The sequence below is a fragment of the Bemisia tabaci genome, chromosome 3 (genome assembly GCF_918797505.1).
Source record: "Bemisia tabaci chromosome 3, PGI_BMITA_v3".
NCBI classification, from domain to species: domain Eukaryota; kingdom Metazoa; phylum Arthropoda; class Insecta; order Hemiptera; family Aleyrodidae; genus Bemisia; species Bemisia tabaci.
In genome coordinates this window covers 42,104,149-42,175,301 of record NC_092795.1, presented here as the reverse complement: position 1 = coordinate 42,175,301, position 71,153 = coordinate 42,104,149, and the positions used below count along the sequence as shown (strand labels likewise).

Below are 71,153 nucleotides of genomic sequence, written 5' to 3'. Positions count from 1 at the left end.
CTCTCTCAAGGGCCACTGGGTCCAATCTCAATGACGACACAGACTCCCTCCTTGGGGACGGACCGGCTGGCTGGCGGATTCCCATGGGCAGTGCGCCCACAGGAACTTCTCGGAAGTGGACATCGGGATTTACCGCGGTTTGCTCAGCCTTGTCCTTGTGCGTGCTCTATTTAAATTTCCCCCTCATTTAATCATCAGATTTGATCTGCCTACTTTCTTCCTTCCTTCAATAAGAACTGGCTGGTGCGATGGCATGCAGCAGCACCCAATCACATCGCCTTGCACTTATCCTACTTCCTCGCCCGGGCGACTTTGCAACCCGTAAACAGACAACGAAATACATTATATTGGCGTGAGCCGAGGGTATTTATTATTCAGCTAAGTTTTATGCAGTAATTGCCAATTAGTTCTAATCTACTTAAAAAAAATTAAAAAGAAAATATTTATACAAATTATACAATCTATTTATAGAATAAAATGCCTTCATATAATAATATTGATGGTCCTTATCGCTATATTGCTATATTTATCGTTACGTTCAAATTTTGAATACTTTTTCCCTCATTTTTTTATCTCTCTCCTCTCTTTTTCTATTTAAAAAAAAAAAAAAAAAAAATGAAATTTGCCATCCCAAAAAATTTGCCGCCCGGTGCCATGGCACTGTTAGCCCTCCCCAAAATCCGGCTCTGGGGGGAGCATTTGAAAGTGAAATGAAAATAAGAAGGCATCCCACAATCAGCAGAGCGGGAGATGCTGGGATCGCATGCATCACAGAAAGGCCAGGAGGCGAGAGACGACAAAATACATTCATGCTCATGTAGTTTGCTGCAAGAACGATTTTCAGAAAGACAGAGACCAGGAATTCCCGGCCGCGGTGGAGGCGAACTGCAAGCGTATTTACTCCTGTATGCATAAATACAGGCGCTGTTGAGCCTGAGCCTCTTCATCCGCTGATGAAACATCTCAGATCACTACCCTGATACCGGGCGTCGGCCGATGTGTGGTATCGCGGCAGTGGTCCGAGGCTGCCAAAAATCATCGTGGCAGACCAGCACCACTGGCGCGGGTCTGCCTGTGGCCCGCCTGCCAAACTCACTCTCCGAGACTGAGTCTCCACAGACTTAACTTGCAAGACCGCTAAAGTCCCTGGACTGGTGTTTTATATGATGCATCTTCATTCTATTCCTAAGCAAAAGGAGTGCAGTTGATGGGCCAACCAAGGAACTGATTGAGATCACTAGTTACACATACGCAAGTGATAGGAGGCGCTAGCATTACTGCAATTGGTAGAAATCAAGGTTCAAAGCATTTTAATGCTGCTGCTTTCTTGCTGGTTTTTCTAGACCATGAGAACAGTTTTGCAAAAAAACGTTAGTGTTAAAGTAGTAATCTTGGGCAGGGAACATAGAGGAAATAAAAAAAAACGTTCAATTGGTCCAGCCATATTAAATGATGAACACTGATGAACGCTCGAGAGAGTGAGTTGATTGTATAATAAAAAAAAAAAACACCTTACTTACTTGTACAGGCAAACTTCGCAAAATGCTGAAGAGAAGGCCAAGATACATCTCACAAAGTAGAAGAGCAAAACTTTGTTCGGCTTCAAAAAAAACTCATACAAATAGACAGGAAAAGTGAAAAATGATATGAATGAGTAAGAGCGGAGAGAATACTTGACATCATACTCCCATGTTTTGAACCCGCTACCAAATATTAGAAAATGACTCTGAAATAAAAATAAAAAGGTGATAATATTGTGATTTAGATTCGCCTTTTGAGAGGTAGAATTAGTTTGCGGTAGACTTTCGAAAAATAATTACAGACTTTTTTCGGGCTGGTGGGTAGACTCTTTTTGCTCACTGATTTTGATACAAGACAGAAATGCAGATACAGAAATGCAGGATTTTAAAATTTTCTGAACCTGGTGTAAAATTTTCCAACTCCTTCTAGACTACTGAATCAGTCACCAATACTCAAAACATTTTTCCCAGACTTTCTGGTTTTCCTGGACCTGCCGACACCCTGATTGAATTAATGATGTAAGTAAGTTTGCTTACTTAAGCCTCTGATTTTCTAAACCATCACCTCATTTTCTAAAATCGATTGCATCAAATCATGCCTTTTAAACTTTAAAAACTTCTGAGAAGACTAGAAGATGTTAATGTTACCTAAAATTAAAATACATGAACTTTAACATATGTCGGCGGAGATGAAAATTGTGTTGACTATGAAAATTATTGCAGAAAACTGCAGAAAATATCTTACACTTTTTTTACATTTCTGTTCTCAGTTCCGTGGACAAAATTTAAATTTTTCACTTGATTTTGTTCAACCAAAATCACAAATGATTTTGAGCTTTCTCTGGTCAAGAAAGCCACTTTAATGAGAATTAACTGCATTTCATTCAAACTTCTGAGTTTATCCAACATTCATCAATGCGTATAGATGTCCAATCTGTAGGTGTGAATAAATAAATTTTGCAACCCTCCAGCAAATGTTTGATTTAATTAAGTGCATCTTTTCATCAGAAACTTTTAACTTAGTTGCATGATACCACTGTATTAATGATTAAAAGATGCACATTGAGTCTAAGTGGTCCCAGTTTTGACTTTGGAGGTCAAAATTTTAACTGAGTGTCCAAACTTATAAAATTTTCCTATTACATACCGGTTCCCAATAGTTGAAAGTTTCATCACAGTCTGATATTATACTCCATATAGCAGCACAAAATCTTGCAGAGAGTAAAATTTTGAAAACAGTTCCAGTACTAGGATACATGACATTGAAGTCCTGAGGAGCTTTACGCACTATTCCTTGCTTTACACTAAACAGACAAGACAAAATTAGGTTGAATTAAAGACCAATGAATGACACCAATAAATATCTTTTGTGTTTCATAATTCTGAGGTGGAGCATACAGATAGTGAATAATTTACTTGAGGAATGAAGTTCAATCAAACAAAAATAGTTATACAGGAGTGGTATACGCATTGTGATTCTCCAAATTTCTCATCTTGAAAAGCTTTTCTTGTCTTGACAATTAAAATTTTTACTGTACAGGTCTTTAGAATATCCTAATGAGAATTATTGATAGTGCTTAATTCACGATAAGTGAGCAAAGATAGTTGGGCATGGCTCTTCCAAAAGGTGTCTCATACATTAGTCCTTGATGTCATTGACCGATAAAGATTACATTAGACCATATTTTCATAGCAACTTTAAACCTTTCAGCCCTTCATTTTTCCATCTTCAGGAAAACTGACCATTGTTATTTAGAAACATGATGAATAATTAGGTGGGAATGGTTTTGCCCAACATAAATTAATTGGAAAATATAAAAGTGAACCAATTGAACCCACCATCATCTTTGGCAAGCTTGAGCCTTTAGAACGTTCCAACCCTTGGACAATACCCCAAGCCAGTTTTTAACTCCGCCCCCAGCTACCACTTTTCGTATCGTAGACTTTACGTGGTCCTACAACCAAATGATTCGCTTTTTTGGGAGTTATACCAACTGCTTATAGAGAAAAAGTGCATGGTGATAAGCGATAGCTGCATGAGAAGGAATATCTATCAGCAGATGAGGCTTGATGAAATAGGAAATGAGTCTACAGTTGGTTAGCTGTTGGATCCTCATGATACAGTTGGTGCGCTTTGGCACTTAAATGAAATCAATAGGCAAAGGTAGGTATTAGTAATGAAAAAGCAAATTGTAAAGTCTGTACAGCAAAATATGAATGGGTACGATACGAGAAGGAGCTGAATTTAGGCAGTATTTCTACATCAAAATTCAGCATTCATCAACCAGTTCACACTGCACCACATGCTAGTCAGAGATGATACGACAGACTTTAGTGTACAGTGGGCCTGACTCCTCCTATTTATACCTAGCATGAACTTATGATACAATCTTGACCGCACGTAACTCTTGACTTACGACAGGAAGCGGTAGTGCAGTTTCGAGAGTAAAGAGATCATTCATATGAAGTGCTACGATGTGATGTACATGTGGCATGCTGCTTAGAACTCATATGTATGTCTCTCAACCTTACATCTGGGTGGCTGTTGCTGATTCAAACAATTTTTTAATGCTACCTACCTTTACTTAATTCAAGTTTCCAACCAGTCATCTCATCAAAAATGTTGTGTGCACTGATAAAATTGTATCGTAATGCTATAATATTCTCACTCAGCAACTGCCAAAAATAACATAATAAAATGCTTGTAAAATCGTTGCTGAATCGATAATTTTAGCAGTAACATTGCGACAATGTGCTCTCGCCCACTTTTCCCCACACTGGTAGGTAGAAAAACTTTGTCTCACAAATTCAACTCCAGATCATCAACGTATTTTGATTATCCTGTAACATGCGGTAAGTTAAATTTAGGTGTTAGTTACCAAGGGGCAGATGATGAAGAATTATTATTCTTGAAGTTATCTTTGCTTTTTAGTGCATTGCTTGAAGCATGATGAGTCTTTCGATTCCGGTATCGGACTGGAGCCATGATAGCGATATGGAAAGTTAGAGCAGCGGAAAAGCAGAGTCAGAGGTTAGTGAGGGACAGAAGAATTTTCTGAAGCCGGTATCCACGTGGAAAAGGAAGCAGATAGACGAAGACGATGACAAGAAGAGTAAGAGATCAAACAGAGGGCAAGAAGGTAGTGCAACGTGTGTCGCCCGTTATCAGCCGGTTGTCGTGGCATGATGATAGTGTGCAATTCACCTCAAAGGTTTTGTGGTTTGTTTGGCACGCTGTTTCAACCAGGTTTCGACTGAAAGTGAAAAAATTAGACAAACAGGTACGCTCGACTTGATGGTGCACTGATGAGACACGATCGCCGATAATCCACGATGAAGTTGAAGTTGAGTTGAACTGCTATGAGCTCTGGCGGTAAAGTAAACTCACACCATACGGCAAGAACGTCTGATTAAACGGTGCACGCGTATATGAATCAAAATAAAATTGTGAATTTAGGTCTGTAAGACTTGATTAGAACTTAGAAGTCACAAATTCACATTATGCGTGCACACGCCGGTGTACTGACGAGATAACAACTTGTGAACTTGCATTCCGCCTTCCGCCATCATGAATCAACTGAGACTACTTGTAACAACACAACACAACAAAGCGCTCGCTCTTATCAGAACTCAGAAAGAATGCAAAGATTGCGAAGATACTTAGGAAAGAATTCGTAGGCATTATATTCTGTGTTTATTGAATCGCACAATGGTCTGAAAAAATATTAGCGCTCCCGAATGAAAAATTGAAATTCTGAGACTTGATCTTGATCAAGACCAACATTATTTTGCAACGCGGCAACGTGGTAACACTAATATCATTGATAAGATGGAGGTCACGTGGCTTTGTTATGATTTCGACGATGTTGCTGTTTGTGATAAGACACTTGAATAAAATTTAAGATTCAAGTTCACTGTTCAAATGTCAAGTGTTTGCTACCGTTCGGAATTATACCCTCTTGCTTTTGGCAAAGAGGATAGCTAAAAGTACATCGCCTGAGTTATGTAACAGTCTTACTTACATTTAAAAGCAAGTTCGACATCAAATTCTATACTTACATAAAGGTATGTATATTAAAATCGCTCTGATATATTATGGATCCACCTCTAAAATACTTCTAACAACTCGCATGGGACTTTAATTACCTACTTTTCGATCTTTTAGCTTTAAAAGTTACTCCTGTGACTTCCTTTCAGTCCTGAGCTGTCATGGATGATATGTTGTGTGGTGAGGTGATGTAAATTTGCTCAGATCATCGACATCAACTGCCACACTGGCATGCATTTGACTATGGTTTTAAAAAAAGATGCAGCCAAGCTTTGAATGGTGGGGTAAGGAGATAAACAGGCTACTGCTCCATGATAGCCCATTGTCAGATAGGATTTAGTTTCTAGAATAATCATAAAACAAGGACAAGTTGTAAATCTCCCTGGAAGTGGAAAGTAAATCTGGAAAAGCCACACTAAAAAAAGAGGTGGCAAAGGAACATCTCTCCTGGAACCAAAAACATTGCTTCCTCAGTCGAAATCTCAATAAAATCCAGGATTGATGAGTAATATATACCTATAAAGGTACCCTGTACCCACAGACAAGTTTACTCAATGAAAACTTTTTATTTTTTGCCTATACAAGAAAAAATAAGATCCATTGCACAGAAATTACATGAATAAAATTTTGACCCAGACACAAATATTTTGTCTGCAATTCTAAGTTGCAATGGTAAGGCATCCTGCACTTTTAAGTTTTAAGAAAAAGTAAATTTTCTGAAGACCATTGCGAGCAAACCTCTTATTCTTAGGAAAAGAGCCCGATTTCATCACAAGGAATTATTGCACATATTTTACAATTATTTTTAATTTAAAAGTATGTATGCTAAGTATTTACTTTCATTCTTAGGAACTCAAGTATAATATGGCATCCAAGGAGTCATATATTCCACATTTTAATCACTTGTGCAATATTCAAGATTTTGAAGAAAGTGCTCTACAGATTTTACCGAAGAAAGTCAAAGGATACTACAAAAGTGGTGCTTGTAATGAAACAACTTTGGCCAACAATATATCAGCTTTTCAAAGGTAATTTTGTTTATTTGGGATGTTGCTTATCTCGTTTTCTTAGTGCTTCATCCGCTGTGTATCATCAGATCTTTTCATATTATTCCTTTACTTGAATTGTGCAATTTTCAAAGTAGATAATCCTCCAGATTGATGCGCTTAGACTTAGGTCGTTTTTTATTTATATATCAGCAGCTTTTACAGTGCACTAGGGTGGTCTGTGACCCCTGACCGCCACTGGAATCTGTCAAAGTAGAGATTTTGGCATTTTTTTATCTCTTTTTGGATGTCATCTATCCATCTTTTAGCTTGATGCCCTCTACAGCGCCCACCTGGATGAGGAGTCTAGATCAGTTGTTTTTCTTTTCATAATTGAAAGTCAACATTTTCAGGGATTTTCATTCCATTCTATATGATAGGTTGTAAGCTAGTTTAACCACATTAGGAGCCTGGAAAGATACATCGCAAGAATTTTTAGGACTCATTGCCAGTTTTCTTTTGGGGAAATGTTACAGTTTTCATAATAGGCACCCCACTTTTAAGTATATTATGATTTTTGATAAACACTCTTGAATATTTTGGTAAAAGATATCTTAAAAAATTTATTTTCCACCTCATCTCATCAACTAGTCAAAAATCTGCCTCTAAACAAACTCAGGTGCCTACTCAAAAGGCTTAGGCAGTACTGGACTTTTTTATTTCTGAAAAATGTCTTTAAAAAAATGAACCTACCAAGAAAATAAGACAGTTTACAATGTTATACAGTAATTTTTAGATAGAATTGTACTCATCTTTATTTTTTTCCCTCCCTCCATTAATTTTTCTTCACATTGCAGGCTACGTATCCGACCTCGTGTCATGATTGATGTATCTGTTCGACAGCTTGAAACTAAAATCCTTGGAAATCGTATTTCTTTTCCTCTTGGAATAGCACCAACAGCCATGCAGAAGATGGCACATCATGATGGAGAGATTGGCACTGCCAGAGGTCAGTGCTAGATATTCACTATCTAAACTGCAGAGCAAACGTATTTTTGCTTAAATTTTGTTCGCACAATCCTGTGGAAAAGTCTCTTACTTGCTTTGCTATCACAATATGCAAAATATCTTAAGTTCTGAATATATTTCCTATAATATTTTCATTTCAAGGGGGAACCCCCCCCCCCCCGATTTTACAAATATTTTGAAACTTTACTTGAAAACTGCCCTTTTTTCATCTAACAACCCTGGCTCATCATTTCTCTTGGACTGCCGGCGTTTTCAAATTTTAAAAAAGAAGAAAATAGAAATCGGGAATATAACAATTCTTTAAGGTCCTCGTCCCCCCCCCCCCTAAATTGAATACCATAAGTAATAAACTTCTAAATTGTATTTTTTCATTCTACCAAATCGCAGCTCTAGAAAATTGAGTTGGAAATTGAAAGATCATGATCGGGAGTTGGATTTCTTTTAAAAATTAGACAGTCAAATACTTCAACCGGTAGAAATTCCTGAATTGGACTCTAATTTTTTAAATGGATCACGTCCTTCTCAGAATGTTTAGAACGTACATATTCCAGGTGCTGAATTTTTTTAAAAAAAATCTGTAATCATCTTTGCGAAATTAAACTCAAATTTTACATTCCAACAGCTGCTGGCGAAATGGGCACTATTTTTATCCTGTCAACTCTCAGTACAACCAGTGTAGAAGATGTTGCTGCTGCTGCCCCAAATACAATCAAGTGGCTTCAACTTTACATCTATAAAGACAGGTGAGACAAATTGGAAAATTATCCACATGGCTCGGGCAGCTTTTTAGACCTAGGAACAAGGACTTTTCATAGAGTTCTTATATATAAAATCACTGACTATAAAGGTTTTACCAAAAAGTGTACAGGCCTTAAAAAAAGAGCCTCAATAATAGAAACCTCAAGAAAATAGAAGCATCTCTGCTATGTCAAGAGGCTTTATGATCTACGGAGAAAGCTTTTTGACAATCAAATCAATTTCAAACTCTCCAACACAGAGGTTCTAAAAGGTATTGTCTGACATTTGTGCTGAATGCAATGCCTGGTGTATTTCCTTTAAAAATACCTTTGAAATTGAAAGAATGAAAATTTGAAAAAAGTAAAACACTTTCTATAAATTTAAGCAATGAGGCACCAGATGATATGTAAAACTCGATTCATGCAGCAGGAAGTTAAAAAATCCACTCCTTAAGAAGATTTAAGTATTTATCATCAGCATGAAATCAATGTCGAAAATACAAATGATGTTATGTGAATGATTTGTCACATTTAATCAGCGTTAGTGCACATGCAGATGTTTCGCTTAAAAGTTAATTTCTTAAGTTTCCATTACATTGATTACTCTCTACGCAACAGTCAAAGCAGTGAAATATGTCAAGGTGCTTTAATTCCTAACTTGTCCATTGGACCATTTTCCCCTATTCATGGATATTTAAGGAAAATAAGTTATTTTTTGGTTTTTTTTTTGTTTAACAAAATTTAAAAAAATTATTGTGAAAAATCTATTCAACTTAATTTAATTGTTTGAAAATTTAGCAAAGGTACGACTTTTCATTTTGATAAATACATACACTTTTTACAGAGATATTACAAGAAGGCTTGTTGAACGTGCAGACAAAGCAGGGTTCAAAGCTCTAGTACTCACAGTTGACACGCCCAAGTTTGGCATTCGCTATGCTGATGCTAAAAACCAATTTGACATACCGGCTCATTTGAAGTAAGTAGAAAAATATTTCATGCATGCTACCAATTTTCTTCCCATTTACTCTCTGGGCTTAGCAATGCAGTGAATGTAAATGAATTTTCGGCACAATGGGCAACGGCCATTTTTGTTGCAGTGTTACACAATTTCCGTTCCTATTTTCTTTTTTCAAAAAGAAACAAGTCAATTATGTAGTTTGAAATTAAAACAGAACACCCTGCTAACAGAGAAGAAAAATCAGAAAGTTTTTGATGAATTTGACATATTTTCCGAAGAAAAAATATAATATGATAGTAAGTCTACAACATGGAGAAAGGAGACAGGTACGTACCAGGTAGGAAGACCGACTCTCACACAACAAAAAGAAAAATATTTTTTTTTTCTACTGTTTCTAATTAATGTTTGCCAGAGAGCTCCATTCAGTCTCCCACTTCAATGCTATCGAAAATTTTCCTCTTTTTTGTCACTATTTGTATTTCGAGGCTGTAAGTCCAATTTTGCAAATTCTTTTCAAACTTACCTATTCACCGAATCTTCTAGGTTGGCTAATTTCTCCGATGAAAAGTCATACATGAATATGAAAGGAGGTCAAGGAAATAGTGCTTTGAGCTCTTATGTCAATGCTTTGTTTGATCCTACCTTGAGTTGGAAAGATGTCCAATGGTTAAAAAGGTAATTGTGACTGTTTTTTATATCTCTATCTTCTGGTCGTTAAAGATTTAATTCAACAATGTTTAATGTACGATTTGGCTACGTTGCAAGATGCCTCAAACCTGTATTTGATGCTTTATTTAATGCAATGGGCAGAGAGGCTAGTTTCAGGAAACTTTCTCAAAAACTCTGCATACAACACTCTTTTCCGTTACCAATTCTGAAACTGTTTTTTTATTTTGTAAAATCATATCAATTCCATTATCGAACATGCGTGATTCTTCATTTTCATGGCCTACTAACGGCAAGATGTTTTTCAACCAATCTTTGGCCTTCTTTGTATTGTTCAAATCTTTGATCCAAACTTTGATTATCTTCAGAAGATCCTTGAAGGTTTGTGGAAGGATTCTGGCTAGCTTGCAGAAAAAATTTTCTCCAAGAGGAGTTTAGCTATCATTGATTTTATTAAATTTACTGTTGTCAATGGATACATTTTTAAGGGAGAAAGACCCTCAAAATTTATGTCTTTTATGTTTTTCATTTTCTCTCAATTTTTTCCTGTTGTATGTATTAAAGCACATCTCCTTGCAGAAGTATATTTTTGGAAATTCTTCACTGAAGTCCATCTGATTGTTAGAAAATAATTAAGTACTGTTACAATATGATTCTTATTGTAACCAGCATATCTTTTATTGTACTCATATCTTTTAATATTTTTCTTTCTTCTGAAATTTCTATTCAGTATTACTAAACTACCAATAGTGCTGAAAGGAATCCTTACAAGAGAGGACGCCAAAATTGCAGCTGATCTGGGAGTTGCTGCTATTTTAGTCTCAAACCACGGAGCCAGGCAGTTGGACACCACTCCTGCCTCAGTATGTTTTTGCCTGTTTTCTTTGCATTATCAAAAACATTTGATGAGGAAGAAATTTGAAAAAAATATTCTCTTAGATTCATTAATAAGTTTCCCAAGTTTTTTTTATCATCCCTGCAGAAGTAATAATATATGCTTCACTTTTTCATATTTGGTCCATCTCTTATATAATATGATTTTTGGCAGAAGGATAAATGTAACTTTTCCCCTGTGTTCCTTGAGCATGTAATTTTACAGCCCTCTAATTTAGTCCAGAAATGACACACTTTTTGAAAAGATGTGGTCCTATGACTGTTAAATCTTTTGACCGCGCACAATTTCAAAGTTAGTTGAGATAGAGCATGCTCTCAACTAATCAGAGGTCAAGATTTTAGCCAAATTTTGTGATCAAATAAGACAGGCAATACCAGGTGGTGTAAACCTAAATTTATCTTTTTATTTCACAGATTGAAGCTTTGCCTGAAATTTCTGAAGCTGTTGGTGAAAGAGTTGAAGTGTATTTGGATGGTGGAATTCGCAATGGCACTGACGTGTTTAAAGCTCTTGCCCTCGGAGCCAAGATGGTAGTGATATTTTCATGTTGACTTTCTAGCTATCATCGCAATTAATCTATTTTTCTCGAAACTTTTAGTGGATTTACTGTGGAACTGATATTGAGTGTCATTTCTTACTCTAAAAGCATGGAGATTGGCAAATGAATGATGAAGACAACATATTTAAATTGAATGTCAAAATTTCAACAGTATCCCATCAGTCAAAGCATCTAAAAATATTTCTCTTTCCATCTGTTTTAAAATTAGTTTTAATACTCAATTGTTAAAAGCTTCCATTCAACTGTTTCAATTTTCCCACAGGTATTTGTTGGTCGTCCAGCCATCTGGGGTCTGACGAACGGTGGTAAAGATGGAGTTAAAAGAGTTCTGGAAATTCTTAAATCAGAGTTTGACAATGCTCTTGCCTTAGCAGGTAAGAACTTTTCCAGTAATTTTGTTCGAAAGTTCTGCTACCTACCAGAGTTCCATAATTTTCACTTTATCACGTTATAAAATTTTCAGTTAAGTAATTTTTTGCTGTTGATCCTGGGAAAATTTAATTTTAACAAGGAAATTAAACCTATTATTAACACACTTTAGGCTGGCGTCAAGACAATAATTTTTACTTTTTTGTTGTCATGGTGAAAAACTTTCCTCGTTGAACAAATCTAAAGCCCTTATTGAATGCACTCATACCTTCCTTCATTCCACTTCTCGAGTGTGTTAGATCAGGCATTCGAAAATGACATCATATCTGACAGCATGACCAAACAGTTAATTTAGTGTGGTCAGATCAGAATGACCGAAGAAAAGCTGCCAAGAAAGATGTCTGTTCAGATTTCCTCCGGGAGGCAATGAAGGGGACACCCAATGGAAGGGTGGTAACACTGTGTTGAACAAGAAATGAGGGAATGCCGGCTCCCAGAGGGGCTTTGGAGGATAGAAATCTGTGATGGTTAGGTGTCACATAGCTTCTGAGAGCACTGTGAAAGCGGCTCATACTCTTATGGATGTATAAAATTTTTTATCCGACATTGAATTCATATATAGGCCACTTACTTCAATGATCCAAGGATTAACTTGGCCAGTTATTATTTGTGTCTTTCTTAAATTAAACTCTTGACGAATGTGATACAAGTTAACTTGGTTATAGCATGTGGTAGCCTCCTTCAATTTCAGCAAAAAATGTTTGAGCTGCTCTAAATATGCAATTTACATTGCAGATAATGACAAACTGAAAATTTTTCTCCTGATGCTTTCAAAGAATCAAAACTTAAGTAAAACTTGTTACGTATATCTCGACCTGTGATGAATATGCATATTGATAATATTTCGTATCAAGTATGAATCACTAGGGCCAAAGTTTACACAACCTGGAAAAGCTAATGATGCTCTCTTTTCTTTTAATGCAGGTGCCTTATCCGTTGAAGATATTCAGAAAAGCATGGTGGTTCATGAATCTCACTATGCTAAGTTGTGATTTTTGTCTGAAAAGCTTGCTGTTGAAACAGCACTACTGTATCTTCCATTCAGTGTGATCAAAATTGTAGTTGTGCCATTTCAAATTGTTATACTTTTGATTTGTTAAGTTTTTACAATCATTATTTTCTTTTAAGTATTTTTATAAAAGTAGTGGGCAAGTATAAAAAATATAAAAAGAATAAAAGAATCGCAGGAAACTTGCTCAAATCGATATCATAGACTGCCAAAATTTTTTACGGGAACGACACAGTCGTATCACATATTTAATATTTAAATTCTATCAGCCTATTTAATTTTGAAGGTTTCAAAGAACAAAGTGTGCCCATGAAAGTTAGCAGTAAAAGTTGTGATTAACTGTTATGTACAGGTGATAATTATTTATTTGTTAATAATTGTCTGAATAGTTATTTCAGAGGCTTCCAGGAACTGAGTTCAAGTACACAATAGTGAAAGTTTTATAAAATTAATAGGTTTATGAACAGTTCAAGTACAAATATACCTAAACTTATGGGGCAGTTTCTTCGAGTATTTGCGATTCATATGTAAAAAACAATACTTATCTTGAGAAAGAGTGGAATGGGAAAAGTCAAATATTTGGAACTGTTCCCTTCTATTGGTTAGATTGCATGTCTAATATGTACCTTTCGCTCTCCAAACATCACAACATTTCAATGATTCTGTGCCATTTTATCATAATATGTATCCTAATCATCTAATTTTTGAATTTTTACAAATTTTCATGCATATTTTTAAATTAAATCCTTCATCACCATTAAACTTCATATTAATTAATTTCTCAATGAAATCGCTTCATATTAATTCAATCTTTTAAACATGGATTTTTTTTAAAGTAAACTACCTCACATCAACTTTGATCAAAGTCGTATGGTAGTAGCATGTAAAAATATTTTTTGTCATCAGAGATTGATGCAACAGGTCTTGAGTAAACTGAAAAACAAATTTAACCAAGGTATAGCTATTCTTTTATTTTTTGATGGTCTTTGGTTGTCTTTTCGATACTTCTACTGACATTGACAGTGAGACTGCAAAAATGCTGATCTTGGTTGCGGTGTTTCAAAATCTTTGCTCTCATTTTAGTTTTCATAAGGAGAAAGAATCAACATCCTGGCTTGAAATTTTCTCAGAATATTCTTTGAATAGATAATAAAATTCATTGAAGTTATACAAAAGTGACGTTCATTAGTTTTCCATGTAGAAAATGAAGTATGACATCAAGTCTGCAATATCGCCAACCGGAAATTGCATTTTTGCAGTTTCACCATCATGTCCAAAGATATTTGATCATGTCTAAGAAAAGGCATGTTGGTGTTAGTCTGGTCTGAAAACTCTGCTGCGGCAATGATTGAAGCAAAATTTTTAATCACAGTTTATTTTTTGATTTTTGCTTGCATTCCAACCTTTATCTTTTGTTTTAGTGGTTGGCTTGTTATTTTGGTTTGTTAATTTCTGATTTATCTCTATTGTTACTTTTAATATGCTTCAACCTATATTTTTTAATACTGCTGTTTTAATTATGCTTTTTTATTCAATAACTCCAATAAATCATAACAGGTTGCATTTAATGTACCTAATAAATGATTTTTATCAAATTTGCTCTTGTAATTTTATCTATTCTGTTAAATGGTTACCTACCAATAGTTGTGATACACTCTTATCACACCTATTATCTCTACTTGCCTCTATATCTCCTGTAAGAAGGTAAATATGCTTCAATGTTACCCACTATCATCTACAAACTGATTGCGGTGGACACACGAGTCGTGTGCTTCAATCTTTAATGAGCTTTTTCTCTCGTATTGAGATTTTCAGTTTACTGAAAAGTTTACTAAAGTGTGCATTAATCATCATGAAGACTGTGACACTGTGTTCAGTATCTGTATGAAGGCTACGCCAAACATGAAAGAAAATGGATAACTTTGGGGGTCCATTTGTGAATATTCTTACCGCAACATTGTCTCTGTTACATTAAGTTCAGAATGTCAACAATGAAGAAATAATGCAAATATGCATTACAAGTGGCTGAGAGGTAGGGATGAAAAAATAAAGGAATGGAGAAAATGAAAGCAAGGATGCTGGTTTATTGAGCCGATTTTTTAAAGATACAAGCTCGACAACAATGGGGCACAACAGTCAAGTACCATGGACAACAAGCAGCAACAATGTTGCCTATTTTTAGCTGTAGAGCGAACATAACATTTTTTGACATTTAGCTTGTCCATTTTCTGGAATTATTCTTTGATAGGTATTTTAATTTCATCAAATGAATTAATACCTCCGTAAATGAGAACATGAAAATATCCATTACTTACACAATTGAGATCCAACAAATCTTCTGACTTAAAAAAAATGTAAGTCGTTATCTTAAACACTCTCGACTAAAATGTCTGAGTTTCCATATACTTTCTTCAAAATATATCACATTATTGCAAATTTGCAGATGCTAACCAATGAGATAGGTGTATCAATGTGGAGTAGAAAATCTGTTCAATGCTGAAAGAGTGAATTTATAAAACCCTACTCTTTTAGAGGAGAGGTCTTTGACTTGGTTCAGAAACAGAAGTGCGGAGCATTCCCCTTTTTTCACTTGTCCTTCTCGTATAGCAGGATTGACTCTTTTCCATAGCTTGGCATGCATACAGCAGCACATGTTACATAGCTAGTTTACAATAATTTGTTCGATAGCCTCCTTTAAATGAAAAGACTCAATGAAAAATTTATTTATTTCTGAGCATTCTTACTAAATTTTTAGACCTCATTTCAGATGGATTTACCCTTTTCATCTGCTTTGGTAAAGTCAGGAGGTAAACTTATCTGAAATAGAATCTAGTTTTTTCTTCTTCGTCTTTCGAAATTTGGTAAGAGTCAGGTAAAATTCCTAACATTTTACATTTCTCATAGACATGCACCTCTCCATGTTGGGCCACTTTGAGAGCAGAATTTGTACAACCAAAAATATTAAGGACTATGCCTCAACACAACTGCTACTACTCTAAGGATATCTGCTTTTCAACCTGATTCAAAGGAAATGCATCATTCTGTGTGACTTTAACTCATAAATACATCATTCCCCGACGCTCCAAGAAAGAAAAGAGCCCTCCAGCTTTTCAATTTGTGGTAACAACCACATCCTGAACTGTCAGTCTTTCAGTTGTGAACATTTTGCACTCTTGGTCCAGAGTACCATTTACCTTTGCATTTGTGTAACTAGGACAACGGTGCTGCCCAAATTTTCAGAGAAAAACTTCCATTTTACAGGTACTCTTGAAAATATTGGATATTTTTATGATTTAAGAGTACTGTGGGCTTTGAAAAAGAAAAATGCTACCCCCAGGGGAACGAAAATTTCTTGGAACAAATTAGCAGCAATAGTGCCTTCTAGGCAGAAGTTATCGTTGTTCCCTATCGCGTAATGATGAAGGGCTAAATACATGCACTAAAGAATCCCAGCCACAATCAGCAATCTGACCTTCCACGAGATTATTAAAGTCCAAACCATAGACAAATTCAGAGTGGTGCTTGATTGTTTCTATGGCACTTGGTGATTGGTTGATATCCCAAATGCGCGTGGTGAAGTCGTACGAGACTGAGCCTAAAAGAGATGCCTGATGGGGAGAAAATTGCACTCGTCGCACAGCATATTCACAGCCTCTGAGTTCAAATATAGGACAACTGGGGTTCCGCAAATCCCAGCCTCGTATCAGACCTTCCGATCCACCTGTGGCCAGGAGATTGAGATTGTATTTGCACCAGCTGCAGCTTAGGACTTCAGCATCATGAACTTTGAAAGATATCGATGCTCGCTGAGGAAGCTGTGCATTCCACACTCGCAAGGTTCCGTCACCTAAAATGGAAGGATCCAACAGATATGCTTATTATTAAAGTGACTCCTCCTTCGTTCATGAAATGTAAGATTAGTGACAAATTTTTACAATTAAGATGCCAGTTATTTCAACTAGCATCAATTTTTTTTCATTGTGCTGAAATTGTTTCTAATATTTTAAAAGGATTAATGCACACCATAACCAAATCCCTAGAACAATTAAATGAAAAAATGTCTACATTTACTAAGCATACCAACAAGAGCTGTAAAATTGCATTATTTTAATGCTCAAATTAAATATTTGTTTGCGTCAAACCCTCCTCGAACTTCCTCTTTTCTTAGAAGATAATTCTCAGACTCTGTAAGTTAACCCTCTTTTAAAAGGTATGAATAAAAATTAAGTTCAGGGTTTCTTGACACAAATTTACGTTTAGTTTCCTGGCTTTGAGCACCGAAGGAATGCACACTTGCAAGGCAGTGGAAAGCATTTTAGGATCACAGACTATTTGAATATCATTGCTCATACTTCACAATGGATAAGTTTAGTAAGATGGATGTTGAGTGTTTAAAACGCACCTGATACAGACGCAAAACAAGATGGTACATGGGGTGACCATTTAGCATTGTATACAAGCTGCGAGTGACCAGGAAAAGTGGCGAGTGATTCTTTTCGAGTTGGGTCCCACAGTTTTACCGTGCAATCCCAAGATGCAGATAATATGAGCTGCTCAGTTCGTGTCTGACTCCAGTCAACTGAGTAAACTTCTTTTTTGTGTTCCTTGAAAATTTGTACAGGAAACTGAAAAATGGAAAAGATAATGAGTACAAGATGTAAAGCTACTGCCTTGGACATTTCGACAAATGGAGATGTTGCATGTGAGAGGGATTTGCGATTTGCCTATTGATTCTTTTAAAAAGTTCGCAAGAAAAACGATGGTGCCACTAGTTTTCTCTGAAATCAACTCCCAAGCTCAAAAAAAGCTCTCAAGTTGAGGCCAAAATGGAGGGGATATCCCATGCTATCCTGAGAGTCCACGTCTCCATCAAGACAAACTTTCTTCATGCAAAGATAGGGAGCAAAAAAATTGACAGGGCTGCCACTTTATTCGGAGACTCTAAATATGAAAACACGGCAACCCTGCTAATGTATTTGCTCCCTATCTTCGCTTGGAGAGTTTGTCTTGATGTACCTAGACGTGGACTCTCAGGATAGCGTGGGATATCCCCTCCATTTTCGCCTCGACTTGAGATCTTTTTTTGAGCTTGGGAGTTGATTTCAGAGAAAACCAGTGGCACCATCATGTTTCTTGCTCCTTTCCCACAAGAATCAACAGTCAAATCGCAAATTCCTCACACATGCAACATTCCCATTGAACAAGTTCTTTGAGTAAAATGTTCTGGCTTACGAGGGGAGTCTACAAAGTGACATCCTGGGATTGGGTTCATTTTGCTTGTACATGTAGAAGAGACAAATGTAAGGTTGGGGTATTTTCTTTTAGCCGCCACCTCCCAAACGTTCTTGAGATATCGATTTTTAAAGTTACAATTTTTTCATTTTGAATAGATATGCAGGACAAAGTAGTACATACCGGATCTTGGCAGAGGTTCCAAAGCTGGAGAGAGCAGTCACCGCTAGCTGTGACAACAAGATCAGGGTTTGTTTCGCTCCACACCACATCAAACAAGCCATCTGGCCACTCAAATTTGCCCGCCTCTACTAGAGAGTCATCTGGTGTCACCTGCAACGCAAATAGCGTTCCACCTCCTAGGATAAAAAAAAGACACAAACAAATAAAACCCAAGTGACATTTAATAAGTACCTTCTGTTGTCAATCTGTGCAGTGAAATCTTGTAACACAAAAAACTTTGATTGCTATTACGAACATAGAGAGGGGTCCTAAAATCAAGGAGGTTGCTTGGCAGGACTTAATTTTTCATTTGAGCATTGCTATTTTTTGACAGTCAAATACCACTTGTGCTAAATGCAAATCAAGCTGAAGTTTGCCAATCCTCAGACAATTCAACATCAAGCATTTTCAGCATGGGCTATATAAATAACCTTGAACTTCATTCCATGTCTTGATGGGAAATACCTGGGTAGTGGGTACTTAAGTAACAGAATTGATTGATATTATAGGAAATAGGTAGCCTGGACAAATGATAATGAGGACCAATGTAAGAAACAAAGACCCCTAGTGAACGATGATCTTTGACAACCTCTGAACTGCAAAAGTAGATCAAAGAGGGAAGAGGTTGTGATGCTAATACAAAAATTTTAATAGATAAAATTATCATCCCCATAAATTTAGTTTTCATCTGGCATAGGAAATGGAGCATACTGATAAATAATAGTGACTTCAATAAGGTTAAGTTTTTCAATAATAGTAATTACCTGCGAGCCCAAAATACTGAGAAGTAGCAACCACAATTTTTTTTCCATCAAATGGGGAAAACCGTACTGAGTAGCCATGGCGATTTGGCGTTAAAAAAGAGGTCATTCTATGCTTGCGACCTTCACTTTGGCCTGAAAAGGAAATATAATAAAAAATTAAAGTAATTACCTACAAGAACAACGTCAGATGATAAAATTTTACCAAGCCCTCAATGAATTTGAGAGGTCATATAGATCGTTACTTAAATAATTTCCAAAATACAATGTGAATGGTAGAACCAAATGCTAGCAAAGATTTCAAACTGACAATGCCGCCCTAGGCTCTACCAAGAATGTTGTAGTCATGCTTATGTTCTGCTTGACAGTAGTAGAAATAATGGACAGTTGCCATTGGTTTGCTGCGCACAGTCTACATCCGTGCTTGCTTAGTCGGGATGTGCAGTTGGCATATGGGTAAGCTATATAATTAAAGTAAACGAACAGAATCATATAATGCAAAATGGTTTGCATTATTTGGCTCTGATGAATCTTTCCTTGATTTGTATATTTACATACTAACGCAGAAACTGCAGGAACCCGTAGTCCGTTCGCAAAATTTCAAAATCTCCGCTTGGCACGTTCTTTCTAATCAAAGAATAATAAGTCAAATCCACTCCTTAAAATTTTCGTCGAATGTTTTTCACATGGCGGAGAAAAATCAAGGAAGATTTCAAGTGACGGCGTTGAGAATTTTTTTCATTAAAATAATTAAGTGGGACAGGAGGTGCAACTGCACTAAGTAACACAAATCAAAAGGTACAGTCCAGCAGATTTGCCATCAAAATGAATTCTAAAATTTTTCAAGCATTTATGCTTCACCACATGCAGGAGTCTTTGAACCTTTAAGTTGCTTTAAGTAAACAGAGGAGCTAAGCAAACGTTGACAGCTGAGTTTACTTTGACAACGTTGCTGCATTTCGATAACTTACAGAATATAGTTCCCTAGCCAACCCTGATGGTTGTTCAAAATTATTGATACTGCTACTAATGACGAGCCTTACTGTGTCATGAGGACTTATTAGAGCAGTTCTATTATTATTTTCTTTGCAAGACTTACATAGAATACCTGTAACATGTTCCTGACCCAGAATACTAGAAACGCTTGATGACTCAAATTGATGACTGAATTCTGCATGCACGTACTCACCTTCAAAACACTAGCATCACTTCTTCAAGAGAGCGTATCCATGTAGATTCAGACTTGATGGCTTTACTTTCCAAAGATTTGAATTCGTCCCCCGGCGTCTTTAATATGCACAGCTAGAATAACTATAGTCTAGGAACTAATAGGACAGTTCGATCACCAGAATACAAACAGTCACTACGTCAGACACTTGCAGGATAGTACCAATGCATAAGAGTGTCTTCGTTCGAGCATAGACGGAAGATTCAGTGAATTGATCTTACGTCTGAGACTGACTTGTGCATGATGAATTTGATACTGGCATTTTGAGTGCACTAGGAGGTGAAGAGCAACAGATGGTTGGGATCTTACTCCACTGGATTTCCATAAATAAAAGAAGAGAACCTCATGATTCAGGGAGATGAGGTCGAGATGAGATGGTTGTATACCCAGAGGACTGAATGCTAATGAGCAAGATAACAGGGCTCAGACTCAAATTAAATGGGATTGTAGGTTATTTCAGATGCCAATGTTATTTAATAGATTGTCTTTGGAGTCACTTTTAAAGAAATGTATCACTTTAGGCACCTTGAGCGGGTGAAATATCAATGATAAGACGAGACGAAAGTAAAATTACTTAATCAGTAAAGACAGAAACCACATTGTTTTTTTTTACAGACGTAAGGTGAATTTTACCTGACCCAACTTGCAAGAGGTGAATGATGGAGATGCAATTGTTTTACGTTTTACAATAGTTTCGTCATCCATCATTCAGCAATTGACCCAGGCCCGTCTCCGATTTTAACGACCAATCAGTGAATTTCCCGCCAAGCGCCGATCATTAAATGAAATGGCCAATCAGCGGACTTCCTGCCGCGCGCCGCGGTCAGGAGCAACGGCCAATCAGCGTTAAGGTGGGAAAAATTGAAATTTTATGAAATACAAGAGGTGAGCGAAGAGTCCGCGACCCCCTCTAACGTTTGAACAATGCACGTATGAAAACGAAATTTTGGGGATGCATCTAAGTCAATGAGAGCTACTTTTTGCAAATTACTTGCAATTTTTTTTTGCTTTATTTTGCAATTGCTTTTCGCTACTTTTTCAAAAGTTTTGGTGGGGCGTTTCCCCCCGGCGGAGGGTTGGGGGCACTAACTCAAAATTTTCAAATTGTGAATCCTTCTTTGTAATAACTCGTTGACTGGCTAATAAAAAAGACCATTTTTGGTACAAATCGGAGGCGGTTTAGGATACTTTTTCTTCCTCGCTGTGAAAGAACTATTCCGAGAAAATTTCGAGAGACAGCTTTGTTTTGTTATCTCTTGATAAAACAGAATGGGCCGAGCGGAGATTTTGAGACTTTGCAAACGGACTGCGGGTTCCTGCAGTTTCTGCGTCATCATATATTATGTGAAGATAGGAGTCAAGAAACGAACATATGTATAGAACCAAACAATGCAAACCATTTGGCATTAGATGGTTTTGTTCAAACCTAGAAACAGTTTACTTTAAATATGTAGCTAGTACTCCAACTGTTCATTCTAACCACACGTCTTGAGTTGAAAAACATACGATCCTAAGCCTAACATCACGGAGCACGTGGAGAGAGGAAAATCGAGGCGTCCCCTTCGATCTGATGGACTTTAAGAAAATAATAATCTGATCCGATTTTTTGCTATCCCGATTTTTCGTATTAATTTCGCAGATTTTACACTTTCTTTTAAATCAAAATACTTTAGGACGATGAAAGTGGCAAGAATCACCCTAAATAGCCGACTATTTAAGAGAATGTAGAAGACTTGTTGGACTTCCTCGCTTGACGCGGCAACGCTTCGCTTAAGCGCGAGAACCGCGTCGGTGACGTCGCGTCCGTCGTTCGGTCGATGAGGGAACAGGAAACCTCAAAGCGCCTTCAATTATTCCTATCGGCAACACTCATACATCGACGGATCACGAATATTTCCAATCAGGCGTCGCTCCAATCGGGAAGTTATTGCGCCCATTATAGAGTACGTTATATTTATATTTGAAGGCTGGAAGCCCCTTGTTCTACCTCTAACCCCTGCGAATGGAATATTTTCGCCTGTTATTCTAACTCTCACAATCTATACAATGCCTCCTTTTTAAACATCACTTTAAACGTCACTCATTTTCAAATAAGTCATTTCCTGATGTGATGTATGACGATAGAAGAGACTGGTCAGTGATATTGCTGTGGAAAGCGATTAGTATCGATATCGTAAAAAAAATGAAGATATCCAATTTTTCAAAAAGAGGAGCCTCGAAAGGCTATGAATTCTGCCGCGCTAAGAAAGAACGCCGTATGAACATTCGAGAGTTGCCACATTTCACTTGATAAAACATGTATTTTTGACAACATTCGTGCATTTTTGTCCTAGAAAATTTCAGATATTTTTAGATTGAATTGAGCACACAATTGTCTGAAAATTTTGGAAAAAAATATTCACTATTTTTCCAGTAAATTCGGTTTTTATCGGAGAAAACTTGGCAACGCCTGAGGGCTCATACGGCGTTCTTCCTTAGCACGGCAAAGTTGGTGACGACGCGACTGCGTCTGTAGCAGCAAAACCGCAAATGGCTCCAGGGCCGGATTAAGGGAGTGGCCAAATGGGCCGCGGCTCATGGCGGCAAATCTAAGGGGCGGCAAAAATGTGCAATTTTTTTAAGTGTAAGTATAACAAAAAATCGGATTTAGAAAAAAAAATTACTAACGAGAAAAGGCGACAAAATCTCTCATTTCCTGAGAGTGTAGTAATTTCTAATTTTGTCGTCTCTGAGTGATACAAGAAACAGCACCTTTAATTAGTCGAGTTAAGAGAGAAACCAAACACGCAATTTGGCCCGGAACGGTGCGACTTAGAGAAAAATGATGACGAGGACTTGAGATGAAAAGGAGAAGCCCTCGGCGCGGCGATCGGCATGTAACACATATTAGCGCCTACAAGGCTGCACGAATACTTCACGCATTGCATAAAACACAGTGCGGTCAGCGTGAAACGCATAGCGCCTACAAGACTGCGTGAATACTTCATGCATTGCATCAAACACAGTGCGGTCATTTGCGGTCGGCGTGAAATGGATAGTGAAATCAAGACTGTCGGAATACCTCACGCATTGCGCCAAACGCGGTGCGGTCTACGCGGCGCGGCGGCGGAAGTTAACATCATTGAACCACATTTATGTTTGTTCTTTCATAATTTTTTCGTTCATTTCTTATGAATGGAAGGCCTTGTCCACACAGAGATAGGTTTACGAAACTTAACTTTCGCGCAAAGTTCTGTGAACTTATGCTAGTAGTTCCCAAAAAATGTGTTCAACACGAGTAAATGCGTCTTATGCACCCCTCCCCTGCTGGCACTTTCACTTGATGGTTTATATTAAGTTTCAAAACGAATGAGAAGGGGGCGGCAAAATACAGGCGGCCCATGGGCGGCAGGTGAATCCGGCCCTGAATGGCTCCACATTTTCCCAAACTATACAAAAGTTTTGAGAGAATGGTAAAATAACACCGAGACTGGAGCAAATTGTTTCAGCTTTTGTGACGAAATTTCTACATAAACAATGAATAAGTTGATATTCAATTCACTGCAATGAACGTGTTTCATTCGAGCAAAGGAGAATTTCTATTACATTACTGTGTGAAAATTAGCGACGAAGTCTGACATTTTATCACCGAGGTCTACTTTTATGAGAAGTAAAGACGAGCGTGAGGAAGATGAATTGGGGCATGGGAGAGTGGTGGGGGGGGGAGGGAGGGGGCTGCGCATCAGCAACGAGATCTGCTCTGCTTCTGCACAGGCATCAAAATGGTTTCAGATACAGCCTTCAAGTGTTTCTTGCTAAAATATCAAACCTGTAGCATGTAAAATTATTTGAAAAGAAAATGATGTAAATTTATGAGAAAATGGCAATATACTACCAGTGAAAACTATCAGACCACGTATCTCCTTTGCTGTGTTTAAAAATCTCCGCTCCTATTTTATTTTTTTGAAAAAGCACAAATCAAAATCATTTCTTGCAATTTTTGCGGAGTTTTCTTCGCATATTGAGGAAAAAACACGGAAGTTTCCCAGAATTAAAGATTAGTAGTTTTCCGTTTAAAAAATAAAGTATGACAGGAGGGGTCTACAACGTCACAAACCGAGATTCGTGGTCTGGTAGTTTCACCGTCGATATGCTCATCTGCCGGTAAACGCTATTTTTTCGGAAAAAATGTTTGATTCATGGTTATTTTTCTTGCTCCTTTTGCGCTCCCCCATGTACATATTACTAATTTTGGACAGAAGATATCGTAAAGATTTTTAGTACCTACGCGTTCCCCGCAAAAGAGGCGTGAGCAACAATACGCCTTAGAAAAATGCCTCATTGACAAATTGTGTATTTTTGGATTGGTATAACATCGTGCGGATTTAGAGTACTGAAAAAAAAAAGTATCACAATCTCAACTATGCCTCCAGCTGATTTTGGCGCCAACCATAAGAGTAGTTGCACCAGCTGGAAGTGTAAAAGCACCAGCTGGAAGTATGAAAGCACCAGCCAGCGGTATAGTTAATCCGACCACACTTATAACCGTCTTAACTATACCTGTAGAGTGTGCAACAACTCTTAATATGTGGCGCCGAAATCAGCTAGGAGTATGGTTGGGATTGTGATATTTTTTCCCATGATTTTGCGCAAGAAGAACATGAAGCGTTTGACGTCCGTTTACCCAAAAATGTCTCACACCCTCCCCCCCCCCCCCCCTTTTTCAGTGAGTTCTCAAGAGTAGCAGAGCGGAATCTCAATGAGAGAGTAATAGTTTGTAATTGATACAAGACATTTGGATCACTCGACTGAAAGAAATGACGGCGTCTGGTAATGCCCGCACATCACCGATCACTCCTAGCCAGAGCATTCGAGCAGTGCGCAACGCAGAGGATCTGCCATTTCGACGCAGAAATTCATGTGACAAATTTACGGGGCAACTACAGTCGATGTAGGTTGCACAGTTATAGAGCCGTGTGATCGATATGCTTGGACCGCTTGGAGGGTTTCCGGTAATTCGATTTGTCTGCAAAATGTGCACTTGACGGAGACTGGAGCGGCCGGACGAAGGTGTTTTCACTTTGACCCTGATCCTATTATGCCATCAAAAAGCTGTTGCGTACCAATGATTTTAGAAACCTTAAAGCTGAGCTATATATCTTGAATTTTTCCTCGCGACGCTTCCAAACGGTCGGAGGTTCTTTCATCAGAACCATTCATTTTTCATTTTCGTTTTTTGTTTCTTCCTCCGGGGATCGTTTCCAAGTTCATGGACCAAGATGGAGTGTTGAGTGATCAAACCGTTCATTTGTTGTTTTCTTTCATGTTTTTGTAAGTGTTTTTGGGATTCACAAATCACTGGTCGGCCGGGATTCGAACTCTTGCCTCTGGATATTTAGTTTTATACCACTATTACAACTAGCTTCAGTATGTTCCCGTTAATACTCCTGGCGTATGTTGTAGCCGTTAAAGTTTTCAAAAAAACCACACCTAATGGTGAGTTTAATTTTTATTTTCTCTGAGATTGTTAAATCGTGTATATAGTCAAACATATTAAGACGACATCTGTCATAGATTCCATCCTATCACTATTCTTTGCATTCATAAGTAGCGCGATTACATTTTTATATTACACATACTTTTTACACAGAGTCAAAAAATAAATTTAAAAATTTAAGGTTTCCAGGTCCCCGACGTAAAAAGTCTGGTTGCTGACCGTCTTAAATTAACTAATAACTAACCAACCAATCAACCAAAAAATATACGCAATGCATCAAGAACTAGTAAAACAAAATTATTATTTTATTCAATCATTATCATTTATTTTGTGCACGCATGGATTACTAACTCATTTTAGGGATTTCTGTACATTTAAAGAAATTGTGTAAAATTTCACGGATTCCTCATGCCTCTACAATGTATTTTAGAAACAAACTAACGGTTAAGTAAAAAGGAAAATGTAGTGCGAATCTACTCTATGGGGTTGGAAAAAATTGATTGATATGAAATGGCAATCCATTGCAACTGCAATTGACTTATCAATATAAATGATGCTCGATTGCCGAGAGCAACAATTCGAACTCCGCTGTCGTTATGTTGCCTACATTGCGTATTTGAAGGCGAACTGACCTGGCAAGCGCCGCACTCCGGCCGCGACAGTCGCATTGATTGTTACGTCGCGTCGTCGTCGTTACATGATGATAAAATGAGTACGTGCGATTTATCAACGAATCAAGGGACATGAATTGATCAGTCTAATAGCTCGAGTAACATTTCAAATTTTTCAAACAAATCGGTAGAAGTAGAGAAAGTGTAAATGAAATTTTTCGTGGACATTACGGCTTGGAATACTTAATATTTGACTTTTAATGAAGAAAGTAGGTTAAAATAAGTTCATTCACTCTAAAAGGCGCCGATTCGTTTTTCCCCCGGTTAAAGTTGTAGGAAATTTTCTGAAACAACCACAATCTGATCTTCAATTGCAATCTCCCATATTTCAAACCTCCGAATTTAGAAGCGGCCGATAAGAACAGTTTTCACTGTCTTCCTCGACTTCTCATTTCTGGCGCTTAAGTCTTTTTGAGATTGACCGATTCAATTGCGAGCGAATAAAAGACCAGAGTCATTTATATAATTTGCCGCGATGCGATGAAATGTGTCAGATTTACATCTTTCGCCCGCGATCTAATTAAATAAGCCTCCACCTACTTTCTCTTGTATGGCGCCTGGTGAAGTCCCTTATTCTGAATCCGACTTCTGAGGCTTCACTTCACGAAATGACATTTAGCAATCCTCGTTGTAGTTCAAGTACAGAAAAATTGTATGTTGACTGTGACGAATGATCCCTCCGCATCTTATTCAAAATCTATCTACTTAAAAAAACTTCAAAACTAAGGAATAATGGCGGGGGTCAGATGAATTCGTCTTTTATTCTATTTTTTAGAACGTATGTAATTCCCTGAAATGAGATAGTAACCCATGCGTGCATTTAAAAAAATAATAATGAATGAATACATTTTTAGGCTAAAATTAACAAAAAAAAAAAAAAAACAACCAACAGAATTGCAAATATTGCAATTTAATTTACAACTGAAAAAGAATATAGGAATAATTAACCATGGGCTCAGTCTCTTGCTTATACATGTTTTAACTTGTAACACTCTATCCTCTTGCATTTATTCTCAGATTTTCAGAGTGAAAGCAATGAGTTAATGATAATAAAAGGACATTCAACCGATTAATTTTAAATACCTCTATCGAATTTTAGGATAGGCTTTTGCGTATTTTGTTATTTTTTTTAAAAAAATTCTTAGGGTTTACATCTTAGACCGCAACTAAACTCAAAAGCATTTTTCCAAACGCTTTTTGTCGCAGTGAAAAAGATTAGTGCATACGATTAATAGTTAGCAATTTTGTGTTCAAAAGATGTGTCTCGATTGATTACGAATGCCCGTTTATTCCTTTTTTTGTTTGACAGGAAAAGTCACAGTATATCTAGGAAAACGTGATTTCATCGACCATTTAGATCATGTGGATCCCATCGACGGTGTTGTGGTCGTCGAAAATGACTATCTGCAAGGCAGAAAAGTGTACGCACAGGTAATAAACTCTCAGAGAATTAGGAAAAATTATACACTAAATGTATATACGTATAGATTGATTCTTAAATCTTGAACACATCCAAACAAAAAAGAAACTACCATTAAGTACCTAGGTAGATGAAGGCTGAAAGTATGAATCATGTGATACGGGTGGTTCTTTTGATAAGAGAAGCGACGCATTTTGTAAAAATGTAGATATAGTACTCGTTTTGGAACTTGCTCTTCTCTGACATGAAAGGCCTCCATAGAGCGTCGCCAATTACGATTGAAGAAAGAGATAAATGAAAAACGTGTTTTAAAGTTTTGGTTTTCATCAGCACTACTATGCTAGTCGTTACTATTCTACTATGCAGCTTTCTAAAGTTGCACAGAAAGAAGCTGTACAAGAAATTATCTCTTATTCTTACTTGAACTTCTTCTTATTTCTTTTTACTTATTTGAATCTTTATTTCTCCTGCTCACCTCTGTCCATATCTTGCTCAATTAGGAAGCATCGATGATATCTTGAAAACACAGTCTATACTTGCGACTGAAGCTCTCTTGTAAAGGGTTTTAAGACTCTAATTGTGCCCGCCCTTAAAGTATTAGCGCAAGTATTCGGCATGGTTTTTTCGTAGGTCGAATGTAATGGCGCCAAGTAGAGGGGCGGAGGGAATCGTCACCCCCCAAGCATTTGAAAGTTAATCTTTTGGGAAACATTTGGGTTATTTCAGAGTGCGTATTCCAAGATTTTCAGAAGTTTTGCCTCCTGCAAACCTAGTTGGACTACATTTTGTAACTAAGCACTACAATTTCTGACTCAGTTTAGAAACAACGTATGTACCATTCGTTTCCCTATGCACATAAGTGTTTTTACAGATGAGATAGAAATTATAGTTCCAAATCGCAAAATGTAGTCCAATTTAGCCACTTCCAACATAACTTTTGACTCCGCTGTCTTATAGCCGATTCGGATAGAATGATGCTTCTGATTGAATGTAAATATCTGCTATGTAGCTATCTGTAGCTATCTGTAACAGTAGAGAGAAAACAAGGAGACAGCGGAAACAAGCCTAAAATACATAAAATTATACGGGACGTTTTGGTGTCTCACGACACCATTATCAATCGCTGAAAACAGTAAAATACAAAAATGAAAAAGACATTAAAATCAAAGGAAACCAGCACGGTGTTGCATGGTGATGGTATGAAAGATTGGTTTTTGTTTACTCCTGTTACCCTCGTAAAAATTGGCGATAGCAGCTACGTTTCAAAATACCATAGGAGTTCTTATAGCCGACTAAAGAAGGCTATTGAAAATCATATCGCTGGCTGTAGAAAGCGGAGCAAATCATATAGCCGGGCTTTACGAAGCTGTAAAAAAGTATACAGTCGGGCTATAGTTCCTATCGCTGGGCTTTATACTTTATCGCCATTGGCTATAAAAGGCTATAAGAAATTGTGTAGAAATTCGTGTGCTTTGGAAATCATTAAGTTTGATACGGACTTACCTTAATATTTACAAAACACACATTATATTTTCCTTTAAAACGTATTTTTTTCATCAATTAAAATAAGAATAATCCATACAGAGTGTGCAAACATTTCAAAATCATGAGTTGAAAAACGCTGAATCTGCGAGATTAATTATTAGAGCCTAATAACACAAAGCGGAGCGGCGACGCACTGGCGCCTACAAACCTAACAGGGATACTTCATGCATTGCGCAATGCGTGAAGTATCCCTGTTAGGTTTGTAGGCGCCAATGCGCGATTCGCGGTCTCTGCCCGCCCGCCGTGCCGCAGCGTGCCACGGCGTCTGAAGCAACTATTTCTGACCAGAGGTACTGCACAGTATCATAAAAAATTGAAGGCGCTCTAACACATAAAGAATGACAGGCATCCTTCAAAAGCGCGGAGCTTTCCTCGCAAAATAAATCAAGATACTACGGCACAAAAAGAGAGCGGTAGTCCGAAAACTAACTAAGTTCTAGTATCCGTATTTAGTAACGTTTAGCATAAACTTTATCGTCTGGCTGTTGCTTAGTCGCCATCGGCTACTAAAGGCTGTAAGAAATTACACAGCCGGCTACAGAAGCTATTGGAAATCTTACAGCCGGCTTTAGGTCCATGGTATTTTGGAACACAGATTCTACTGCCAATTTTTATCAGGGTATCACTGCAGTCTTTCATACCATCACCGTGTAGCGCCGTGCTGCTTTCCTTTGATTTTAATGTCTCTTTTATTTCTTGTATTTTACGGTTTTTAGCGGTTGATAATGGTGCCGTGAGACACCGGAAAGTCCCATACAATTTCATGTATTTTAGGCTTGTTTCCTTGACTTCTTCCTACTGTTAGCAGATATTTAAATTTCATTAGAAACATCATTCTATCCGAATCAGCTGTAAGCAGCGGAGTGAAAAGTTATGTTGGAAGTGGCCAAATTGGACTACATTCCGCAATTCGGAACTATAATTTCTATCTCATCTGTAAAACACTTATGTGCATAGAGGAACGAACGGTGCATTGGTTGTTTCTAAAAAAAGCCAGAAATTGTAGTGTTTAAATGCAACATGTGGTCCAACTAGATTAGCAGGAGGCAAAACTTCTGAGAATATATTGGAATACGCACTCTGAAATAACCCAAACGTCCCGCATAATTTTATGTATTTTAGCCTGGTCTCCGCTGTTTCCTTGTTTTCTTTCTACTGTTAGCAGGAATTTACATTCAATCAGAAGCATCATTCTATCCGAATCAGCTATAAGACAGCGGAGTCAAAAGTTATGTTGGAAGTGGCTAAATTGGACTACATTTTGCAATTTGGAACTATAATTTCTATCTCATCTGTAAGAACACTCATGTGCATAGGGAAACGAATGGTACATACGTTGTTTCTAAACTGAGCCAGAAATTGTAGTGCTTAGTTACAAAATGTAGTCCAACTAGGTTAGCCTGGGTCTCCAACTAGGGCTGCCTGTTTTTGTCTTCGTTCTACCATCTGCTAACAGAATGTTCTGCTCAGGTTTCGACGACGTACCGGTTCGGTCGGGAGGAGGACGAGGTCATGGGCGTCAAGTTCAGCAAAGAGATGGTGCTGTCGAAGCAACAAATCGTGCCGCAAGGCAACGAGAAGCCGGAGCTGACCCAGGTTCAGGAGAAGCTCATCCGGAAGCTGGGCAACAACGCCTACCCCTTCACGTTCAACTTCCCGGCCAACTCCCCCTCGTCAGTCACCCTCCAGCCCGGCGACGACGACACTGGCAAACCCCTCGGTGTCGAGTACACCATCAAGACCTTCGTCGCTGAGAACTCGGAAGACCGTGGACACAAGCGCTCCTCTGTTGCCCTCGCTATCAAAAAGGTGAGACCTCTAACTTCTCGCTAGTGGTGTAGCCAGAGACGAGAGATCCTCCATTGGCCCCTTGGCGACAGGTGTGGGGCACTATCGAGAACTCAACACTTTTTCATGGCAAATGGGCCAGTTGTGCTGGTAACAGAATCGTGTTTTAATGCTTGGTTCTTGTGGAGTAGCTGAAAATATCGAGATCTATTTAAACAGAAACTTTCTACGTTGAATATTAACCGAGATAACGTTCTTTGAAAATCCGGGTTTTTGACGTCATCCCCCGCGGTAGTGCATATCATGGAATCTACTACCGCGGTGGATGACGTCATAAATCGAGTCTTTCCAGGCGCGATATCTCGGTTAATATTATGGACTTAGAAAGTTGCTGTTATAGTACAGATCTTATCATTTTAGTTGATCTGCAAGAATAAAGCATCAAAACACGATTCTGTGACCAGCGCAACTGACAAATTATAAGGGAGCAACAGCCATCTTACCAATACCAGGTGGATGATGAGCTTCGGGTGATGTCATGAGCCAAAAAAGTTTCCCAAACTTCGGTTTGTTTGCAAATCGAGAATCTCAACACGTTTTGAACCACCCACCTATAGTAGGTAGGTCGACGGTTGAGTGTTAAAGTCCCGAAAGCAAAAGCTTCCACCGTTGCCGAGATATCAATGGAGGGTCTCTTGTCTCTAGGCGTAGCCAAGGGGGGAGTCTTGACCCCTGCTCCTCTTGAAAGGAAAATGTTCCCTATATTCCGTGATTTTCGGGAATTTTGAACGTATAGATTCGCCTTCCCTCTATTGAAAAACTGGCTACGCAGAAAGGAAAAATGTCCGACATATTTTGTCGATAAGAGAAGTTGAGTACAAAGTAGCCTAAGCGTGCAGTTAATAGTTTTTGGGTAGTTTTTCTTTGGATAACATCGACCGAGTCTTTGAATTATATTGACTAGATCTTCGGATTGAAGATTTGTGACGTCGTTAAATATCACGCGAAAGCCGCCAGGTTCGAACCTAGATTGGGGTGGTGATAGTCCGATCCGCAAGCCACCCGCAAGTCACAACCTCTGAGTGATATTGAAAGAAACAAGAGTACATTAGTTCAGCGGGACACATTCTTCATATCCCCCAGATGTTTCAGAGCAAATTACGGTTTCGGTCGATTGAACCAAGAATATGGTCGATCAACCGAGTTCTTTTGATTGATCTGACCGAAGAAAAGTGACTCAAAGTAATCTAAAGTAACGATAAACACGAAAATTCTTAACTATGTATGTCAATACCTCCCGGCTATCTGAAAACAATAAAATCACAGTAAACATAATACATAATGATACACACCGACTTAGGAAAGTATGAGCAATCTTACGTGATTGAATGTAAAGAACCAGGATAAAGTCGTCTTTTTCTCTCTTCTCACACCCTTTAATGTTTTTTTTTTTTTTTTTTTTTTTTTTTTTTTTTTTTTTCATTATTTCCAGTTGCAATATGCTCCACCAAGCCGTGGCCGACGTCTTCCTAGCTCGTTGGTCAGCAAGGGTTTCACATTTTCTCAGGGAAAAATCAATCTCGAAGTGACCTTGGACCGCGAAATCTACTACCACGGAGAGAAAGTTGCAGCTACTGTGACCATCAGCAATAACTCTCGGAAATCTGTCCGAAATATCAAGGTTCATATTTTTCATATTCTTATCTCACATGTTATACATGTTATTGCCTGAATAAAATTGGCGGCACTAAAAATCTCATTTATACGGCGTGAAAGAATCATCCCCTGTACGATATTTATTGCCCTCTTTTTTCATGTCTGACAATAAGTCGATTTCCAAGTATTTTCCTGAGGTTTCTTTACGCTCATGCCGGTTAGCTTTAAAGGACTATGAAAATACATATAGTAATACAAATTGATGCATGCATGAATACATTAATTTGGCGATAAAATAATGGCTTTCAACGGAGAATGGATCAGGGAAAGGGGCACTTTGAAAAGGAATTGACTTAAGGTGATGCTGATCTGGTGAATGGTGCAAGACAGCATCTTGAACCAATTAGTGACGGAGACAAATGCAGGAGCTACCTGATTCTAATGGAGAAAATGCTTTCTCTAGTTCACACTCGAAAGCGAATTAATTTCACCGATAGTCAATGCTTTCTATGCATAGATTTACATCTATACATCTATGCAGTGCAACAAAAAATTCCATGAGCCATTTACTGAACATTTATGATGATCAGCCCACCAACCAGCATCGGTGACGAAAAGTAAGCAATTACGACCATTAGAACGAATCTAAAATTTCCTGATTCGCGGATTTGTTCTTTCAAGAGTTTGTCCGAGAGCAAACTGTATGCTACAGTAAACATGCACTCATTTAAGATGCACTGCGCTACTTCCCATTATCTCTTGCTTCCAGTGCTTTATTGTGCAACATTGCGAAGTCACGATGGTGAACGCGCAGTTTTCAAAACACGTTGCCAGTTTAGAGACTCGTGAAGGATGCCCTGTCACCCCTGGGGCTTCATTTATGAAAACTTTCTATTTAGTACCCTTGGCTTCAAGTAATAAGGACCGAAGAGGTATCGCCTTAGATGGTCATCTCAAGGTAACTATATGAGCATTTTCTATTTAAAAATAAAATGTTAAATATATTTTATATTGAATTCCTAAGCATATTGCATATTTTTGGAGGGAGAGTACATAAAAAGTTTTAATTTTTACCCATAACTTTTAAACATCTAGCTCGAATTGTTCTCATGTTTTAACGCATTTTTAAACACACAGAGTAAAACACCGTCAGATCGAAGGAATGACGCTATTGCAAGTTGCATAGCTTGTTGCAGCTATCAGAATTTAAGGCATTTTAACATTCATGATTCATGATTAAGTTATCCGAGTGATCGGTCTGAAAAACTCGTATTATGTTCTAGCTTGATGCTCGTGACTGTAGGCGTTTCGTCTCACTAAAAAATATATTTTACATAAAATGATTTCAAAATTTAGTTATTGATACTAAGAGTATGGGAGAGTGAGTATTCTACGGTTTTTTCCGGACACAAAACCAAATCACAGTCACGAAGATTTGATTTTGCAGCTTGAAACGTAATCAATAAAGTTAGAAAATGTCTGATTATAATACGACATTAAGTCATTTGTCGGGGTAAAATTGAGCTTTGTTGCTGGCAACTCATTCTTCAGGGCTCTTAAGAGAGAATTCCATCAAAATCCCAAAATGCACTTTTTAACCAAAGCGGACAAAAATCGACCTCACAAAAAATTTTCTTCCGAGGGACTGAGGTGCATTTTCCCGCGAGAAGTCACAAATATGAGGTACATTTTTTTTGTCGAATATTTGATCTAATAATTCCTATAAAGATGCAGAGGAGTCGAATAACTCCCTCCCTAGTTAACCACTTGCTGGAATACAGTTCCCGGACGAGACAAAATTATTTTTTAGATAGCTTTTTTCGTCAATACCCATCACTGATATATCCTGAATAGTAAGGAATAAGTGACAAGTTCGTGTTCATGACACAAAATTGCAGTAATTTTCAAGTTCAAAATAAATCGGAAATTGAACCTTTAAATAGGTTTTTCCAAAAACTGCAAACTTCATCCCGTAAATACTCTTATTTATATCGATTAAAAGTTTGCAATACAAACACCTATGTGGGTAATGGTACCGACGACTCTTTTTGAGTATCTGAGAACGATAATTTATTTTGTCTTGGACGGTCACAAACGAATGTTGATGGAATTGAGCAGTTTAGTAGAATATCAGTGGCGTGGCGTGCTTTGCGATATATCGATTTTTATGCCATTTAAACCTATGGAAAAGGATCGATTATCAGGGTGTTCGCAGCGAACACCTTAGTAATCGATTCTTTACCATAGCTTCAAATGGCGAGATATCGATAATCGATTATTCACGCACACGCCACTGTAGAATATCTACGGGTTTTTGGTTCTGGGGCTGCGTGGGACTTGTTATTTGTATTGGCACGCACAACGTGCATTACGGGTCCGAGTGCGAGGTGTTTTCCTTCCATCGGCGAGCATGGATGTGCGTAACACTCGTTACGCAAGGGAAAAGAGAAAGCGTTGTGTCAAATATTTAAGGACGTGTTTTCGCACTAATCCATTGACACGGCCGGCGCGGGGCGCAATGCATTACTTCCAGCCGAGCAGACGTGTTTAATATCGATCAATTTTCCACGGTTCCAGGACGACGACGTGAATCTTGCATCTTCGACGATGGTGCAAGAGGGAAAAGCTCCCGGTGAGGCCATGGGTATTGTCATCTCGTACTCCCTCCGAGTCAAGCTCAGCTGCGGCACGCTTGGCGGCGAGCTCCAAACTGACGTCCCCTTCAAGCTCATGCACCCTGCACCAGGTGAGCTCTTCTAACTCCCTCTAGACCCAAAATTCCCTCCCCCCTACCCGCTTTTCCTTTCCAAATGAAACTTTGAATTTACTATGCTCCATCTTTGAGGCCGTCACTAAAATACGTAACGCTAAATTAGAGTACCTGTATAGCGAGAGTGTAGACAGATGTGAAACTCCGAAAATCCATCAGGCCTTCACCGATGCCTCCGCGAATAAAGTTAGGGCCCAGAAATGCAGCCAACCTATGAATTTCAATTATCCAGAGCGATTTATTAATACAACTGTTATGAACCATCGTTTATCAAGCACGTATTTGACTTAGTTTTTGCATAAATTTACTCATTTTTGTGGAAGTACGCTCATTTATGTACTTTCTTAGCCATCTTCGTTAGAATTGGAATCTACAGACTGGCAGTGAAATTTTGTGCTTTAGAAGTTGGTTAGAAGGGTGGCTGCACTTTTGGGCCCTATAAGCCCTCCATGAAGCGATCTGTCCATACTCTCGCTACACAGGTACTCTACGCTAAATTTGCGGGTTTTTGACACCCCTATCCCTTGAAACGCTCCGTAACGCTATGTTAGAACCCCTGATGCGAATTTTATTTAGAGGTTCGGTACTACTTTTGTGCCCGAACCTCCGAGCTGCCATTCTATTTGATTTCGGAGCTTCCGATTCGGTGACTAACGGATCGCAACGTTGGTGCGTGATTTTGGTACCACCTTGTGAGGTGGTTCTAAAAAAAAGTTCGACCTATCGAAAACGAACGGATCTGATTGGTCGAATCTGGTAACAATGGTGTCCACTGGTGTTGGTGATTGAGGAGACAAACCGGGACAGAACTTCCCAAAGAGGTTCGGAACTTTAAATAAAATTAGCTTCTAGAAATTTACGTAACGCTTGCCCGGAGCTCTCCCCTCTTCATTTCGATAAAATATACTCTAAATATCACCTTACATATTTGCTGAACGGATTGTTGTTTCTATTTAGTGAGGAAAACTAAAAGTTTTGCAGAAAATATTTTTGAGATTCTTTAAGACTTCTGAAGACGGCTAAAAATAAATTCTACAGAAACCCGAAATTTTAATTCGTTACGTAACGCTTTGCTCTATACCCCCACTCTCCCTGTAACGCCGTGTAATGCTGGCAAAAACCCACTCCCCCATAGAGCGTTACGTAATTTGGAGGCAGCTTCTTTGGTGTCATTCAAGGAGTAACAAAACGTCATTGGCGCCTGAAAATGATAGTGGTAATAGTGCATTTTTATCCAGAGGACTTAGAATGCTCGCGGTGAAGTAGAGTACATACGGCGCGCTGTAAGAGTTACATAGGGTAAGTATTAAACAGAGGTAAGAGCCCTCCATTGCTATCCTGGCGATGGTGGAAGCTTTTACTTTTAGGACTACACCATTCAACCATTGACACATCTACTGGATGAATGTTGAACAATTTGTTGAGTATTTCGTTATGCAAACATACCGAAGTTAGGCAAACTTGTTTGGCTCATTAGGCCTCCCGAAGCTCATAATTCACCTAGTAGGTAGGTCGACAGCCGAAAAAAGGATGATAACTGTTGCTTTCTTATAATTTTCCACGGTGTTGAATTATCCCCAAAAGTAAAAGTTCCCACCTGTCGCCAAGAGGCCAGTGGAGGGTCTCTTATATCTGGTGCCAAATAAGAAAATGGTAGAGTAGTGCTGGGTCTACACTTTTCTGCGAGGAAATCAAGGCCAAAAATTCCGACAATTTTCAATAGAATAAAACATTTGAATTCTGAAGAATATCATAGTGCAAGGCTGAACAAGAAGAGTGTTAGCTCAGGAAGTTGCACTAGAACCACAAGTTAGGGTCACGCCGAGAGGCCTCATCAATTTGGGTCTTTTTATGCCTATGGTTGATCTCACTTGTCAGTGAGCCCAGCTTAGCATCCCGCAAACATTTTTTTATTGTTTATTTTTATAAGTACTAAATTTAGAGCACGGGTTTTTCCTTATTCTTAATAAGAGGATTTTCCTGGATTTTCTGCTAAATTGTTTTCCGCGTGCCGACTTGATATCCGTGGATCGATCTTTGAAGGGCCGACCGTTTTAAATTATCACGAACGCTAAAATAGAACGCTGGACAAGAAACCATACAAGGTGGCTGTTCTCTAATCTCATTTTCACTCTTACCTCGTCATGAAGCTCAACATTTTGTCGTCACGGCCTGATGTCGTCATAGCTGAATACATTCAAAGAGAGAAGAATCCAGACAATATGTATGTGCAGAACTTATCCGAGGATCTTTGAGTGACAGGTTACGAATCTATCTTCGCTTCCATAGGATTCGACCTCTACGCTGCATTCATCCTTCTTTTGCCACAAACTTAATTGCTAGTTTATTTTACCCGCAAAACATATGACTGGTTTCGAAATGCAACGAAGAGGACATAATAATAAGGAGATATACAAAATCCAGAAATGACTCAATAACATGAAGCTAAGATACAGCGCGGCGCAAGTCGGTACTGTTTGCCGAAATCTAATTGGTACATAACCGAGCAGACAAATTACACACGTTGAAAGACGTACGGATTCTACTGGACTCGCCTCTATTTTCTGCGCGGGTCCGGAATAGATCCATCGATTACGGTTTCAAATTGTGCACTAAGCGGGAAATCCGACCCATACACGCAGCCTTCCCACTAAATCGGCAAATTTCGGGACTTAACATTACTTGGTGGCAACGGTGCGATTAATCTAGCGGGACGTTAAACGCACGAACAATTGTCGCGGTATGCTCACAAAAAAGTTGCGCAATAGCTCTTTTGTAGCGAGGAAATAATCGGCGAGGAGAAACGACCCACCGGTACGGGCCCATACTCTCCTCAGACGAATCGTCTGCGTTGGGTCTCCGACGGAGCCTCTCAGTTATCCGAATTAACTCGACGATTTATGACGTATTGTTACAAAACGGACAACGTCGCAACTAACAATGCCAACACTCCAACAGGACACGAATGACAAAATCGCTGCGACCATCTGCAGAGCGGCGATGAGAGGAAGTTCGTTTCATCGGTGGTGTATTCGTGGGAAAAAGTGAGGAGGGGACTTTGCCGAACTCTCGGCTGAGTTTATCACCGGTCAAAACAATCGTCGAATTCATCTCATAGTTTCGGAACACGTTATTTGCGTTGAAAATTTTACTAGGATGGCCAACCTTCACGACCGCCGATTGGTTACTTCCATCCCTTCTGTCCTAACAGGGTCGGATTTACCTACTTGCCGCCCATGGGTCGCCTGTATTTTGCCGCGCCCTTCTCATTCGTTTTAAAACATCAATAAAAACCACCAATTAAACGTGCCAGCGGGGGGTGGGGTGCATTAGACGCGTTTACTCTTGTTGGAAACATTTTTTGGGAAAGCCCTGTCAACACTGCTAGCAAAAATTCACCGAACTTTGCGCACACGTTAAGTTTCGTAAACTTATCTCTGCGTGGACAAGGCTTTCCACTCATAAGAAATGAACGGAAAAATTATGAGAGAACAAACATAAATGTGGTTTAATCATTTTAACTTATGCCGCCGCGTCGCGCAGACCGCACCGTGTTTGAAGCAATGCGTGAAGTATTCCGACAGTTTTGTAGGCGCTATGAGTTTCACGCCGACGACCGCCGCTGAAGGCACTGTGTTTGACGCAATGCGTGAAGTATTCATGCAGTCTTGTAGGAATGTAGGCTAGAATATGTGTTACATGCCGACCTCCGCGCCGAGGGCTTCTCCTTTTCATCTCAAGTCCTCATCATCATTTCTCTCTCTGCGTTCCTGGCCAAATTGGGTGTTTGGTCTGTCTCTTAACTCGATTAATTAAAGGTACTGTCGCTTGTATCACCGAAAGACGACAAAATCAGAAATTACTATACTCTCAGGAAATGAGAGATTTTGTTTGTAATTTTTTTTCTAAATCCGATTTTTTTTATACCTATATTTAACAAACTTGCAAAATTTGCCGCCTCCTAGATTTGCCGCCTCCTAGATTTGCCGCCATGGGCCGTGGCCCATGTGGCCACCCCCTTAATCCGGCCCTGGTCCTTAAACTCAGGGCAGGTATAATTCTTTCGCCTCGAAGTTAAGAGTGGGTTTAGTAATCTCGGAAAAAAGTTGATATGAACTTTTGATGATGATAATTTCCTCTTCAACCTCTAATTTTCGGTGAGATGCTAGTATCTACAGTAAGATAGATTTCGTAACATGCTACCAACGTGGTACCGTGTTGGTAAGTGGAAAATGGCACCAGACGCCCACATGGTATCAAAATGATACCAACTTGCTCTTAAAATTTGCCCTTTTTGGTACCATGTTGGTACAATATTGATCACTTTGACCAAGTTGGTATCATGGTACTATATTGGTCACTTTGACCAAGTTGGTTATGGAATAAATCTGCCACGGAGGCCCCCACGACACGACAGCGAAGGTGTATCGTCATTGCTATCTCTGATCAGGGCCGGATTAAGGGGGTGGCTAGCCACATGGGCCGCGGCCCATGGCGGCAAAATTAGGGGGCGGCAAATTTTGCAATTTTTTTTAAATGAAGGTACAAAAAAATCAGATTCAGGGAAAAATCACAAACAAGAAAAGGTGACAAAATCTCATTTCCTGAGAGTTCATTAATTTCTAATTTTGTCGTATTTCGGTGATACAAAAGACTGCGCACTTTTACACGTAATTTGGCCTGGAGCGGCGCGGCGCAAAGAGAAATGATGACGAGGACTTGAGATGAAAAGGAGAAGCCCTCGACGCGGCGGTCGGCATGTAATACATATTAGCGCCTTCGAGACTGCATGAATACTTCACGCATTGCGTCAAACACAGTACGGTCAAAAGCGGTCGGCGCGGCGTGAGACGCACAGTGCCTACAAGACACATGAATACTTCACGCATTGCGCCAAACACAGTGTGGTCAGCGCGGCACGGCGGCGGAAGTTAAAATTATTAAACCACATTTATGTTTGTTCTTCCTTAATTTTTTAGTTCATTTCTTACAAATGAATGGCCTTGTCCCCACAGAGATAGGTTTACGGAACCGAAGTTCCGCGAACTTTTGCAAGTAGTGTTGACAGGGTTTACGCAAAAAATGTGTCCAACACGAGTAAACACGTCTTATGCACCCTTCTCCCTCCGGCACGTTCACTCGATGGTTTTTATCGATGTTTCAAAATGAATGAGAAGAGGGCGGCAAAATACAGGCGGCCCATGGGCGGCAAGAAGGTAAATCCGGCCATGTCTCTGATGATGACTGATGAGCAACGTGTTGTTCAGCGCGTCTAAAACAAGTTAGACACAATTTTCATGGTCCGTCGATGAACTCCTGGACACGTATCTTATTAGTTGACACCCGAGGTCTCTTACATTCACCTACGCGTTTTGAATTGTTTGTCAAACATGCGTGTGGAGCGAATAGTTAGGGGAGTTTTGCACTCCGTGGTTCATCGGTGAAACTAGTCGTTCCTCGTTCCGCTCGAGAAACGCAAGACGGCGAGGACGTCTCGACGTCTCGCTCTCGCACAACTCGACGGAACGAGACGCGAGACGCCGCACAATGGATCGAGTCAGTAGGAGAGGTCGGACAAAATTTGGAAACTCTAAACGCACATAACTCCGTTTATACCAAATTTTGAGGTTCTAAAAATGGCTCCATTGGTTTCCTCGTAAAATTTTCTTCTATTAGCACCCCTTTAAATTTAAAATTTAATGAAATGCACCTAAAAATGTTCAGTTTTTGTCAAAAATTTCATGTCCGATCTCTCTGATTGACTCGATCCACTGTGCGCCGCGCCGGCCGTCTCGTCGCGTCGCGTCATCGTGGCTCCTGTATCAGTTGCAAAAATTATTGTTGTCGACCCGGAGATCATGAAAACCACTGTCTGATAAGTCGAATTCGTCGTGAAATTTGACAACATTAGTATCGGCATTGTTGTCTGCCACGCTCGGGCAGTACGCACAACGCACGTCTGGTTTATTAAAAAATTACCGTTGTCGACCCGCGGATCATTTCTCCTAATTTTGAATGAAAATAATAGTCAAATGTGTCAAATTTTCGGTGAAATTTGGCAACAACTGATTGCATTATCGGCATTGTTGTCTGCCACGCTTATTCAGTACGCATCACGCACGTCTAGTTCATTTAAGAGGAACTTATACTGGTCAGCAAAAGTAAAAACTGTGTGTTCAATTTGTTTAAAAGAATAATGATAAATCCCTGGTCCAACGGTCATGCATAAAAGGTAGTGATTTTAAACCGCAGTAAAAATACATTAATCCGCTGCAATTGTTATTAAAAGAGAGCCGGAGGTGGAGGTCCCTCGGGACTAACGTAACGTATAGGTAACCTTCACTTTCGGCAAAAATTTCAGCGTGTGAAACTGGCTTGATTATTGTCGTCTCCCAGGCGCAAGAATAACGTATCTTTAATAGAGGGTTGCAAAATTGACTGAAACAGTGCAAATTTTATAAGAATAGAACTTTGCAATTTCTGCTCAAAATTTGCTGATTTTTTATTGAATTTTGCTGATGGTTCACTGTGCTCAGAAAAAAATAGTGAAATTTTGTGATAAAAACACCTAACATTCTTCAAGCTAAAGTACAATTTTCGATTGGAAACCTTGCAATGTTAAAATGTATAGTTAATGTTCTTCTGTCAGAGAGACGACGGAATCCTTTGTAGGATCAAATCGCGGTCTAGTAAAATATCCGGATATCCACGGAATTCGCTAACAAGACGATAAACCCTAAACAGAGATGTCTTTGCACGGGAGATCATTATTATTTTTTACGCAACATCTAGGTTTTATATGCACGACTGTGCCTGAAGTGAACGAAACCGATTATTGATAGCCTTTGAAGGGATCTACATTTGAAATAACTCAATTTGCATAATTTTTGCAGGGGCTGCAGAGAAGGAGAAGTCCAGCGCAATGAAGAAATCTAAGAGCAGTGAACGCTCGCGCTATGAGAACTCTTGCTATGCGGATGATGATGAGGACAACATAGTTTTCGAAGACTTCGCTCGTCTCAGATTAAACGAGCCAGATGAGTAATCTGTCATCGATTTCCGTCAATTTCCGGTCATTTCCGGCTGTGTTTGACACGTTTGACAGTTACGTTTGGACACTCTAACTGATAGTGTAAACGGTTGTTTAACCGAGGTTTTGTAATGTTATGATAAACATTGGGCCAAGGTCGAACAAGAAAAACTCAAATAATAATATAGATAATTACATTAATAATTGCATCGTTTGCGAATGAAACTTTGGAAAGAGCTACATTAACTGCTTTACTGGCGTACCTGCAAAGTTTTTCTGAAGAGAGGTCTTTTTTTCTTCGATTTTTTTTTGTTTTTAAATTTAAAATCTTGCCTTCTGAAGAATCTTATTGCGGCGAATGACTGTAGAGGCGTTTGACAAAACTAATTTATAGGTGCAGAAAATTTTCAAAAATCGGGCCCAACGGGTTTTCTGCAACTTGCAAGACCCGACCTCTAATTTTATCACTGAATCACACAGAAAACAAAGAATACTCGAAATAATTCTACTTGTAACCGGCTTTAAAACTGAATTAGAATTTATGTAGCTGCGAATTAGCAGGGTTGCATTTTTTTATACATTCTCCTTTTTTGATAAGAAGACCTAATCGCCTTTTCATTTTTTGAAAACCAGAGAGGCTGAGAAATATTAAATCTAATTATTGTGATCTTTAGTCGAAGTAATGAGGAGGTAGACCCCTATAATAATGTAACAAAGTTTTATGTTGTGCGCTATTGTAAGTATTGAAATACTATTACAAATTATCTGTAACCTCAGTTAAAGTGCAAACTTATGCATTGTGGTTGAAATATAATCAATGCTATTAAGATAGCAGATCATGGAAATGAACACAAAACCTTCTTACGATTATGATTTTATTTTCCATTTTCCACTCTGTAACTTGCCAAGGTGAACTTCACAAGCCTTGGGCTGAGATAAATTCTTGCCCACTTTGTTTTTCCTTGTCCTGAAAGCTCCTCTAAATACATGACTCGAGCAGTATCTACTTATCTATTTCACTTTTAAACTTTTAATTTTAAAAACTAACATAAAGATATTGGAAATCTTATAACTTTATAGGCTCTTTTCATGCTGATGACATTTCTGCTAAATGTTCAAAAATACCTGCAAAATTACCCATCAGAAATATAATATGCGGTAAAATCTTGCTATATGCATTTATGCTTTTTCATCTCCTTGATGAATCGTATTCCTATGATAAGGTATAATGCACGAAGTCAGGGAATCGTTATGTCTTCTTACTTTATAGCAAAATGGCAAATTAAAACACTGTCCACATAATGCAGGTGTTAAAATAAAATGACAGCTGAACCAAACATAAGTTTCTTCTTGTTGGCACAGAAACGTGAAATGAATGTTTGTTAATATCATATTTGACATGATGAGTTCTGAGAATATATTATTTTTGTAAGAAGATGATATAACTATCATCCAGTGTCCTAATTTATTGAAAGTTGTCGAATGTAAAAATGCCAGTACATTTACTTTTATATTGTACATTATTATGGTAATTTTTTTTTACTTTAGAATTAAAGCGCAATCCCTTTTTCTTTTTTTTAATAAAAAAGATAAAGTTCGGTAAAATTGTGATTTCTGTTAATAATTTATTCAACATGCTGGGAGGAAAATTATAGCTCCAGCCTAATAAAAATCATACCAACATGCAGTGTGTACACAATGATACTAAAAGCCATAATCTTGAATTGGAGAAGGCAGTGGAGACACTTCAAAGGTGAAATTAATGAGTACAAGGCAAGTCTGGGTGAGTTATATAGTTTAGGAAGTCAGTTTAGATTCTAAATTACGGAATTCCATCATTCCGCATGTATGTGCCACGTAAGTCACACAGCCAAATCTCGAGAAAAAAAGTTGTTGCAAATTTTGGCTGTGCAGTCCGATTTAAAGCCCTTTAATTTTAAGTTGAGGTACACAGCTATGTTCAAGTGCTTTTACGAGTCGTGTAAATAAAATTTTGATGTTCTATATAATTGCACATACTGTATTGCACTGCGTATTAATGATGTCAAGTACAGACGATAAATCATCTTTCTGAGATATCGACGATGAAACCATAAAAAGAAAGAAAATCGCAATCCAATTGAGGCGGTTGTCTATTTTCACTGGCTTTTATTTGTTTTCAAACGGGACCATTGAATATTTGTAAATATCTGTAGAGACTATTTGTTCATACTAAGGGAATTTTCTAAAATTTTCAATTTAAAAACGGTTTTTCATTAGAAGGACATAAGGCAAGGTATTTACAACGCTCTGAATCAAGGCACAAGATTTTCTAGTTTCAATATCGATATCTTTGAAGATTATCTTCTAAAGAATGAAATCTGAAGGAATTGTATATGTAAAACACTAAAATCCTATGCACGTAGCTCCTTTTGATTTAACTCATTTGCAAATGTTCCTCTAAACATAAAAGCGCCCGTACAGTTCCGCTCAACTGGATAAAGCTAGTCTCTGAGTCAACCAACTTAACATGCGGAGGACGTGTTGATGCCAGGACCGGATACAACTACAACCGTGTTCTGTGGATGTCCGCGTTGCCTATCTAAAAATTGAAGGAGTTTTTTATTTTTTGCCCTCTCACCTTATTGCGTGCGTGATGCAGATAGGCAACGCGCATTCATACGTTTCTTTCGAGTCACGGCCACCCTTAAAACGCTTCTGGTTCCGTCATTTTGTGCAACCTCAAGAACTTACATTGTCCTCAACTCGCGACTTCCTCTTTGACAAGCAAGTCAAAAATTCAAGTTATCGGGTAGCATTAATCAGACATATAACCTCCAATTTTCTAAATGATACAAATCATCTGCCATTGCAATGATGAAAGCAAATCTTTCACAGGATGCCATGTTTAATCAGTCTAATTATTAGTCAAATACACTCGCTTTTTCAGCAAAAAAATTCAGATCTTCCTGAAGATGGTTCTCAATGAAGAGACTCCGATTCAAAAACTTCAAACGCATGTTTCATTTTATTTTCATTTTTATTTTTATTTTTTTTTTTTTTGCTTCTTCGCGAGAAACTGAGTATTTAAATAGAGACATAGCTCTCGCTTAGTCACTCACCGATGAACGATTCGGTGAAAATGGGAAAATAGCACATTTCCAAGAGTTTGCTCGGAGAGAATGACCTTGTATAAACATAATTTAAAGACAATAAACTAGAAAATCAATAAAGCTATTTTATTTTGAGTTAGTCTGGGAAATGGTTGTCCTTTGCGAATTTGACTTCAGTTAACGTGCAATCTTTTGCTAATAATCTGATATTCCGAAGATTCGAATAAATTTCAGTTAAATGGTTCAGCTAGATTTTTGAAGGATGTTTGTTTAACACGGTGGATCAATTTATTTTTTAAAAAAGAATGAAATGTACGACAAGGGAACGACTTCTTAAATTTCAGATAAGAAACTAAGGTAAGTACAAAAAAAAGGCTTGATTTGTTAATTGAAATTAAAATTAAGTTGTCTGTCGGAGTTTTTAATATGAGAAAAATACTGAAAAAGAGACTGGAGGAATGATATAATATCCATTGTTTAGCGAAATTTTACAGCCATCCTTAGCTCTGAAGGTATCTCTTCAGACTCTGAATTTAATTTTTCTGTATACTATTTCCGATCGTGAAACTCCTTGTTATAATTATAAGAGAATAGAAGTTTCTGCAACAAAAATTTCGCGTTCCTCCAGTTTGCATCTAAGATAGTGGCATGGATTTATATTTTTAACTGATACATACGAATGTCTTCAAAACAAGATGGATTTCCAGACAATTTCACAGAAACGCAATTATGAGGTAAATGTAATACATAATCAGTCCAGTCAATCTAGCATTTCTTTGGGAAAATCAATATATTGAAGGTTTCTGTGCGGAAACATGTTGCCAATAACACCAGTCAAATACCAGAACCAGGCCCGCCACATCCCATCTCGGGCCCTGGTACCAGTTTTAAGGTCCGGGCCCCAAGCACGGAGAGGGTGGGGGGGGGGGTCCGAGAGGCATCTCCGAGAAATTTCTAAATTAATAAGACTAATCGGACTCATTTTGAAGCTTCCATAAAAAAATTTTCGATCAATTTCTGCGGAATAATTATGTTTTTTTAAGCGTGCCTATAGGGCTCGCTTTTTGAAATCACTCGGATGTACTGTAGTACAGCACACCGATCGACCAATGCTTTTCAAGGGGCGGTCCGAATTTTTTTTCCGTCGGATCCGTTCTTTCGTTTTTGAACTGTTATAGTGTCAAGCCCTGAAGGTCATTCATCGAGAAACCGAATTATTCTGTTACTGGAAACCCTTGAGAACATTTTCCGTTCAAAACCGTATTATTTCATTTGACAGATCCTTCAAAAACCCTTTTTTACGCTAGAGCGATTTGAATCTAGAATATTTTTTCCCGCCGCACTTTAATGAGTGCTTCGTACCCATTGACTATACAACATGAGCCCTATGCATTACTCCATGATAGAATGCCATATCAAAACAGCTGATATTATTAGCTCTTGGTTCAGCGATTCATTCAAGCTCATGTCTCCGAAATTTCAGTTGTTCGGCACGCTTTTCCAACATATTCATGTTGGATGTTTTTTATACTTCCAGCACATATTACTTGCGAATTGTTGTATTCAAAACATGTGGAAAATTTTTATTTTTTTTTTTGGGGGGGGGGGGGGGCATATGATACTATTTTCAGTTCTAAGAGGGCCAGGCCCCCCTGTACTCCCCCTTCGTTTGTCTAGGGCAAGGGAGTTGAGCCATGAGCCATTGAAGTCGAGGATGCCCAGACTGGAGACCCTTAGCATCTGACGACGGAAGAAAATGAAACGCAGTTACTAAAAATATCCCTCTGTACTGAAAATCTTGAAAATAGATAGGAATTTTCTAAGAAGTATACTTCTTTGAAAATTTAAGAAGAATTCTACAGTGCCCCAAGCGTGTTTCTGAAAATCTATTCACCTTTAGCGAAATTTTTAGGGTAAATTTTTCACTTTTTCTTACGAAACAAGGGTTGCATATGAATTCGTAGTGGTTTTTCACGGGTAACACGGGCCCCTCCGGGGCCCGGGCCCCGGTACCAGGGACCCAGTATCCCCCCCCCCCTTGTGGCGGGCCTGACCAGAACAAACTAACAAAATTTTAGCGAAATCGGCTGTCCGCTAAGGCCGTCACCTCGAAAAAAGGCGGGCTGGAGGGCCAAAATACGCCGCCGGCGACCGGTTTTTCGCTGGTATCTAAAAAAAAATCAATTCTACGGGAAAATGTCATCCAATAATATATACAGAGAGCAAAACTTCTTATTAGAAACACTATACATTCATTAATTTGTGAGAACCAACAAAGCAGGATTGCCGGCTCGAGGTGCACTTGTCGGAAATGGCGTGGACCGCGGTAGGTCGCTGGCACCAAGATATTCCAAATTTTCAACAATTATTGAAGCGCACGTTGTGGTGAACGCGCAATGCGTGAAGTATTCATACAGTCTTGTAGGCGCCAATACACTTTTTCGCAATGCGTGAAGTATTCCTGCACTCTTGTAGGCGCTAATATGCTTTTAGCGTCGACGAGTCGAACCATCGCATCGCATCGCGCTTCATCTGTCGCCTAGAGACTCTGATTTGGTGTTCGAGATTTGCTCTTTCCGTTATCTGCTTTTTTCACTCCTGGCCCACTTTTTTTAGAGGTCCAAACGAATGATTCACCTTTAATTACCACGAAAAACATCGAAAATTCGTCGCTTGGCTGACATAAAGGCGTAAACACTCTGCAATAAGCCCTGGCGTCCGCACAGTTTAATGATTTTCCGGACTCATCTCAATGCGTAGTTACGCCCTTCTATCAGCCAGGCGACGAATTGTAGACGGACACGACGGAATTTTGCAGACGATCCAGCTCCTTATTTCCCGCGAACGGCAAAACTCGATTGGACAAAATTGTGCAAATCGGAACCACAGTTGGTGCGGCTCAGCCTAGGAACAACGTATGTACCATTAGGATGTATTTCTACCAAACAGAACTATGTGCATTATGACGTGAGCTCTGTTATGCACGTATTTTTATGGTTCTCAGGGCTCATGTTTTATTTCACATAGTTCTGTTTGGCAGAAATACGTCCATTAAATTCCCTGTGTGCATAGGTGTTTTTACGTATGAGCCGGAAAATGTAGTTCCTAATTGCAAATAAACGAAGTCCAACTACTAGGTGCGTCGCCCGCATCGTCATCGGTCGTAACGGATCTCGTGTCTTATTTCGTCGCTCCCCTGACAAAAGAGTGTATATCAATTTCCACGTGAGCCTTGTTTTTCATATGAATCCCTGCTTTCTGGGGCTCATGCGTGAATCGAGATACGCCCTTATGTCGGAGCTACGACGATTTGCCACCATTATCAAACCTCCCAAAACCGATCCGTGTCGAAGTGCAACTTTGATAGGAAAATCATGCGCAATTTTAAAGGTTCATCAATGAGTTCTGGCCCCATTTTTCAACTCTTCAACCACATCTGAAATTCCTCCTCAGTTTGGCCAGGCCAATGCATTCGGAGCACCTGGCGCGGTTGGACGTCGTAAAAATTAATGGAGCCAATTTGCGGCTTCGCCCGTAAAATCCGCAGCTTCCTCATCCGTCGATGCGTACGCGCTCTTTCATTGACTCATTTCTACCGTAAAGCCTAGATGTTGCCATATTTCACTAAAATAACATTTTTTAACGATGTAAATTTCATTTCAACATTTTCCTCGAGAACTCTGTCAATTTCGAATGTGAAAATAGCCATCTGGTTCTGCAAGGGTGAAAATTCCATAAACGCCAAGAATATTTCGCGACAGTAGGTATAGGTGATTAGGTCAGGCAGGATGTGCCTTATGGTGGAAATTAAAATAATTGTTCATTACAAAGGAAAACTCTGTTTGAGGTCGAGACACGGCTGGATTAAGGGGTTGGCCACATGGGCCGTGGCCAATGGCGGCAAATTTAGGGGGCGGCAAATTTTGCAATTTTTTTATATGAAGGTATAAAAAAATCGGATTCAGAAAAAAAATTATCAATGAGAAAAGGGGGCAAAATCTCTCTTTCCTGAGAGTATAGTAATTTCTACTTTTGTCGTTTTTCGGTGATACAAGAGACAGTATCTTTAATTAGTCGAGTTAAGAGAGGAACTAAACACGCAATTTGGCATGGAGGTTAGCGCAGAGATGAATGATTACGAGGACTTGAGATAAAAAGGACAAGCCCTCGGCGCGGCGGTCGGCATGTAACACATATTGGCGCCTACAAGACTGAATGAATACTTCACGCATTGCGCCAAACACAGTGCGATCAGTGCGGCGCAGCGGCGGAAGTTAAAATTATTATACCACAGTTATGTTTGTTCTTTCATAATTTTTTGGTTCATTTCTTATAAATGGAGGAGCAGCTCGTGCAATTTTGCTAGTAGTGTTGACAGGGCTTTCGCAAAAAATGTATCCAACACGAGTAGGTAAACGCGTCTTATGCACCCCTCCGCCTCCCCCTACGGCACGGCACGTTCACTTGATGGTTTTTATTAATGTTTCAAAACGAATGAGAGGGGGGCGGCAAAATACAGACGGCCGATGTGATGTAATGAATTTCAAAATTTTTGGCAAAAATTTTCCACCATTGTTTCATCCGGCAATGGTTGCATGATGTCAATCTGAACTGAACGATCTGAACTTTCATCTTTTGAAGATCGACTGATGATACATAATACCGTAAAACTGACGTGTGCATTTTCTAAACAAAATCATTCTATACCAGGCAGGCGAAAGAGACGCCTTTACAGCTTCAATAAAGCTCAGCCCGCTCGTCTTCACTGTGATCATATGAGCTGTTCATGCTTTCATATTTTTGTTCTAATCCATGACCAGTTTCTCAAGTGCGCGCCTCGTGTCTTGAATCGCGAAATATGAGCCTTGTTTGTCTGTTTCACCCTAGCTTCTTTCATGGATATTCTGACGGATTCAGTGTGATTCATATGCCCGACTAATTACGCACCTACAAACAAGGACAACCCCCATGTAAAAAATTATAGGCAAGAGAAAGTGATCAATTTTCGTTCATCCCATTTTCAAAACATAATGCACGTATATAAATTTTTTTAAATACATATATTGGTAACGCACACTCTAACTTTTTAGACGAGTCGTTGTTTTGAGCTTAGTGTCTGGGAGTAAAGTATTTATGAAAGAGCTTTTCTCTTAGCCGCATTTTCATCATTCAATGGACCAAGTTCCGTCAATTTTCAAAATTAATAAATTCTTGGATGGACAAAGACTTTGCTGAACCCTCGAAGATGTGCGATTAGTCATGAAATTTGAAGATCGGCTCGATGATTTGGAAAACATGTCTTTTTTTTATCACTTGACTTTTTCTGCTACGAGACCTGTTCAATTCTGCGAATACGCAAGTATGCCACTTATTTCAGCTATTTAGCGTAAGCGGAGACCAATATATCACTGCATGATTACAATAAAAATCAAATATACACAGAGGAAAAATACTATGTTAATATGAACCTTAAGTAATTACCGTGTTGCATATGGACCGTTCTATTCAGTTCAACCGTGCTTTGGTTTTAGGAATCTAATCCTCGGTGCAAGCAACCGAGCTTTCAAACCGAACTGAAGTATAGGAAAAGTTCGGTTTGAATAAACCGACGAAACGGTTCCTTTAACCGAGAGTAAAGTTACACGAACCGAATAGTATGGCTGAAACACAACATTGTATTTACAGTTCACTTGGCCGCACTTTTTTTCTCAAAGTAAAAAGGCTACAGTTATGAGGGAATTATCAGATACCTTCTCAGGGCTTCTTCCGCAATGAACTTTTGTGGAGTGATTTCTTGTTGACAATTATCATCAGGTATTTTGCGCGTGGAAATCCGCTGACTTTTCAACGGAAGCTGGCAATACTGACCCCATCTGGTTGGGGAGCTAAACGCAGATGCGCGATCAGTTGATCAGTAATCTGTTTATTACCGAATCAGCAGCGTCAGTCGGGAATCAGCCGTATAAAACGAGCCGCGGCCTAGAGACGAGCTTCATGTACCTCGTTCCTAATCGGTCATCCTTTTAGCCTCACTTTTGCAACATCAGAAAAAGTTATAAAATTTCACGGATTTTGATTGTTTTGTGCTCCGCCTGACATTTTTATTGTCTTAACCGCGTGATAAAGTCCGGATTTTAACACACTCCCTCTTGATACTTTTGAATTGTCAGTTCCTTCATGTTAATTCCAGAGTTCACAATGATATGTTAGTCGATACGTTCGTCAAAATTCAGCCGAAACTTTGAATCATTTATTGGATAGTCTATCACACTTAAAATCAGGGTCAAATATAACGAGTGCTAGTGACCTGATTGATTTAAAACAATTTCAGGTAAGATGATGAAGCTAAACCATGTGATAGTAATTTTTTCCCGTCGGATTCATTTCATAGAACCAATAAAAGAACACGCATTTAATTGAAAATTTACCGGCTGTAATTTATTTTTTCCAAGAAGCAAAGGCACGGAAAATATTAAGTGACTTCATTTTTATAGCCTAATCACAAGCAATCATAAGGGAAGGAAAGATAAAGAACCTTTGGCTGCTATTGGTGGGAAAAGAATTGGAGTTCAACGGCGTAGAGTACACAAGTAAATGATAGTATCACAGAGCTTGTTTCAACCAGAGACTTTCTAAGTAATATCTGATTCATGATTTTGAACTCGAATTTTAAGCTTATAACTTTGATTCGATAAATACATTTCTAAGACCAATTTTTTCTTTACGGATATATTTTTGCGTGGCAAACAGAAATAAACTCTGTAAATTTTTTTGATATTTCAGATGGCTTGCAAGATTTTTCTCTTGGGTATCATCGGAGTTGCCGCCTCTACCACTCATCGAAAAGTCATGATCCGGATGCCAAAACAAATGAAGAATACAGGTAATTGGGTGGATCCTCATTTTAATCTGATACACTGTTTTAAAACAAGGAACCTGGAACATTCTTAGAATGTAGTATTTGACTCAAAATGGGTTTTGCAGCGGCTAAAAATAATTTAGCCAAAAGTATGCAGTTGGATTGCATTTATAAAACTTTACGCAACACAGTAATTTTACATAGAGATCGGTCTCAAAAAATACGGTTGACGCATAATTTCGGAAACTCTTTGAGAGGAACAACGGTGGTCTTTGGAGAGAAATCTTGCCGCGAAGGAGGCGCCAACTTAAAAATTCACAGATAACCAGGGTAAAATTTGTGGATACACATTTCTCAATAGAATTTCACGCGGTAATCAGCGAGAACATTGAACATTTCCGAGTCTAAATTTTTTTCTGAACTCGAGTCATATTGAGGGCAAGTCAATTTTAGTTTGCATCATAATAAAGTCCATCTCCCAGTAAGTTGACATTTTTTTGGCAATTTTACGCGCACTTTTGTACCAAGGGAGGAGGGACATTTTGGAAACACCAAATTTTCGTTTTTTACCGAGTTTAGAAGTTCATGGTCAACTTCAAAGTTAGCGGACACCCCCCCCCCCCCCCCACCCTTCCGCGGAAATTTTGAAATTGCAGATTTTTATGCTCGCATTTTTAATTTCTCTTTCTTAAGTTGATTATACAATTGTTGACAATGTGTGACGTCTTTTGCGGGAATCAAAATGTTACCCCGTGCAGTAGTCCGTAATTCCATGTCGATCTTATAATTTACGATAGAATAGCGACTGCGAAGTTGTAGAAACGGAAACTTAAAGAGTAGAGAATATCACACAACGAAAATTTTATCGGCTAGAATTTGATATTACGCTGTTTTGATTTCAGAGATGAAGGAGGCAATGTCCAATGACCCACAAATGCCCACAATGAGTCAACCGAAAGACCAGAGTCCAGAACAAAGCAGAGTTGCGGTAGGAAACGAAGACACAGGAAAAGGAAACGGAAAAGGGGAGTACTTTATGTGAGTTGAATGGATTGCATTTAAGTGCGTCACGTCATGTAACTGTAGATACGATACTCCTGATATTCCATTAACGTCAATATTAATTGAGTTATGTGATATTTCTTTCTCCTCGTATGGGGAACTATGTTGTGATGAAATATCAAGACGTGGAGGTTTCATTGGGTGAAAATCTCCCTGCGCAGCTCAAACAAAAGATATTGAAATGAAATACATACATATATTACTACTTACTACTGGCGCTACAGCCCGGGGTGGGCTTTGGCCTCCAAGACAACGCGCCTCCATCCTGTTCTGTCCATGGTCTTTTCCTTCCATCCTGATACGTTCATTACTCTAAGATCTTTCTCTACTTCATCTTGCCATCTCAGCCCTGGCCTTCCTCTCTTTCTTTTCGATAGAACTTTGGCTTTCATGATTTTCTTTGGCATTCTTTCCTCCTTCATTCTGCTAACGTGCCCTAGCCATTGAATTCTTTGCGATTTGATGAATCGAACTATATCTTCTTGTTCCAGTATCTTGTCGATTTCGCCGTTGTTTCGAATTCTCCATTCTCCATTTTCTTTGATGGCTCCAAAGATCCTTCTTATGATTTTTCTCTCAAATCTTCGCAGCATGCTCTTGTCATTCTCTGTCATAGTCCATGTTTCTCCGCCATATGTAACAATTGGTCTAATAAGGGTCTTATATATTTGTAACTTGGTCTTCCGAGATATCAGTCTGCTTTTGATTAGCTTCAAGTTGGCATAATATGCTGCATTACCTGTTTGTATTCTATCTTTAATTGACGTAGTTGTTCTGGCTTCATTATCGATTAGGTTTCCCAGATACTTGATTTAATTGGTTCAACATATATAGGTCGCTTTATAGGACTCCCTCGCGCTCTACGACTCCTAACCTCCACTGCTCTCTATCGAACCACAAGCCTTGGAGCCATTGAGCCATTGAGCACCTTAACATTCTGCTTTAATCCCCTCCCTAAAACCACTCATTGAAATGAAATTCCAATTGAGAAAATTTACGGTAAAATCCAGTTTAAAATAAATACACTTAAACCTGATTGAAAATGTATTCAACGAGATTTGAGGGTATTACACTTTTACCGAATTTGACTACGTCCTAACCCCTTCCTTTTACATTTCCGTCTTATATTATCTTACGTGCTACATTTCAACTATCGGAACGTTCATTAATTATGGCAACGATGTTAAGTACGATGGAACGGGAACATTTTTTACTTCGGAACCGTCTGTGGCTGGTTAGAAGTATTCCTACAGTGTAAAAATGATGAAGAATCGTCCAAATCGCATAAAAGATTTTCAATTCTATGAGGTTCTGAATTGAGCATTTTCATTTTCCTCTAATTGCACCATTTTTTGTCAAATTCATCTTTTTATTTTTTATGAACAGAATATTTGCGTAACAGCTAGTGAGCATGCATACGAAATGAGGGGTTCTCTCAAAATTTAACTCTATTACCTCAAATTGAGGTTCCAAAATTCATTCGAATAGTTAAGAACTCACAACTGTAACGAGTTGCACGCATTGCAAATCGCGTATTTGACTGATCGAAGTGGCATGTGGGGCACACAGGATTGCCACTAAAGTTCTAAAACTTATTTCACGGACACAAGTATTTAAAAATTTTCACGTGATTAGCAGTTTTCCTAAAACAAGTTTTACAAATCATCCTTCCCTCCCGCAATTTTGCCCCAGTCGCAGCCATAATGAGACGACATGTGGCAAAATATGATTTTCGCCTGGAACTTAAATTGGCGAAAATTGTTCTTTGCATGTAAGCAGAGAACTATTGCATGAAACTTAGGATCTAAAACTCTCTTTTGTGGTTCAACAAGAGCAAATTTTTGAATGATAAGGTCTCCGATTCTCCCTGCGTCAAGCAACTCATGTTTATCGGCACGCCTACTTTTGTGCATCGGCGTTAAAGTCTCCGAAGTGATCGCTGCATTTTGCCGTCTTGCAATCACTCGTATGTTGCAGCATGATCGAATTAAAATCAACACTAGTGTCTCCATGCGTCGAGGAACCTGCGTTTAATAGCACGCTTGCTTTTCTATACCAGCGTTAAAGTCTCTGAGGCGATTCCTGTCTGTTGATCCAATTTTAAAAAACCTCGGTTGAAATTAAAGCTAAATGTACACTGAATTCAAAGGTGCAATAAATCAGCAATTTTCCATCATTAGTGTTCCTCGAAAAAATTAACAGAATACCTCAGTAGACGACACCCGTATTTTAAGAAATGACGCTTGAGATTCGTGTTTTAGTTGTTGAAGTCGATACTTTACGTGATTTGAAGATTAATCTTCCAGCTATTAAGCGAACAGTAAGTTAAGCTTAGGAATGTTACTTGATTATTTTCTTTCAAACAATAATGAAACAAGGAGCAAAGTCTTACGACGTTTAGGAGTTACACATTTTTTTAATTAATCCATTGATTTTTAAAACAAAACATGTATAATGCCTCTGACGTTTTATTATACGTGTGTTGGTGACAAATAAAAATATCCTCGCTAAAATGTTGCAAGAATCTTTAATGCCATGTTCGTCATTCCAAACCGAAATATGTCACATCTCGTCACTCCTGTAACGAATGGGCGTACTTAGTTTCGATGGGAGTCCTGAAAAATATAGTTATATACGGACTACAGAATTTGTCTCAAAATGCAGTTACGCCCTTACGCCAGGACAGTGGCGATTCTTGAAAAGTGGCATCACTGTCTTCTTCCTTTTAAATATATGTAAAACAATCGATTCTTAGTTAGGTACCTTGATTCACCAAAAATCGATATTTTCAATGGATTAGATGAAGAAAAAACAGTGCTGCCAACTTGCAAAATCGTCACTGCGTCAGGAGAGCGATGAATTTCTATGGTACAAGCGTTGTTGTTTCATTTTCTGAAAAGTACACAAAAAGAGCATCGAAAGATCAACAGATTCCGCATTTTACAAAATCCAGAATGCAGTCCAAAAATCACTAGTTTCAAACTTTTAATCCCTCTTATTTTTATGCAAAACTCTGCCTTAGAGATATTAATTTTACTTTATCATTCTTTTAGGGATGTGTATTCTCTTGAGACTGGCCCGGAGCAGCTAGAATTCGGGCATGTCTTGGAAGATCCGAATGAATGGGAGCAACGCTATGAGCGAAAAGACCATGAAAATAACAGATTTCAAGGAAAGGTATGAGTTCAATGAGTATACAAGCATGACATGCCATTTTTAAGGTAGTTTGTCCCTTAGGATTTATGATTTACAAAAGGGAGCCTGGAGGAGAGGTTATAATAAAGCTCCCGTTTAAAAAAAAAAAACTCCTTATACTGGCATATAGATAAATAGGAATAAGGCAGCATGTCAAACATTGAAATAGATGCTGCGGTCTATGAAAGCAATTATAGTTGAATCCATAAGATGCACTTTTTGTGCCATTTCAAAGTGAAGGGAATTTTCTCGATCATGGACAAATTCAACGGCACCCACCTTGGTCCGCCAAATATAGGACATTCTATGCATAAAATTTCCCGTTGATTAAATATCATACCATATGCTGAAAGATTCACATCTAACTTAAAATTTGTATTTTTCTACGAGAAGGTAAAATAACTCAATTTATGGGAAGATTATACATTAATCGATCAAGAACTAATTTCGACAAAATGTATCTCTCGATTACACAGAAGACGCGCAAATCATTAATCAACTGCATGTCTTTAATTTTAGGTGAGATGGGGTGACAAACGAGGAAGCTACGGCGAACACTATTGGGACTTTAATCATGGTGGCCATGACAAAGAACAACCGGTAAGATTTAATTTTTTCGTCCCGGCATTTTAAGCATAAAATGAAGATAAAAAAGTACAATTTTCTCGATAGCAACCATCAATGTCATGTAAATCTTGTCAGGTTTCAATCGTCTTGAGTGAATATTAGAACCGAGCAACCAAGTACGCAAAATGAAACTGATGAGTATTGTCCGAAATAGCACGAAAGAGCAATGAAAATGAGATAAAGCATGTGTCCTTAAACTATACTTAAACATAAATAAAATTAAAACTAAAAATAGATCACAATTTACCATTGAAAAACTCAATTTTTTTACTTAAGTTCATCATCTCTTCAAATCGGCCGCAAAAGAGAAAATGTCGCAAAATTACCCTGTAAAATGAGGCTGCTGTTCAAATGGTGGATGACTTTTAAAGTTACAATAATTATCACTACATAAAACCCAAGAGTGCCTTATTTTTATCGATAATGACTGCTGAGTATTGCTTGATTAAAGCGGTATATTAATTAAGTGCTGAAATAATTGCATGTTTTAAATAACTTCTGAAGCATGCAGCTCAGGATCGGAATTTTATTCAGATGTGCTCAAAGTGGCCACTTTTTTGATAGGTTGATCTTGAAAAGGGGGGGGGGGAGGTTAAGACGTAGATCAGAATTTACCCGAAGAATTTGATCCGCAACTTTGTCGAGTGCAAAGGTCATGTGAGAACTGTCACAATACTGAAGAAATATTTTTGATTGAATGTTTTAGGAGATGGCCTCCGAGTCGCAAAAGGAACCGCAGATGATGAAGATGAGTGAAACGAAGAGGAGCCATGACCACGCAATGCCGCAACCTCCAACCAAAAACCACCGAATGAACCAGAGAGCGGCCACGGTTAAACCCGATGTCAACGAACGCGTCAAGCGCCACAAAAAAATCCAACTCCCGAAATTGGTGTTCGACACTGAGACATGGACAGTCATCGATGAGAATACCGACCAACACTTCTTTCTCCAACCTATCGTTAATCCATAGTTCCTTGAATCCATGCTCATCGAGAGATTCCCACTTGAATTAAAATGCGGTACTTCCATTAGATATTTTCCGGGAAGAAATTCTAGTCTCTTAAAAAGTAATTTATTTTAAATAAACTGGAATCGATTTCTAGGATTTTTTTCCAAATTTGGAAGTTACTTAGTTGTGTTCCTTAGTTAAACCTTTTATTAAGGTCGAATGATAGGGAGGCGGGGAAAAGATTCAGTTGAATTCAAAGAAGGATAACCTAACTCATAATAACTTTATCGTTGTATTTGTCGTCAAAACATCTGGCCAAATTAATACAGCCATTTCTTCTGATTTCGTAATGTTCTAATTTTCTAATTTTAACCGTTTGTTCAGTTTCTCTGAAGTTGCGAAGAAGGACCCCTCTTAAGATTCAGCCCAATGTCATTGAAAACTCGTCAACATTTGCTTACAAACGCGGATCCACAAACCTCTAACGAAGGGGGTGGAAAGGGGATCCGGGGGGACTTTCCTCCGAAAATTGAAGAAATTTTAAAGTATTTAACGTGCAATTTGAGTCAATTTCGTCATGAATTATTTCCAAATATAAGAGTCCTTCCCTCCTCTTTCGTCCGTTTCTTCCCTTTTTCTTGTATCTTCCGTCCCTTTTTCTTCCTCCTTTTTTCTGGCCAAACGGGATGACGTACATCCCCTACGCCTCCCCCTCCCCCGGTCCACCTACGGTCACTCGATATGATTAAAATTGTTTAGTTTGATGACAAATTATTATCGATTGGGATACATGCATTTTAGTATTTTGAACCTAAGATTGATTTAGTGCAATTATTTAGGGTTGAAAATTGTAACCTGCGGGACGTCATAAATTTCCCCTTAATTTATAATTTCATCAAAATCCGTTGATTGAAGCTGTGCTCTTGATGGATGAGAAACAATAACAATAGAATAATTATTAATAAGCCAATAACTGTTGGAATTTTATTTATTCAAGCTATCTAGACGGTACTTTTTTGACTTTTCTATAATGTTTTTATTGTTCAGGAAGGACACCGTTTCCTTTTGTATTGAACTGAATTAGCACCTCAACGCCATGAAAAATGTGTCAAAACAGACTATTTCTTTTGCTTATAAAATATAAGCTCATATATAACTTATATAAAATAAAAGTTAAATGCCTTACAGACTATAGCCATCCTACATCATATGTCATAAAAAGAAATAATATAAGCTCAGTTTATCCAAATAAATTTTCCAGCCATTTTTGAAATTTTTGTCGCGTATTTTTGTAAGTCTATTCTTAATAAAATGGTTCTTTTATTAAAGACACTTTTGCATTTTGACCCTCTTTCTCCCTCTCTTAGTGCCCGTATATTCCATGGAAAACCAGCAAAATAGAATAGGAATTGTAATCCACAAATGTCCGCCAAAAGTCATCCAACAATTTTTCTTGTGCGCTATTGTTAATTGATAATACGTTACGTAGAATTTTTTAAGCCATCTCGCATGGCACGCGCTAAAAAAGTCAGTTGCGGCTTTTTGTACCTCTCTGCTCCACATTTTACGAATCGGAGGAAGACTCCACTTGAGACTTTGCACAGTAGAGACGCGATAATCACCAAAGGCAACGAAAAGCCGGAGAGCCTTCAATTTTTGTCAATGCAACACGTGTGTCCATCGAGCACGAATAGTTGTATCTGAATTTTACAAACACTATTGCATTCGCACCGCATCCGAAAAACTAAAAAGCCTCGCATACAAGCGTCGTTTTAGTCTATTAATGGTGACAATGGACATTTCTTTAATCTGTTTTTTATCGTGAAAAAGGACAATAAATATAACACTACGGAATTATTGAATTTTAAATATATATTTCAAAGTGCAGTGGTTCGTAAAAATAAATTTACCTCGTCTAGTTTCTGCAACTTCCCTCTGCATCACCATAGATCTGAGGATTGTTGGAAGCTCTTCCAGTTGTACAAGGCAAAAGAGTAAAGAGAGGCTAAAACAAATTTGGAAAATAGGAGTCTCATTTTTATGATTCGCAGCACAGTTTAGTTTTATATCGTTACCAGTTTTTATAGCTTTCTTTTTCCAGAATAAAATAAAAGAAAGTAGTAAATGTTTTGCACAAATTTCGAAGAAATCAAACATTAATTATTTATTTTTATCCAACTAATTCTTACAACATTACCTTAATATTTTCTGCAGATGCCGTCCGTTTTGGAGATTAATTCTACTGTTAAATTTAAATCATATGGAAGGAATTGCGAGCTGCAAATCAGATGAATTTCTTCGTCGTTTTTTCCCCCTAAACGGCACAATTAAAACAAAGAAAATGTTTGACTTTTATAGGAATCGTGACATTTTTTATTTTTCTCTCGTGGTTCAGCCACTAATTTAACTCACCACCCAAGAGGAGAAAGTGACGTCATCTTAGACGAAGATGAAGTTAATGGGAATCCAAGAATGAAATTAGTGAGTACAGTTAGGAACTAATCAAAGACCACAGTAAAAGTGGCGTTGGTGTGCACTTGGAGTCAAGAGAATGTACTGTTACAACCGATTTCCCATTTTCCTTCCTCCAAGAGATGGAAAAGCACGTTGCTATTAGTCTCACAAGCACGTCTCATGATATTGCCATCAAACTTTACACTTTAGACTCATTCAGACTACATATCGACGGTGTAAGTTGGCAATCACATAACTCGTTCACGGTGTCTGAAAATTTCCGCCTCTATGTTAATTTTTTAAAGGAGAACGAATTGACATCATTCCTTGAAGTTTTTTCAGAATTTTCTTCACACAGAGACGAAAAATCACGGCACATACATTTAAGAATAATTGCCGTTGAGTAGTTTTCCGTTTAAGAAATAAAGTATGACAGGAAGTCTGCGACGTCGCAGACCGAGTCATGTGAATGTGATTGCCGACTTACACCGTCGATACGGCGATTTTTTGGCGCTCAATTTTCTACGGTTGCAAGAAAAGAGCTAGGTCGATACTGAACCAAGAGGGAGACATTACCAAAAATACCCATATTAAAATGATACTTTTAAGAAATATGTTTAAAATGTTTCTGAACATAAATGGAGGAGAGTGTCCAAACCAGGTGGGCGCAATGAAGCCTAATAAATTTATCTTAAATAACCTTAAATCTTACAAAAAGTATGGCTGACCATCTTTTCCGCACAAAGTACATTTGTGGTAATTTTTCCGATTATCATTGCCGCTCAAATACATGTTCGCACAAATAATTTTCTGTAGTATGTGGCAACGTCGAGAAAAATATGAGGCATATTTAAAAAATGAGTGAAAAAAGATTGAGTGAATGATTTCTCACCTTTCTCAGCAGTCCACTAGGGATCGTCAGGATCCAGATTTTCGTCCGTAAATTTTCCATTTTCATCTGCGCGCTTATACTTCAACTCCTTCTAAATTCTTGATTTTTCTTCCATAAATTGTAAGCGAGTGATGTATTTGTAAGTATAAAACGTATGAGTTGCAGTCAATATTTCCTGTTGCGTTAGCATTCCCTGGTAAAAATTAGCGATAGGAGCTGCGTTTCAAAATACCATAGGAGTTCTTATAGACGACTGAAGGAGGCGATAGAAAATCATATAGCTGGCTGTAGAAAGTGGAAAAAATCATACGGCCGGGCTACACGAAGCGATAAAAAATTAAACAGCAGGGCTATAGTTCCTGTCGCCGGGCTTTACACTTTATCGCCTAGCTGTTGCTTTTTCGTCATCAGCTATAAAGGGTTATAAGAAAGTGTGTAGAAATTCGTGTGCTTTGTAAATCCTTAAGTTTGTACGGAATCACCATAACATTTACAAAACGCACATTATATTTTCCTTCACTACATATTTGTTTTCATCAATTAAAATGAGAATAATCCATACAAAATGTGCAAACATTGCAAAATCATGAGTTGAACAACGCTGACTCCACGAGATTAAATATTAGAGCCTAACACAAAGCGGAGCGGCGGCGCACTGGCGCCTACAAACCTAACAGGGATACTTCACGCATTGCGCAATGCGTGAAGTATCCCTGTTAGGTTTGTAGGCGCCAATGCGCGTTACGCGCTGGCTGCCCGCCTGCCGCGCCGCGCCGCAGCGTACCACGGCGCTTGACGCAACTGTTTCACACCAGAGGTATTGCACAGTATCGTACGAGATTGAAGGCGCTCCAACATATTAGGAATGGCAGGCATCCCTCAAAAGTACGGAACTTTCCTCGCAAAGTAAATCAAGATACAACGGCCCAAAAAGAGAGCGGTAGTCCAAAAACTCACTAAATCCTAGCATCCGTAATTAGTAAGGTTTAGCATACACTTTATCGTCACGCTGTTGCTTAATCGCCATCGGCTATGAAAGGCTATAAGAAATTGTGTTGCCGGCTGTAGAAGCTATTGGAAATCTTACAGTCGGCTGTAGGTCTATGGTATTTTGGAACACAGATTCTACTGCCAATTTTTACCAGGGTTTTGTGCGGCAAGGATAATCGGAAAAATTATCACAAATGTACTTTGTGTGGAAAAGATATTCTGCCAAGAATCTAGTAAAGTCTTCAGAATTTATACTTGGAGGTTACACCAACATTTCTCTGGGTCTGAATCTTATTGCATTTCAATAATATTTGATAAACTAGTTCAATTATGTTGTTCTTATTTCACTCTCTCTGAGGTGAAGCTCGTATGAAAAACATGTTCAGTAAAGATTTCTCTATAAGTTGGAACAGTATCACGAAAAATTCTTTCTGGAATGTGCAACCCAGGTGTAGGTGGGGGAATCCCACTGTGAATCATATCTCGTGCTCTGAATAGCCCTTATTAGGTAGCTAATAGAGACAATTTTCTTTTCATTTTCAGTGCATACTTTTCTCTACCTTACTCGACGAAAAGTCTATTCAAAGGTTCAACCTTCGAAACTGTAAACTAACCAATTCGTAAATATTATGACTCGCAAAATGATGAACAATTACGATGTTCATGGCAGAATTTGTGGGACCATGCACATGCCCCATGTGGAAATGATTGGAATCATAAGTCAGTGAGTATATTGGAAGGTCACCTAATTTTGGAAAACAATTTTAAAAAAAAAACCTTTATACTAATTTTCAAACGATTTTGAAGAATTGTCTTTCCAAAACCGAGAAAATGTATGGACATTTTTAGCTAAGACTGGAGAAATTTTTTGAGAGAGGTAGAAAATTAGAATATTCATCTACACAGGAAATACACGTGTCATCCTTTAATTTCTTCTTCTTTTCACCAGCATCTTTCACAATATAGTCTTAATGTAGGAAATACATGTCATTCTTTAATTTATTATTCTTTTTACCAGCATCACTCAAAGTCTAATATTTTAATGTGTTTCATTAATTGGAAAAAAGGTAAACTTCGCATCTCGATGCTTTCTCTTACACAGAAAAAAAATTCCCGGCGTTTTTACCAAGGTCCATTGGTACCTTTACCATCTCACTTTTTTTACCAATTATTGGTAATTTTACCAAGACAGACTGGTAAGCTTACGTAAAAACCGGTATTTTTACTGTTTTTTTCTAGGTAAGAATACCACTTTTATTGGTAATCGATTCCCGGTAACTTTACCATTTTATCTCGGTAATTCTACCACAGTCAATAAAATATATTGGCGTCCTTACCAAGGTTCAGTAAAATTACTGAGAAAGTTTAATAATTTTACCGAGATTTCTCGGTAAAATTATCAATTTCATTGATGGTCATTTTACCAAGAAAAAACTGGGATCAAATAGAATCCTGAATTCCCTGAAAAAATTTTATCCTTTTCTTAATAATTACACCGAGATTTTTTTTGTAGTGTAAGTTTTGATATCATCTTATGCGATAAAAAAAAAAAAATTGAAAGGAAACAGCGCTGTTTTTTATATTTGGCTCTGACCACCTGAAACAGTTTCGAAGAGGAATAAAAAAGTCAGTGCTTAATTTCTCAACCGGGAACTCACATTGACGGGACCGTTTTCTGGACCAGGCTTTGCCCGAGCAAAGAGTGATAATTGCCAATCAAGTAAATCGTAGTATTGCACCATCCAACGGTTGTCGCATCGCGTCATGGGCCGATGAGTTTCCTCGTCCGTCGCGCCGGAACCGGAAATTAAGTATTCAGCATCTTGATTCTGCGTGCCAATTCTACGCTGCGCCGCTGCGGTCAACTTGATATTCATTTTCGTCGCACTCTTCACGCCCTCCGCGTTTTTTGCTCTTTCTCCTCCCATTTCAGTGCCACTGCATCTTGCGGCTCCCTCTCTCCTTGCAATTTTGGTAATGCTCATAGAATGATGCATCTTCACAGAGTCGCTGAGAAATTATCTTTTTGGCACAAGAAGGCTCCGAAACACACTTGAGAACACCTTATCCATAAATTATATTGCATTTTGCAAAAAGAAATCAGGAGCATTGCAATGTTGCTATAATTGTGCAGCTTCTTTTGTCTTGGAAGAAAAATCTGATTATCCATAAACAGGTTCTTTTTACTCGATAAAAACTGTAAATTTAGGGGAAAAAATTACCATGTAAATTCATATTTCTTTTAGGATCTCAATAGTTATATTGCAATGGATGAAGTTGCACAATCTTAGCAACATTGCAATGCTCCTGGTTCTTTTTTGCAAAATGCAATCCAATTAATGTCTAGATATTTGACATTAAAAAAAAAAAAAAAAAAACCCCAAACTTTTGGAAATAACTTCAAAACGTTCCGAGAGAATGCTGCCGTGCTAAGTAAAATGCCGCATACAAGCATTCAATTTTTGCGAAAATTTCTCTCAGAAAATATATTTTTTGAAGAAAGTTATGAAAATTTTTTCGTGCAATCAATAGACTTTAAAGATTAAATTATGAATACAATTCTCTGAAAATCAGAGGAGAAATATACACACATTTTCCTGAATATTCGTAATTTGTCGAATGAAATTTGACAACGCCTGGTGGCTTATATGACGCTCCTCCTTAGCACGGCTGAATATCGCAAATCGTTTTGTCTTCAAATGTACTTAAAGCTTGTGTATAGATACCTGTAGACTACAGCGTGATGTGACAACCATGGATTTTTTTTAAAGTGTCCTAAAATCCAAAAATCATCAATCGGTCGCTCGACTATCGTATCGTTCTATAAACAGACATGGACTTTGAGAAGTCGAAAGAGACAAAGACGATATATTTGAAACGCCCGGCAGCCATCTTCCTTACCGTGCGTTAAAGTCACTCTAGGAGGTGTATTTTCGGATGCACCTATGATGTCTAATGACGGATGACCGAAGAGGTGAGTAATTGGTTTTGCAAAACTAACCCAAGTTGCAAAAACTCGCCTAGCAAAGGGCTCAGTGCGGTATGCATCAGTAATCATTCGGCAAATTTCATGCACACCAAGTTGCTCATCAATCATCACCGGGCAAAACATGGCGTTGACCTCCGAAGTTAACATTTTCGTCGCCCAATTATATTCCTCTGATTGTTACTAAAGATAAAACAAGAGCCGCAATATAAATTGAGGGTCGAGGGACGCTTCCTATCTTTACGAGTCGTGTGCCCCTCTTGCTGGGGCTCTTGTGGAAACATCGCATTCATTTCCCATCGAAAATATCTCGAAAACAAGGAACAATTTATACGTCAAAGATTTGGAAAATCAATTCTCCAGATATTTTTGAAAAGATTGACGGGTGGTACTTGACTGTTTGCTCAAACGCATCGAACAGCTCGACCGAGAAATTAACTTGAAGAAAAGGTGTTTTTCAAGTTGAAAAAAACATTCCAGGTCGAGCAGTTTGGTGTGACTGAGAAAAAAATAAATTTGTACTACCCAATAATCTCTTCAGAATAATCTAGAAAATTGATTTTTTGAAATCTCCAACGAATAAATTTTTCCTTGTTGTTGAGGTATTTTCGATTAAAAATAAGCCCCGTGTTATTTTCCAAGGTCTCCAGCAATTGGACCCTAGCGGGCTGATTGTTGAAATTGATAGACAAAGCGATAGACAAAGAGGACATAATGAGTACGGAGCGATCTTTTTAATTAGTTTGGGTAGTTCTTATAGACTAGGGAGATAATGATGAACTAAATAAAGGGTCTGCTCGTGAGTTGCCGTTAGTTAGTCTATTACCTACCTCCTTTGTCCATTACTACTTGCTTCCACCCATAGGATCCCTCCATATTCCTTTCGTCTTCTTTGTCTATAGCTTTGTCAATCAATTTCAACAATCAGCCCGCAGGCGGATAGGTCAATCAGAGCTCATCGTAAAAGTAAGGGGTGTCACTCGGCCCACAGTTTACATTGCGGTTCCTGTTTTCCCCTTGATTGTTACTTCAGGGTTTTTAGAAAAACTATCTTTGAAAAGAAGGAGGAAGAATTTTCTACGAGGAGAAGCTACCCAAACGGCGTTCGTGAATGCTCTATGTGGGTTTTTCATTCTGTTTGTCAACAGCGCTCTGGCAAAGTTAACATGCGGGCACTGCTGCGAGCGTCAAGCGTCAACGTCTTAATGAAGTGCAAACCGTCACTTTCACGAGTTATTTTCCTTAGTTTTCATTGCTGCACTCACGAAATACACGTGGCTATGAACTCGCGATGGTTGCCAGCGGTCATACCAGAAGTCCGAAAAAGCTCCTCCTCGACTTCCGTTTCCGTGATGCTTCCGACCACGAGATCAAGTCTATCGGCTCATCACGCTCCGTGCCCCAGCATTGGTGTGATGGTGTTTTTCCCGATTAATTACAGCGGGTCAATCAGCTACAAATCGATCGACTGGACTACCTCTTGCAATAAGGAACTAATACTTCGGACTCGTTTTGAGAACAACGTATCTCGTGTATTAATCAGTTTCTTCACATCGTTCTCTAGGCACTCCTGATTCCTACTGATTGAAAAATGCCGGGAGACGCACTTTTGAAAATGCGAGATATAAACTACCTATACAGGTAACGCTAGGGTTAAACGGCCAGACTGCAGGAGCCGAAAAATCCCCAAACCCCCGCTTTGAATTGGGATTTCGGTTTTTTACATCATTTATGAATTCAGCTAGGGCATAAAAGTACATGGGAGTACAAATTTTCATGAGATTTGATCCACAACCGTTGCCAAAATACAGGAAAAACAATTTCCTTTCCGAAATTTTGAGAGGGGCGTAGCTCCGACCGGGGGCATTTTTGGAAAAAATTGTATACAACAAAAAAGTCTTATTATGACCCATAGAACACGCTCCTGCAGTCTGGCCGTTTAATCCTGGATTACCCTATATTATGCTTTTCCGGGTTTTTTTAGACATTTTTTAAGCGCTCAACGCGATTTTTGGTTGATTAGACAATATTTTAAAATCTGGTCTGTTGACTGTACTTCTTGTGTACATCAGAACCAAGCCCACCACTGAATTGACAAGCCCCCGCAGTTTTGACAAATTTTCTTGACCGCATCCTGGAGGACGATTTATTTGCACCTACAAAAATAACACTGATTGATTGCTGTATTCTCTAAAATTTAAAAAAAAATAAAGAATAGTGGAGAACTACGGTAGGCAAAATGATTAAGAATCACGCGAAAAATAATAATTTACAGTACTCGTAGTGAATTTCAGATCCCACCTACTATTCTAGTTGTAGTTACAAGGGTACTTTCATGGTAAAAATTAGTTCGGTCCTCTCGACGAAACTGCTAACTGAGACGGTCTGTTATAATCCTAGTGCTTTCAGAATTCAGACCTAAACAATATGCACAGAGAAAGGTGGGTAAAAAGGAGAGAACGCAAACGAAACAATTTAACTCAAACCATATACACACTAATAACTCCGTTTAAAAGAGACTGATTTCAAGCCCACAAGGCCAGCTGAGGTTTACAGTGCAGATTACCGAGGCTTCACGAAACCAAAATTCCCACTTTACAGTAAGATCAATTGCTGCTCAAGTGATTCGCGGCATGGACTAGATCAGGTAATTGGAAACTTCGGTTACATGAAGTAAGAGTCTCGGCATCTGCGCAGCTTAAGGATGAGTCCTAAGAGTCAGTTGGCATTTAAATGAAGTATACGTTTTATGCATCGCCGCGCCATCTCCCGCAAGAGACGCCTGAGTCAAGTCTCCATACATTGTTTCAAATTCTCTTCGTACAATTTGGTACTCAACGAAAAAGCGTTGAAATTGTTCCACAAAAAAGGTGCCAGGGTAAGGATTTGCATCTTGAGCGTAAGATGCAGCTATTATTAGGCTACTATAAGAGAGTTCTCTTTAAGATTAAGCGTATTGAGATGGAATATTTGTGGAAAAAGGTTGTGACATGGGTTTTCACGACTTTTTTTCGGTATGAGATCAGAATGTTCTCAGTTTCTGTGTGAGCATAAATCTGCCTGCTTGAGACCCAAAATTATTCTATTATAATCCAACCTTACGTTTTCTATTCAAACCAAAATAAATTGAACCACGAATACTGATTTTTCGACCTGACTGGATTAAAATCGCTCTTCCACAAAGATTGCTACCTTGGAATGGGGGCCCCTTTCCCCCATGGGTGTAGTTCTTAAGGGACCAGGGTGGCCTACCCCTTAGAATTTGAAATAATATCATTTGGTGCCCTCCCCCGGAAAATCTCCACGTTTGAAAATAGCTTCCGAACCGATAAATTCTCACTGCATGATGCGATAGGGAAAAAGGAAAAAGTTAGGCACGGTTTTTCGCGGACTATTGCTGGAGTTGAACCATGTTTGCACTCGACTAAGTTTGCCGCAAATAAGTATCCTTAGAATACAAGACAGGTCAACTTCCCAAATATTTGCCAAAGGAGACCCCCCCCCCCAAAAAAAAAAACCCTTTGTTTTGGAAGAAGCATACCCCTACCGGAAAGCCTGGTTACCCCCAAAGGATTGCTCTGACCTCGCCTACGCTTTTTTTTTTTTTTTTTTTTTTTTTTTTTTTTTTTTTTTTTTTTTTGCTCGGCCAGAAATATTTCTCGGGAAAAAATTGGCCAATTAGCTTAAAAATTTCGTTTTTTGAAGACAGGAGCGCTATTAGTCTAAGCAACCAGCGATTCTTCCTAGATATATGACGTCATCCTTCAAGGTGCGTTACAAACGCAGTTGGCATCCTCGCAAAGACCATGCTGTGCGCTCGGTAGGAAGTACAGTCGCAACGTGAACGCGGGGGGATGGGCGACGGACGAGGGCGGGGGGGGGGGGGGCTACCTTGTCGCGTCGCCCTTCCTCACGAAAAAGAAAAACAAACACTTTCTTTTTCGACGATCACCGTGGCAACCGGTCGGAGCTCAAGCGGGTCCATCGGTTTCGGTTTCGATTTCTCCGGGGTATTCCGTTGGATGATGAGCGATGGAGCCCGATCGCGACACACGCGGTGTACAATTACAGAACACTTTCAAAAAGGCGTAACAAAATACGTAAACGCGGGGTCCGCCGTGACAGTGTCGCACGTGAACGTCCGATGACACAAACGCACCGCTGAGATGCCCCGCGGAGGGCAGTCGTCGCCTTTGAAAAAGACACTCCTCAAATGTGCACTTGCAGTCCTAGTTTAAGTTGCAGCTCGCGAATCGAGCACTTAGTTTGGAATTAAAAGTTGTAGTTTTAGCAATCCAGTGTTTGGGTTTGTAACCCTGTAGTGCTAGTGTGACTCCTTACTTCTTAGTGTTTTTATTTCGTGAAAATGGATTACCCAAAACACGTGAGTATTCTTTCGTGTACATATTTGGCCTCAAATTTCCTTACTGAAAAAAAATGTCTTCATTTGTTCTGCACACAGTGATGATTGATATAGTACCATAGTATCTTACTCCCTATGAAATAGTAAAATCATTAATTTTTCAAGAATATTCATTTTTTTATTACTAGTGATAGTGAGTGATCAAGTAAACGGGGTTTGAGCACACCAAGTCACATCAAATTTGAACGAAAAAAAGAGGTTTGAAGTTTCATTCCTCCATGAGACTTAATGTTAAGAACAGTAAGTTAAATGCCTATTTTAAGTTTCAAAATATTTTTTCCCAGCTTTGAATTCCTGACAGGAGAGAATTTTACGACTAAGGGAATTCGGAACTACTCCTCACTCATTTTTCCTCAAAATGCGGCTTGGTGTATTTTTGATAAACTCGGTTCAGCTACGACAGGAAAATATTTTGAAATAAAACTCTATTGATGACTTCAAGAGGATGAAAACACTTCGTAAAACTTGACAAGGAAAAGCTAATCTTTGATTACGTATGGAAATTGTTTTTAAAAAAAGCTATCAGTTATGAAAAAACACGCTCATTGTCCCTGCTTTTTGTGTGAGAAACGCGCACCCACTGCGGTAGAAAAACCGTCGGGATTAGATACTGTGCTTTTTGAGGTTTCAGATGAAATTTTCTCATCGTGACCGGCCGTATGAAAATATGCTGAGCATTGTCAGTGTAATTTGTGGATGTGGTTACTTAGTGAATTAAAATGATCTTACAAAAGGTGAAAATGACTTTACGCTCCTAAACCACTCGCGCGGCCAAAGTCAACAGTTTACCCTCCTCTCAGATTTATCAGTGCGTGATTAAAGGGGAACTCGCAACTGAAAGAAAGGGGGTAAACCCCTAGAAAGTTTCTGAATTAAATACACAAAGATACTGGTTTCCTGTTGCGGTATGCATACATCAACTTTTATCTTGCTTAAGGTTCTTATCAGATAAAATAAAATGTAAACCTTTAAGTGCCCAGAAT

The 71,153-nt window shown here is 38.6% G+C and overlaps 6 protein-coding genes across 10 annotated transcripts in view; 4 read left to right on the top strand and 2 right to left on the bottom strand.

The window, feature by feature from the left end:
- The window catches only part of Alg9 (alpha-1,2-mannosyltransferase Alg9), a 37,108-nt gene extending 31,880 nt beyond the window's left edge, over positions 1-5,228 (bottom strand). For 3 of the 4 annotated variants that reach the window (XM_072298394.1, XM_072298395.1, XM_072298396.1), the window contains exons 1-3: positions 4,400-5,228; positions 2,668-2,824; positions 1,521-1,726 (exon numbers count right to left, since the gene is read on the bottom strand). In XM_072298394.1, coding sequence (XP_072154495.1) covers positions 1,521-1,726; positions 2,668-2,824; positions 4,400-4,506 — 470 coding nt within the window. In that variant the 5' untranslated portion in view covers positions 4,507-5,228. The remainder of the gene's footprint in view (positions 1-1,520; positions 1,727-2,667; positions 2,825-4,399) is intronic. The other variant, XM_072298397.1, reaches the window with a different exon arrangement.
- A 199-nt stretch (positions 5,229-5,427) lies between these two features.
- On the top strand, positions 5,428-14,434 carry Hao (Hydroxyacid oxidase). Its single transcript, XM_019054933.2, has 10 exons — positions 5,428-5,585; positions 6,418-6,596; positions 7,412-7,563; positions 8,206-8,326; positions 9,165-9,299; positions 9,825-9,956; positions 10,678-10,810; positions 11,256-11,372; positions 11,664-11,775; positions 12,755-14,434. Exons 2-10 carry the CDS (start codon positions 6,433-6,435, stop codon positions 12,820-12,822), a joined length of 1,134 nt encoding a protein of 377 aa, XP_018910478.2. The 5' UTR covers positions 5,428-5,585; positions 6,418-6,432; the 3' UTR covers positions 12,823-14,434.
- A 469-nt stretch (positions 14,435-14,903) lies between these two features.
- Pex7 (peroxisomal biogenesis factor 7) lies at positions 14,904-20,922 on the bottom strand. 2 transcript variants are annotated; one of them, XM_019054935.2, is made up of 5 exons: positions 20,504-20,922; positions 19,058-19,189; positions 18,255-18,430; positions 17,242-17,464; positions 14,904-16,686 (listed from the first exon to the last, which is right to left on the bottom strand). In XM_019054935.2, the coding sequence occupies exons 2-5, from the start codon at positions 19,161-19,163 to the stop codon at positions 16,232-16,234; spliced, it is 960 nt and encodes a 319-aa protein (XP_018910480.1). In that variant the 5' UTR covers positions 19,164-19,189; positions 20,504-20,922; the 3' UTR covers positions 14,904-16,231. The 2 variants fall into 2 exon arrangements, with proteins under 2 accessions (XP_018910480.1, XP_018910479.1); XM_019054934.2 differs by having other exon boundaries at positions 20,244-20,921.
- A 4,513-nt stretch (positions 20,923-25,435) lies between these two features.
- Positions 25,436-44,652, top strand: Arr2 (arrestin 2). The gene is made up of 7 exons (XM_019054940.2): positions 25,436-25,757; positions 27,739-27,860; positions 30,865-31,203; positions 32,675-32,863; positions 33,608-33,796; positions 35,416-35,584; positions 42,502-44,652. The coding sequence occupies exons 1-7, from the start codon at positions 25,691-25,693 to the stop codon at positions 42,651-42,653; spliced, it is 1,227 nt and encodes a 408-aa protein (XP_018910485.1). The 5' UTR covers positions 25,436-25,690; the 3' UTR covers positions 42,654-44,652.
- Positions 44,653-51,625: 6,973 nt separating this feature from the next.
- Positions 51,626-59,890, top strand: LOC109039434 (uncharacterized). The gene is made up of 6 exons (XM_019054908.2): positions 51,626-52,061; positions 52,514-52,613; positions 53,492-53,627; positions 56,705-56,828; positions 57,366-57,446; positions 58,180-59,890. The coding sequence occupies exons 2-6, from the start codon at positions 52,514-52,516 to the stop codon at positions 58,444-58,446; spliced, it is 708 nt and encodes a 235-aa protein (XP_018910453.2). The 5' UTR covers positions 51,626-52,061; the 3' UTR covers positions 58,447-59,890.
- A 9,756-nt stretch (positions 59,891-69,646) lies between these two features.
- The window catches only part of LOC109039435 (uncharacterized), a 10,730-nt gene continuing 9,223 nt past the window's right edge, over positions 69,647-71,153 (top strand). Inside the window, exon 1 of the mRNA XM_019054909.2 lies at positions 69,647-70,131. Coding sequence (XP_018910454.2) covers positions 70,114-70,131 — 18 coding nt within the window. The 5' untranslated portion in view covers positions 69,647-70,113. The remainder of the gene's footprint in view (positions 70,132-71,153) is intronic.

Coding starts and splice junctions, on each gene's coding strand:
- Arr2 (XM_019054940.2), top strand. CDS start 25,691: ATGTTCCCGTTAATACTCCTGGCGTATGTTGTAGCCGTTAAAGTTTTC. Junction 25,758..27,738: donor CAAAAAAACCACACCTAATG/GTGAGTTTAATT, acceptor TTTGTTTGACAG/GAAAAGTCACAGTATATCTA. Junction 27,861..30,864: donor GCAGAAAAGTGTACGCACAG/GTAATAAACTCT, acceptor TGTTCTGCTCAG/GTTTCGACGACGTACCGGTT.
- LOC109039434 (XM_019054908.2), top strand. CDS start 52,514: ATGGCTTGCAAGATTTTTCTCTTGGGTATCATCGGAGTTGCCGCCTCT. Junction 53,628..56,704: donor GGAAAAGGGGAGTACTTTAT/GTGAGTTGAATG, acceptor TCATTCTTTTAG/GGATGTGTATTCTCTTGAGA. Junction 57,447..58,179: donor GCCATGACAAAGAACAACCG/GTAAGATTTAAT, acceptor TGAATGTTTTAG/GAGATGGCCTCCGAGTCGCA.
- Pex7 (XM_019054935.2), bottom strand. CDS start 19,163: ATGACCTCTTTTTTAACGCCAAATCGCCATGGCTACTCAGTACGGTTT. Junction 18,431..19,057: donor TCAGTATTTTGGGCTCGCAG/GTAATTACTATT, acceptor TTTTTATCCTAG/GAGGTGGAACGCTATTTGCG. Junction 17,465..18,254: donor GGAACCTCTGCCAAGATCCG/GTATGTACTACT, acceptor TCCATTTTTCAG/TTTCCTGTACAAATTTTCAA.
- Hao (XM_019054933.2), top strand. CDS start 6,433: ATGGCATCCAAGGAGTCATATATTCCACATTTTAATCACTTGTGCAAT. Junction 11,373..11,663: donor TTGCCCTCGGAGCCAAGATG/GTAGTGATATTT, acceptor ATTTTCCCACAG/GTATTTGTTGGTCGTCCAGC. Junction 11,776..12,754: donor CAATGCTCTTGCCTTAGCAG/GTAAGAACTTTT, acceptor CTTTTAATGCAG/GTGCCTTATCCGTTGAAGAT.